This window comes from Pseudophryne corroboree, chromosome 6 (genome assembly GCF_028390025.1).
Source record: "Pseudophryne corroboree isolate aPseCor3 chromosome 6, aPseCor3.hap2, whole genome shotgun sequence".
Lineage (NCBI taxonomy): Eukaryota > Metazoa > Chordata > Amphibia > Anura > Myobatrachidae > Pseudophryne > Pseudophryne corroboree.
The window spans coordinates 104803828-104873148 of NC_086449.1; the positions used below are offsets into that span (position 1 = coordinate 104803828).

General features: G+C 46.4%; 15 protein-coding genes across 15 annotated transcripts; 9 read left to right on the plus strand and 6 right to left on the minus strand.

Annotated features, from left to right (window-relative positions):
• Nucleotides 1-5199: 5199 nt before the first annotated feature.
• Nucleotides 5200-5511, plus strand: LOC134934400 (histone H4). Its single transcript, XM_063929846.1, has one exon. The coding sequence runs from the start codon at nt 5200-5202 to the stop codon at nt 5509-5511; it is 312 nt and encodes a 103-aa protein (XP_063785916.1).
• Nucleotides 5512-12183: 6672 nt separating this feature from the next.
• LOC134936531 (histone H1C-like) lies at nt 12184-12849 on the minus strand. Its single transcript, XM_063931597.1, has one exon. It carries the CDS (start codon nt 12826-12828, stop codon nt 12184-12186), a length of 645 nt encoding a protein of 214 aa, XP_063787667.1. The 5' UTR covers nt 12829-12849.
• Nucleotides 12850-16210: 3361 nt separating this feature from the next.
• On the plus strand, nt 16211-16621 carry LOC134936533 (histone H3). The gene has a single exon (XM_063931599.1). The coding sequence runs from the start codon at nt 16211-16213 to the stop codon at nt 16619-16621; it is 411 nt and encodes a 136-aa protein (XP_063787669.1).
• A 694-nt stretch (nt 16622-17315) lies between these two features.
• LOC134934904 (histone H2A type 1-like) lies at nt 17316-17776 on the minus strand. Its single transcript, XM_063930241.1, has one exon. The coding sequence runs from the start codon at nt 17774-17776 to the stop codon at nt 17384-17386; it is 393 nt and encodes a 130-aa protein (XP_063786311.1). The 3' UTR covers nt 17316-17383.
• Nucleotides 17777-18125: 349 nt separating this feature from the next.
• Nucleotides 18126-18533, plus strand: LOC134934906 (histone H2B 1.1-like). The gene has a single exon (XM_063930242.1). It carries the CDS (start codon nt 18126-18128, stop codon nt 18504-18506), a length of 381 nt encoding a protein of 126 aa, XP_063786312.1. The 3' UTR covers nt 18507-18533.
• A 1418-nt stretch (nt 18534-19951) lies between these two features.
• Nucleotides 19952-20263, plus strand: LOC134934401 (histone H4). The gene has a single exon (XM_063929847.1). It carries the CDS (start codon nt 19952-19954, stop codon nt 20261-20263), a length of 312 nt encoding a protein of 103 aa, XP_063785917.1.
• Nucleotides 20264-27232: 6969 nt separating this feature from the next.
• On the minus strand, nt 27233-27898 carry LOC134934907 (histone H1C-like). The gene has a single exon (XM_063930243.1). It carries the CDS (start codon nt 27875-27877, stop codon nt 27233-27235), a length of 645 nt encoding a protein of 214 aa, XP_063786313.1. The 5' UTR covers nt 27878-27898.
• Nucleotides 27899-31234: 3336 nt separating this feature from the next.
• On the plus strand, nt 31235-31645 carry LOC134934908 (histone H3). Its single transcript, XM_063930244.1, has one exon. The coding sequence runs from the start codon at nt 31235-31237 to the stop codon at nt 31643-31645; it is 411 nt and encodes a 136-aa protein (XP_063786314.1).
• A 694-nt stretch (nt 31646-32339) lies between these two features.
• Nucleotides 32340-32800, minus strand: LOC134934910 (histone H2A type 1-like). Its single transcript, XM_063930246.1, has one exon. The coding sequence runs from the start codon at nt 32798-32800 to the stop codon at nt 32408-32410; it is 393 nt and encodes a 130-aa protein (XP_063786316.1). The 3' UTR covers nt 32340-32407.
• Nucleotides 32801-34964: 2164 nt separating this feature from the next.
• Nucleotides 34965-35372, plus strand: LOC134934911 (histone H2B 1.1-like). The gene has a single exon (XM_063930247.1). The coding sequence runs from the start codon at nt 34965-34967 to the stop codon at nt 35343-35345; it is 381 nt and encodes a 126-aa protein (XP_063786317.1). The 3' UTR covers nt 35346-35372.
• Nucleotides 35373-36790: 1418 nt separating this feature from the next.
• Nucleotides 36791-37102, plus strand: LOC134934402 (histone H4). The gene has a single exon (XM_063929848.1). It carries the CDS (start codon nt 36791-36793, stop codon nt 37100-37102), a length of 312 nt encoding a protein of 103 aa, XP_063785918.1.
• Nucleotides 37103-43772: 6670 nt separating this feature from the next.
• LOC134934403 (histone H1B-like) lies at nt 43773-44450 on the minus strand. The gene has a single exon (XM_063929849.1). It carries the CDS (start codon nt 44427-44429, stop codon nt 43773-43775), a length of 657 nt encoding a protein of 218 aa, XP_063785919.1. The 5' UTR covers nt 44430-44450.
• Nucleotides 44451-47791: 3341 nt separating this feature from the next.
• LOC134934909 (histone H3) lies at nt 47792-48202 on the plus strand. Its single transcript, XM_063930245.1, has one exon. The coding sequence runs from the start codon at nt 47792-47794 to the stop codon at nt 48200-48202; it is 411 nt and encodes a 136-aa protein (XP_063786315.1).
• A 694-nt stretch (nt 48203-48896) lies between these two features.
• LOC134934912 (histone H2A type 1-like) lies at nt 48897-49357 on the minus strand. Its single transcript, XM_063930248.1, has one exon. It carries the CDS (start codon nt 49355-49357, stop codon nt 48965-48967), a length of 393 nt encoding a protein of 130 aa, XP_063786318.1. The 3' UTR covers nt 48897-48964.
• Nucleotides 49358-51534: 2177 nt separating this feature from the next.
• On the plus strand, nt 51535-51846 carry LOC134934404 (histone H4). Its single transcript, XM_063929850.1, has one exon. The coding sequence runs from the start codon at nt 51535-51537 to the stop codon at nt 51844-51846; it is 312 nt and encodes a 103-aa protein (XP_063785920.1).
• The last annotated feature ends 17475 nt before the right edge of the window (nt 51847-69321 follow it).

Genomic DNA, 69321 nt, shown 5'->3' on the forward strand with positions numbered 1-69321 from the left:
CCCAAATCTAACTCTCTCTGCACGTTACATCTGCCTCCCCTGCAGTGCTCATGGTTTTGCCCATTTGCTAACAAAAATCCTGCTGCGATCAACTTGGAATTACCCCCATAGAACGCAAACTACTGTACTCATGTAAAATATAATTTTTCATTCTAGTCTGCACATTGACGGGATCTTATTGGAGCTGCTGTCCCTGCTGGATAATATGGAAAAATAGCCCTGGAAAGTAATTTCTTATTACCGGGATATTGGGAGAAAAACACGGGACATATGGGGTGATTCCAAGTTGTTCGCTCGCAAGCAGATTTTAGCAGTATTGCACACGCTAGGCCGCCTCCCTCTGGGAGTGTATCTTAGCTTAGCAGAATTTTGAACGAAAGATTAGCAGAAGTGCGAATAGAAAATTCTTAGCAGTTTCTGAGTAGCTCGAGACTTACTCCTACACTGCGATCAGCTCAGCCCGTTTCGTTCCTGGTTTGACGTCACAAACACGCTCTGTGTTCGGACAGCCACTCCCCTGTTTCTCCAGACACTCCCGCGTTTTTTCCTGGCCCGCATGCGTTTTTCCGCACACTCCCTGAAAATGGTCAGTTTCTTCCCAGAAACACCCACTTCCTGTCAATCACACTCCGATCACTTTAACGATGAAAATTATTTGTTCTGCCGTGAATAAGTCTACTAAGTTTTGAGCTAAAATACTTAGCGCATGCGCACTGCGTACCATGCGCATGCGCATTTTCGCATTAATCGCTCCGTTGCGAAAATCGGCAACAAGCGAACAAGTCGGAAGGACCTCCATAATTTAGAAGCCTCTAATTTGGTTCACCCATCTCAGAACAAAAAGCACCTCTGTTTATATAAACAAAAAAACTAAATCAGCCAGGAACTGAGCGGCAGATTTATGAATGATATCGAGACTCCTGGTCGACACCACTAAGCTCGACACCCATTGGACGACACACCTAAGGTCGACCTGAAAAATGGTCGACATGAGTTTTTCACATTTTTTATTTATTTTTTTAACAACCTTTTCCATACTTTGCTATCCACTTGGACTACGATTGGGAATAGTAACCTGTGCCGAGCGCAGCGGTAGTGGAGCAAGGCACCTTGCCTAAAGCATGGCGAGTGATGCGAACCATGCGAGGGAACACTGTGCACTAATGGGGGTTTCCAGTTATTTTTACGGCGAAAACGACACAAAAACCCCCCAGAAAAAAGTCATGTCGACCTTTGTTTGTGTCAACCTTGTTCATGTCGACATTTTGCCCATGTCGACCTATTTGTGGTGTCGACCAAAGTGGTGTCAACCTTGAGTCCCAAACCCATTTATTAAGCCTGGTGAAGTGATTAAGTGGAAGGTGATAAAGCACCAGCCAGTCAGCTCCTAACTGTCATTTTTCAAAACCCAGCCTGTAACATGGAAGTTAGGAGCCGATTGGCTGGTGCTTTACCACCTTCCACTTTATCACTTCACCGAGCTTAATAAATCTGCCCCTGAGACCTACTAGATAACTATCCATCTTGAAATCTCAACGAGAGCTGGAGAAGGGAGCAAGTCAGGATCCTGACGGTCGGGAACCCAGCGCTCACGATACCGGGATCCAGAAGGACCAGCATGACACCACAACTTCTCACACTGGGGGTGTCCACGACACCCCTGGAGGGAGATAAAAAAAAGAAAACTGGCACGTGTAACGCAGCACTGGAGAAAGGTAATCCTGTAGGGGGATAGAGAATGAGAGACACAGAGGGAGAGGAGAAAAATATACCTGTAGGGGGTTAGAGAATGAGAGACACAGAGGGAGAGGAGAAAGATATACCTGTAGGGGGATAGAGAATGAGAGACACAGAGGGAGAGGAGAAAGATATACCTGTAGGGGGATAGAGAATGAGAGACACAGAGGGTGAGGAGAAAGATATACCTGTAGGGTGATAGAGAATGAGAGACACAGAGGGAGAGGAGAAAGATATACCTGTAGGGTGATAGAGAATGAGAGACACAGAGGGAGAGGAGAAAGATATACCTGTAGGGTGATAGAGAATGAGAGACACAGAGGGAGAGGAGAAAGATATACCTGTAGGGGGATAGAGAATGAGAGACACAGAGGGTGAGGAGAAAGATATACCTGTAGGGTGATAGAGAATGAGAGACACAGAGGGAGAGGAGAAAGATATACCTGTAGGGGGTTAGAGAATGAGAGACACAGAGGGAGAGGAGAAAAATATACCTGTAGGGGGATAGAGAATGAGAGACACAGAGGGAGAGGAGAAAAATATACCTGTAGGGGGTTAGAGAATGAGAGACACAGAGGGAGAGGAGAAAAATATACCTGTAGGGGGATAGAGAATGAGAGACACAGAGGGTGAGGAGAAAAATATACCTGTAGGGTGATAGAGAATGAGAGACACAGAGGGAGAGGAGAAAGATATACCTGTAGGGGGTTAGAGAATGAGAGACACAGAGGGAGAGGAGAAAAATATACCTGCAGGGGGTTAGAGAATGAGAGACACAGAGGGAGAGGAGAAAAATATACCTGTAGGGGGTTAGAGAATGAGAGACACAGAGGGAGAGGAGAAAAATATACCTGTAGGGGGATAGAGAATGAGAGACACAGAGGGTGAGGAGAAAAATATACCTGTAGGGTGATAGAGAATGAGAGACACAGTGGGAGAGGAGAATGGTAATCCTGTAGGGGGATAGAGAATGAGAGACACAGTGGGAGAGGAGAATGGTAATCCTGTAGGGAATAAAGAGAATGAGAGACACAGACGGAGAGGAGAAAGATATACCTGTAGTGAAAAGGAGTTTGAGAGGCTGGTCGGGAAGAAGGACCAAGAGACATGGAGGCTAAAAGTACAAAAGACTTGGTGGTTGGGAATTGAGGGAGACATGGGGACATAAGGGCCCTACACACTGGCAGATAAAATGCACGATATGAACGTTCTCGTTCATATCGTGCAGTGTGTAGACACCAACGATTAACGATGTGCGGCCCTGCGCTCATTAATTGTTGGTGCCCCGTCGCTTATGCATGCAGGCCAATATGGACGAGATTGTCCATATTAGCATGCAGTGCTATGGAGCCGGGTGACGGGGGGAGTGAAGAAACTTCAATGCCCCCGTCACCGGATCGCCCGTCGGCTGTATCCGCCGTCGGGCAACTCGGTGGCAGATCTGCCAGTGTGTAGGGCCAATTAGGATTTGAAAGGAAACATTAAGGGGGAGTGGAAGAGAAAGAGATGGGGGGTGGGTAGGGGTTGGGATGATTACAGACAGTGGGATGCCGGCTGACAAAATGCAGGCAGTGTGGTGATCGCTCACAAGGCAGAAAGACCGAGGGGCGTAAATAGTGTAACAGGGGTTAGGGGAAGAGGTATACCTGTAGGGGGATAGAAACAGAGGTGCAGGGAGAGAGAAGGGGAGTAGGGAAAGAGAGAGATATGTGGGTTTGGGAGAGGCAGATGACATGAGACGAGAAAGGACATATAATGAAACTTTTTCTGAGGATATATGTAGCAGTAGTCAGACCTGTCTGATGAATGTGGTCTTGGTGTGGTGCAATGACAGAAACCCCTTTACTGACACTGCAGCACAATAGTAAAGATATATAGCTGACAAGAGGTCATCATCCTGTCATGTCTACAGATGGTTCTGCTGCTGCCAACACAAATACATCACCCAGAGCCCACCCACACAACAGGCACAGTCACAGCCTTTATTATATAAAAACTCACAATTTACACTGAGTATCCTGACCAGGGCTAAACAAGAGAGAACTCAAATACATAAACAATCCAGGATCCAGAAACACACTGCACAGCTGCATCAACCTGCCTCGAGGACACAGACAGAGTGAAAGAAGCCACGTGACGTCAGCTGACCTGCTCCAGCAGGATTCTTTTTTACAAACAAGAAAAACTTTAATCAGTAAAACAAAAACGAACACTGCAGGTCAGCAGATAGCGGCTCTGTGCTGCCCGGAGGGCTGTTAACGGCAGCTAAACCTGACGAAGCAGGTACAGGAGGAAAGGGGCAGCGGTGACTCATCAGAGGTTTTAGTAATAGCACAGGGGAAAATCGCCGCCATAGTAGCCTATGGCAGTGCGATATTAGGCACAGTACTTAGCACAGGCAGATAACAGTCAGTGAAAATGCTTTAGTACATGCAGAGAAGCGATATGTACAAGCATTTTCACTGAATTTTTCGTTGTGGAGGCTTATCTTCGTTTAGTACATGGACCCCTTATTCTTGATAAACAGGTGGTTAAAAGTCGGTCTTCGAGATACTATGATATCGTTGCAAAAGTAACAACGGGATGCAAACTGCGGTGCCCCTGCTTGTACCTAGTCCATTATGACCTCACAAAATAGGATTCCCGTTTAGGCGCACACGTACCAGTGATGCTCGTTGCTGTAAAAACCGCTTCAATGGTTATTTGAGGAGTAGTAGTGATCCGGGTCGCAATGTGGGTGAGCTCTAAGGTACGGTTCAGCTGACCCAGTTGACATACTATTATTATTTACACCTAATATACAATATTTTAAGACGGCGAGAGAACATAGCTGATACGCTGGCGCTCGCTAATTAGAGATCGAAGCGAACCGAGCCTGGGTGCCAGGAATACTTTTAGCTAGGGTCACCTCAGAAGCGGCATGCCATTGGGGGACTGTTCCCCTACCGGGTTTTGAATTGTCCACTCCGGTTAACTTGTTTTGACCCGCCGAATTTAGCTCGGCTCTCATTGGGCCATTCCGATGCATCGCCCTCCTAGCCCAAGGCGCTGGTGTGGGTCCGACTTAATAGCGATAAACACTCTATATGTATTTGGAAAATATATTATTTATCATTTCAGGGAGAATGAAATGTCACTACTTTTCGTTAATTGGCTATAGGTGTAAGACCTTCTTTTACTATTTTACCCATACTCATTTTACTCTCGAAATGTGGGATCAAATGGATCCAATTATTTTTTTTAAACATTTATATTAGATATCTGTTCACGGAAATGAATAGAGATGACGAAGAGAAAGCTGCCACTGTATTGCGGTGTGCTAAGTCAGAAAAGGCGGACTACCCAGGTCTCCGCCTCTCCGAGTTTTAGGTCCCCCATCAGGTCCGCTCTTCCTCTTAATAAAGGGCAGCTGTGAGGCGATCAGCTCATTCTTACTGATTGCAACTCGCAAGCTGTTTGAAGATGTCAGGAAGAGGCAAAGGTGGTAAGGGACTCGGGAAAGGAGGCGCTAAGCGCCACAGGAAGGTGCTGCGGGACAACATCCAGGGCATCACGAAGCCTGCCATTCGCCGTCTCGCTCGCAGAGGTGGCGTGAAGCGCATTTCTGGCCTCATCTACGAGGAGACCCGTGGGGTGCTGAAGGTCTTTCTAGAGAATGTGATCCGGGACGCCGTCACTTACACCGAGCACGCCAAGAGGAAGACTGTCACAGCTATGGATGTGGTCTATGCTCTCAAGCGCCAGGGCCGCACTCTGTATGGTTTTGGAGGTTAAGATCTGGCTCCTCTCTTTGGCTGATCTCCTTTCCCGAAACACGCTAACAAAAGGCCCTTTTAAGGGCCACCTAGAGTACTCCTGAAACGAGCTTTATGAACATGCTGCTTTTCAAGGGAAGCGTAATGTCACAGTCCGTTCCACAATATTAACGATAGAAATACACTTCTTTCCCATCTGCAAAGTCTCGCTGGATATTCAAATAATAGACGCCAGAAGTTGCCATTTACAATGCATAGACCATATAGAGCTAGAATTTTAGTCAATCTGGAATGGAAAAAGGCAGCAGCATAATTGCCTCTGTCCATTTGGATGATGCCTCCTTGTGTCTGGGTGGAATCGGTTCGATATTATGTTATGAAAAATTCTGAAGGATGTAGGTGTAATATACCGTGCATAGCCTGCGCAGGAGGTGCTGTAGCGGGGTACTCTTGATAAGATGTGGAGTTAAAACGTCACTTGTATTATGACGATGACATACTGACAGAATACATGTCCTAAAATTCAAGCATAGTGTATTAAGGCACAGCTGTGAATGTTTCTCCAAGTGTAGTTTATATATAATCTGTTACAACGACCTCTTGAACAATTATTAAGTAGGCAAGCTTACTTGCCAACGACTCTGATACAGGGGAATAGAAACTGCACAGAACCATTTGTCTCTACTGGAGGTTCTCTTTCTGGTATAGCAATCTCCCTGTTATTGTGTAGCTAGTGTTCTCAAAAAGTGCAAACAAACATTAAAAGGATACTTGCTTTTCAGCAGCTACCCTGCAGACTGTTCACCACAGGGAATGGTGAGTGTTCGAGTACACAGGAAGGAAGCATGCCGCTATTGTGAGCGGCCTGAGGTAGGAAGCAGGACATCCAGGTATTATTTCTAGTGATGAGCACCGGAAATTTTTCGGGTTTTGGTTTTGGGTTCGGTTCCGCGGCCGTGTTTTGGGTTCGAACGCGTTTTGGCAAAACCTCACCAAATTTTTTTTGTCGGATTCGGGTGTGTTTTGGATTCGGGTGTTTTTTTCAAAAAACCCTAAAAAACAGCTTAAATCATAGAATTTGGGGGTCATTTTGATCCCAAAGTATTATTAACCTCAATAAGCATAATTTCCACTCATTTTCAGTCTATTCTGAACACCTCACAATATTATTTTTAGTCCTAAAATTTGCACCGAGGTCGCTGGATGACTAAGCTCAGCGACCCAAGTGGCCGACACAAACACCTGGCCCATCTAGGAGTGGCACTGCAGTGTCACGCAGGATGGCCCTTCAAAAAACTACTCCCCAAACAGCACATGACGCAAAGAAGAAAAAAAAGAGGCGCAATGAGGTAGCTGTGTGACTAAGATAAGCGACCCTAGTGTCCGACACAAACACCTGGCCCATCTAGGAGTGGCACTGCAGTGTCACGCAGGATGGCCCTTCCAAAAAACACCCCCCAAACAGCACATGACGCAAAGAAAAAAAGAGGCGCAATGAGGTAGCTGTGTGACTAAGATAAGCGACCCAAGTGGCCGACACAAACACCTGGCCCATCTAGGAGTGGCACTGCAGTGTCACGCAGGATGGCCCTTCCAAAAAACACCGCCAAACAGCACATGACGCAAAGAAAAAAAGAGGCGCAATGAGGTAGCTGTGTGACTAAGATAAGCGACCCAAGTGGCCGACACAAACACCTGGCCCATCTAGGAGTGGCACTGCAGTGTCACGCAGGATGGCCCTTCCAAAAAACACCCCCCAAACAGCACATGACGCAAAGAAGAAAAAAAGAGGCGCAATGAGGTAGCTGTGTGACTAAGATAAGCGACCCAAGTGGCCGACACAAACACCTGGCCCATCTAGGAGTGTCACTGCAGTGTCACGCAGGATGGCCCTTCCAAAAACTACTCCCCAAACAGCACATGACGCAAAGAAAAATGAAAGAAAAAAGAGGTGCAAGATGGAATTGTCCTTGGGCCCTCCCACCCACCCTTATGTTGTATAAACAGGACATGCACACTTTAACCAACCCATCATTTCATTGACAGGGTCTGCCACACGACTGTGACTGAAATGACGGGTTGGTTTGGACCCCCACCAAAAAAGAAGCAATTAATCTCTCCTTGCACAAACTGGCTCTACAGAGTCAAGATGTCCACCTCATCATCATCCTCCGATATATCACCGTGTACATCCCCCTCCTCACAGATTATCAATTCGTCCCCACTGGAATCCACCATCTCAGCTCCCTGTGTACTTTGTGGAGGCAATTGCTGCTGGTCAATGTCTCCACGGAGGAATTGATTATAATTCATTTTAATGAACATCATCTTCTCCACATTTTCTGGATGTAACCTCGTACGCCGATTGCTGACAAGGTGAGCGGCTGCACTAAACACTCTTTCGTAGTACACACTTGTGGGAGGGCAACTTAGGTAGAATAAAGCTAGTTTGTGCAAGGGCCTCCAAATTGCCTCTTTTTCCTGCCAGTATAAGTACGGACTGTCTGACGTGCCTACTTGGATGCGGTCACTCATATAATCCTCCACCATTCTTTCAATGGGGAGAGAATCATATGCACTGACAGTAGACGACATGTCCGTAATCGTTGTCAGGTCCTTCAGTCCGGACCAGATGTCAGCATCAGCAGTCGCTCCAGACTGCCCTGCATCACCGCCAGAGGGTGGGCTCGGAATTCTGAGCCTTTTCCTCGCACCCCCAGTTGCGGGAGAATGTGAAGGAGGAGATGTTGACAGGTCGCGTTCCGCTTGACTTGACAATTTTGTCACCAGCAGTTCTTTGAACCCCTGCAGACTTGTGTCTGCCGGAAAGAGAGATCCAAGGTAGGTTTTAAATCTAGGATCGAGCACGGTGGCCAAAATGTAGTGCTCTGATTTCAACAGATTGACCACCCGTGAATCCTTGTTAAGCGAATTAAGGGCTCCATCCACAAGTCCCACATGCCTAGCGGAATCGCTCTGTGTTAGCTCCTCCTTCAATGTCTCCAGCTTCTTCTGCAAAAGCCTGATGAGGGGAATGACCTGACTCAGGCTGGCAGTGTCTGAACTGACTTCACGTGTGGCAAGTTCAAAAGGTTGCAGAACCTTGCACAACGTTGAAAGCATTCTCCACTGCGCTTGAGACAGGTGCATTCCACCTCCTATATCGTGCTCAGTTGTATAGGCTTGAATGGCCTTTTGCTGCTCCTCCAACCTCTGTAGCATATAGAGGGTTGAATTCCACCTCGTTACCACTTCTTGCTTCAGATGATGGCAGGGCAGGTTCAGGCGTTTTTGGTGGTGCTCCAGTCTTCTGTACGTGGTGCCTGTACGCCGAAAGTGTCCCGCAATTCTTCTGGCCACCGACAGCATCTCTTGCACGCCCCTCTCGTTTTTTAAATAATTCTTTACCACCAAATTCAAGGTATGTGCAAAACATGGGACGTGCTGGAATTTGCCCAGATTTAATGCACACACAATATTGCTGGCGTTGTCCGATGCCACAAATCCACAGGAGAGTCCAATTGGGGTAAGCCATTCTGCGATGATCTTCCTCAGTTGCCGTAAGAGGTTTTTAGCTGTGTGCGTATTCTGGAAAGCGGTGATACAAAGCGTAGCCTGCCTAGGAAAGAGTTGGCGTTTGCGAGATGCTGCTACTGGTACCGCCGCAGCTGTTCTTGCGGCGGGAGTCCATACATCTACCCAGTGGGCTGTCACAGTCATATAGTCCTGAGCCTGCCCTGCTCCACTTGTCCACATGTCCGTGGTTAAGTGGACATTGGGTACAACTGCATTTTTTAGGACACTGGTGAGTCTTTTTCTGAGGTCTGTGTACATTTTCGGTATCGCCTGCCTAGAGAAATGGAACCTAGATGGTATTTGGTACCGGGGACACAGTGCCTCCAACAAGTCTCTAGTTGGCTCTGCAGTAATGATGGATACCGGAACCACGTTTCTCACCGCCCAGGATGCCAAGGCCTCAGTTATCCGCTTTGCAGCAGGATGACTGCTGTGATATTTCATCTTCCTCGCAAAGGACTGTTGGACAGTCAATTGCTTGGTGGAAGTAGTAAAAGTAGTCTTACGAGTACGACTTCCCCTCTGGGATGACCATCGACTCCCAGCAGCAACAACAGCAGCGCCAGCAGCAGTAGGCGTTACACGCAAGGATGCATCGGAGGAATCCCAGGCAGGAGAGGACTCGTCAGAATTGCCAGTGACATGGCCTGCAGGACTATTGGCATTCCTGGGGAAGGAGGAAATTGACACTGAGGGAGTTGGTGGGGTGGTTTGCGTGAGCTTGGTTACAAGAGGAAGGGATTTACTGGTCAGTGGACTGCTTCCGCTGTCGCCCAAAGTTTTTGAACTTGTCACTGACTTATGATGAATGCGCTGCAGGTGACGTATAAGGGAGGATGTTCCGAGGTGGTTAACGTCCTTACCCCTACTTATTACAGCTTGACAAAGGCAACACACGGCTTGACAAATGTTGTCCGCATTTCTGTTGAAATACTTCCACACCGAAGAGCTGATTTTTTTGGTATTTTCACCAGGCATGTCAATGGCCCTATTCCTCCCACGGACAACAGGTAACTCCCCGGGTGCCTGACTTAAACAAACCACCTCACCATCAGAATCCTCCTGGTCAATTTCCTCCCCAGCGCCAGCAACACCCATATCCTCCTCATCCTGGTGTACTTCAACACTGACATCTTCAATCTGACTATCAGGAACTGGACTGCGGGTGCTCCTTCCAGCACTTGCAGGGGGCGTGCAAATGGTGGAAGGCGCATGCTCTTCACGTCCAGTGTTGGGAAGGTCAGGCATCGCAAACGACACAATTGGACTCTCCTTGTGGATTTGTGATTTCGAAGAACGCACAGTTCTTTGCTGTGCTTTTGCCAGCTTGAGTCTTTTCATTTTTCTAGCGAGAGGCTGAGTGCTTCCATCCTCATGTGAAGCTGAACCACTAGCCATGAACATAGGCCAGGGCCTCAGCCGTTCCTTGCCACTCCGTGTGGTAAATGGCATATTGGCAAGTTTACGCTTCTCCTCCGACAATTTTATTTTAGATTTTTGAGTCCTTTTTTTACTGATATTTGGTGTTTTGTATTTTACATGCTCTGTACTATGACATTGGGCATCGGCCTTGGCAGACGACGTTGCTGGCATTTCATTGTCTCGGCCATGACTAGTGGCAGCAGCTTCAGCACGAGGTGGAAGTCGATCTTGATCTTTCCCTATTTTTGGAACCTCAACATTTTTGTTCTCCATATTTTAATAGGCACAACTAAAAGGCACCTCAGGTAAACAATGGAGATGGATGGATACTAGTATACTTTTGGATGGACGAGCGACTGCCGACACAGAGGTAGCTACAGCCGTGGACTACCGTACTGCGTCTGCTGCTAATATAGACTGGATGATAATGATATAAAAAATATATATATATCACTACTGCAGCCGGACAGGTATATATTATATAATGATGGACCTGCTGGACACTGTCAGCACTGCAGACTCCTAAAGTTAACTACTAGTATGAAGAAGATAGAAAAAAAATAAACACCACAGGTAGGTATACAATTATGGACGAGCGACTGCCGACACAGAGGTAGCTACAGCCGTGGACTACCGTACTGCGTCTGCTGCTAGTATAGACTGGATGATAATGATATAAAATATATATATATATATATCACTACTGCAGGACAGGTATATATTATATAATGACGGACCTGCTGGACACTGTCAGCAGAATGCGTTTATAGAATAAAAACACCACACGACGAGTGTTTAACTTTTTCAGGCAGACAATCACAATATACTGGTGGTCACTGGTCACTGGTCAGTCACACTGGCAGTGGCACTCTGGCAGCAAAAGTGTGCACTGTTAATAAATATATGTACTCCTGCTATAACTGCTCCCCAGTCTCCCCCACAATTCAGCTGTGTGAGCAGTGAGCACACAGCACAGTCAGATATACATAGATGATGCAGCACACTGAGGCTGAGCACAGATATGGTATACTGTGTCACTGTGTATCGTTTTTTTTTCAGGCAGAGAACGGATTATATTAAATAATAATAAAACTGCACTGGTGGTCACTGGTCAGTCACTAGTAAACTCTGCACTCTCTGAGTACTCCTAAGCTCCAGTAAATCAAGTGTCTCACTCTCAATATCTATTTCTATTCTAAACGGAGAGGACGCCAGCCACGTCCTCTCCCTATCAATCTCAATGCACGTGTGAAAATGGCGGCGACGCGCAGCTCCTTATATAGAATCCGAGCCTCGCGAGAATCCGACAGCGGGATGATGACGTTCGGGCGCGCTCGGGTTAACCGAGCAAGGCGGGAAGATCCGAGTCTGCCTCGGACCCGTGTAAAAAGCGTGAAGTTCGGGGGGGTTCGGTTTCCGAGAAACCGAACCCGCTTATCACTAATTATTTCCCGATCAGTCTTGCTACAGTAGCGCTAATAAATAACCCTGCGTTACGTATTAATAAGCAACCAAAAATCCCACGGAGAGACTGCTGAACTGTAACGTTATGTGGTGACTCAATATCTGTACACAGGGCGCCCCCAACTGGTCACGCCGTGCGCCTACAGCTCTGCCGGGACAGGGTGGGTGGCTCTGAAAAGAGCCTTTGGGGGGATAACAAGGAAGCGAGGCTGCTACGGCGGCTCTTCCATCACTTCTTGGCCGCAGCTTTCTTGGGCTTAGCTACCTTCTTGGCCGGGCTTTTGGCGGCTTTGGGCTTCGCCGCCTTCTTGGCTGCTTTGGGCTTCGCCGCCTTCTTGGCCGGACTCCTGGCCGCTTTCTTGGCCTTCGCGGCTTTAGGCTTCTTTGGGCTTTTGGCAGCAGCCGCTTTTGTGGGTTTCTTCACCTTCTTGGGGCTCTTGGCTGCACTCAGAGCTTTCTTGGGCTTCTTCGGGGACTTGGCCACTTTCTTTGCCGCTGGTTTCTTGGGCTTCAGGGCGGCCTTCTTGCTCTCCAGCTGATTCTTATTGAGCTTGAAGGAGCCGGAAGCGCCGGTGCCTTTCACCTGGGTGAGCGTTCCTTTGGTCACCAATCCTTTCACCCCCACTTTGATGCGACTGTTGTTCCTCTCCACATCGTAGCCTCCGGCAGCCAGTGCCTTCTTCAGGGCGGCAAGAGAAACTCCACTGCGCTCCTTGGAGGCGGCCACTGCCTTTAAGATCAGCTCGGAAACGCTGGGCCCGGAAGACTTGCCGCTTTTCTTGGCTCCCCCTGCAGCTTTCTTCGGCTGCCTCTTCTTTTTGGCTGCGCCCTCTGACGGCGGGACAGCGGCGACGGCTGGTGCAGTTTCTGCCATGTTAGCTCAACGTCACTTTAACCAACAAATGGTAATACAGCACAAGCCGCTCTCTGACGTCTTTTATATACGGTGCCTGCTGTGCTGTAATTGGCTGCTGAGCCTGGTGCGTTCTGTGCTCTCATTGGCGGAATAAGCAGTCTTTGTAAACCCTTCCCTGTCTGAGTGTAAGGGGAAATCTGCCCTCACCTTGTGTTTCCCTAACGCAGAAAAAGAGTCTTTTATAGGGCATGAGAAAAGCAGCGTGCCGCCTCTCTGCACCACACCAGTACTCCAAGGTCTCCCCTAAGCCTACACGGCCATTGCTAGCCAAGGCGCTGCAAAGAGAGCCAGGAATAGCCGCTGTCAGCTTACTTACACCTGGCTGGATCTGTCCAGCATGTAACACATCTGTACTTTTCTGCGAGGCTAAAACGTCTGATTGGGGCATTTTTCTGTCCCCCTGGCACTACATGTAACGAAGGTGATCTGGGGCTCAGTCTGTGCAGGGGTGGCAGCATTTTCAAAGACATAAAGGTGATGGTTGGGCTCCTGTACACCCGGGTGGCTAGCACAGGCAGGTTGCCCCACAGCGTATTGGCAGTCTTGTTTAGGAACTCTAGTTACTGTGACAAAAGAGAGATACCCAGCATAGTCAGCCACAGGTTAACCCTGCCTGTCTGAGATTCTCCCCGACGTGTAGAATGTTGGTGGCATTTTCCCCAAATGTTTATGAAATTACCCATACAGACATGAATGTACATTTATGCAAGATCGGTGTGTCAGAGTGAGGGCTATGGTGATCTGTTCCCATTACGAGTTCTCTTTTAAAAATCTGTTCACATTACGAGTCCTCTTTTAAAAATGCCAAAGTATGAGACTTTGGCATTTTTAAAAGAGGACATCGGAGCTCTATAAGAGGAATACTTCTATTCCTCCCATGTGGAATCATTATGAATATTTGTATAATTAGAGGGAAAAAGTAGGAATATTAGGGATCATTAGGGGGATAATTAGAGAGACCACTTGTAATAGTGCTAGGTGAGAGGAATGGATGAAACGAGGATAAATAGGTGAAGGGTTTAGGATGGCAATGGGAAACCTAGCAGGTGCACAGGTGTGAGGAGGAGGAGGAGGAGGAGGAGAAGAAGAATCATTACATGGCAAGTACTAATTGCAGAATAAAAGCAGTGGATGCCATTTTCAAGAAAGTACATAATAGTCCGATGATTTAGGCATATAAATGGATGATAGACATATGTGCACACAATAGTTCTGGGGAGTAAATTTAACTGATGAAGTTTGCAGAATAAGAAGAGAGACAACAGTCACCCGAGGAGCACAGGTTCAACTAATCTTACTTTGTAAATGTACTACCGTGATAAAAGCAGGTGCTGCAGCTTGAGCTGTGAACGTCACTGACGGACAGCAGGAGAAAGATGCACCGAGACCACAAGGCTGAATGTCCAGAGCAGGCATTCCCAACCATGGTCTTCAAGGCACACTAACAGTGCAGATTTTAGTGAAATCCAGGCTGCAGCACAGATGATTAAATCAAAATAACTGAGCTACTAATTAAGTCACCTGTGCTGAAGCCTTGATATCACTAAAACCTGCACTGTTAGTGTGTCTTGAGGACCGTGGTTGGGAATGCCTGGTGTATAGAAGAGGCGGCTGCGGACCGAAGCATCAGAACCTCTTGGGGAAACATTGTGTCAGCAGAGATCCACTGTGGATGCAAATTTGTGAGGAGAAGGGCAACGCAGAGTAACAGACCAGAGTTCAACGGCATTGACCAGTGATGGAAAGCACAGGTATAGACTAGGGCAGGTCAAGAGCAGTGTTGAGAGAAGATGATCGCCGTAGAGGAATGGAAGACAAATGAGGATGGACATGAGTTATGGACAAACAGAGATGATGACTGCTAACTGAAGGGCGTGGACCAGCAGCAAGTACCATCAAGGTCTGAACCTCATCCCCACCCAATGATGGCAGGCTGGAGTAGGGTTCTAGAGCAGTGGGAGTCTGCAAAGAAACTCCAGAGCAAGTAGGGAAACCACAGAACTCGATCTGTGCCACACCAGTGGCTTTCTGCGTCTCCAAGGATGGTATAAAAAGAGAAAGAAAGAAAGAACCAGTAAAAAAAGGCAGAAAGGCCCTGCTCCTTCTTACTATGGAATGTGTGCATTGATTAAATGTCCCCATATTACTAATTATTTCTCAGCGGTAAGTAATAGCACAGTGAGGAGTCATGGGTAGTAGCACACTCACGTTGGACTCTGGAGCAGACATTGTTGGCGTGCTGCACCATCAGAAGAGGTGATAGATTATTATTGAATTAGGATTGTTTTTAATTATTATTATTTCTTCACATAAACTATGGTAAATATATATTGGCCTTAAATCCCTATGGTCCCATTTAAGAGCCTAAACTCTATTATATTATCATAAGTATAACTTTTTCTCAATTCTTTAAGAGTGTAGTTTTTTTGGACCCCTCCCTCCTCCCCAAGAACAAGCAAAATGGATATCAATAAAATACATGTGCATAAATACAAATTCAGTGATTATAATACGACAATGCACGATTGGCTGTACATGCAGGTCCTTTAGTTCTGTGTTTTATTTATTTATTTATTTATTTTACATAGTTTCCACTGAGTAGTAGAATTGCCCATTTATGTAATCCAGATCTACAGTAGCCTTGTATTTTCTTCATGCAATGTCCCAGACATATAAGGTTTAGCTTGTGGTCTAAATGGATACATGTGCACAGATTGTATCCACAAATGTTTCAATAGGATAGTTACAATTGTATCATGCTATAATACTGTCTCCCATTAGTATCAAATCGTTTCACACATGCAGAAGTTCTTTTCATACTCAATTTTAAAGCTACCATACTTACTATATGCTAGAAAATACATAATATGTATTTATGGGTTAATAATGAAACGATTGTTATTTTAGATCAAATAGTATGCAGAGTGTTTTTTTTTTTCTTTTCTTACTGCAGTCATATATTAATATCTCCCTGGAATTAGTAGTTATAGCTTGTGTGTATATATATATATATATATATATATATATATATATATATATATATAGTATTTACTCTTTTATGTTAGTATAATACACATTCCGAAAATCTGATTATACTCAAATCTAAAGCTTCAGAATATGCTATGTAAGGGGGTATATATTTCTACTTTACAAGTACAATTGAGATGGGGAAAAAAAAGGAGAAACCAATTCTTGGCGGTCTTTTTGAAAAATCCAAGGTTTTGTCTAAACCAATCAGGTTGAAAGGCGTTTCTAAGTCCCCTAATTACAGGGCAGCAATGTGTATAAATAGAGCTGTAGAACGTCAGCTCTCCATCCATTCATTCTACAGACGTTAGAGATGGCCAGGACCAAGCAAACAGCGCGTAAGTCCACTGGCGGCAAAGCTCCCCGCAAGCAGCTGGCGACCAAAGCCGCCCGGAAGAGCGCCCCAGCTACCGGCGGTGTAAAGAAGCCTCACCGTTACCGACCCGGGACCGTTGCTCTTCGGGAGATCCGCCGCTACCAGAAGTCCACTGAGCTGCTGATCCGCAAGCTGCCCTTCCAGCGTCTGGTGCGTGAGATCGCCCAGGACTTCAAGACTGACCTGCGCTTCCAGAGCTCCGCCGTCATGGCCCTGCAAGAGGCCAGCGAGGCTTATCTGGTGGGGCTCTTCGAGGACACCAACCTGTGCGCCATCCACGCCAAGAGGGTGACCATCATGCCCAAAGACATCCAGCTGGCCCGCAGGATCCGAGGGGAGAGGGCATAGATACTCGGCACTTCCTATACACGCAACAACACAAAGGCTCTTTTCAGAGCCACCAAGTCTTTCTAAACGAGCTGCAGCATAAGTCACCCCTCAATGTCGGAGTAACAGGATGCGGATGAATCCTCCGCTCTCCACCCATAGCAGCTTCAAATGACAGGCCAAATCTATGAAGTTTACATATATAATACGATAAGCAAGCCGCAAAGTGAATAATGGAATGTTGACTGTCAAAAATTAAATATTTGGACGGACTGCTTCACAGACAGTACATCGTTACTAGTGTTCCGCCTAGATACCCTTGTACAACCTATTTTCTTCAGCAGGGATAAGAGGCTATTCTCACTTTTCAATGGTCAAATCATTTTATTTAATGCAGCTGTTTTCATTCTAGCTTTGTTACGTCACACGGAGAGAGACTATGGTTTCTCCCTCTATATACTTTATACGGATCAGCTTCCCACTCCTATAAGCGGAAGGGGCCTCATTTGCAGCATGCAGATATTGCAAAGGGAATATTCAGACTATCATTCGATTTCACCACAACAGACCAGGGCTCCTAAAGGGTAAGGGAGCGTTTATACCTTTAGCGGTTGTATGGACGGGATGTGGAGAGGAAAGCGCGGCTAGCCCGTCAGATATCGCTACAACACAAGCAATGGCAGTACACACAGCTCTCCTGGGAAGATGTGGGTGGCTCTGAAAAGAGCCTTTGTGTTGTGTGCCGGGTACATTGTTTCTGTGGTGGAAGCTGCCAGCCTCACATTACTTGCTCTTGGCCGGTTTGTGGCTCTCGGTCTTCTTGGGCAGCAGCACGGCCTGGATGTTGGGCAGAACGCCTCCCTGGGCGATGGTCACCCCACCGAGCAGCTTGTTGAGCTCTTCGTCGTTGCGCACAGCCAGCTGCAGGTGGCGGGGGATGATGCGGGTCTTCTTGTTGTCGCGGGCGGCGTTTCCGGCGAGCTCCAGGATCTCAGCCGTCAGGTACTCCAGCACCGCGGCCAGATAGACCGGGGCACCGGCTCCCACTCGCTCAGCATAGTTTCCTTTCCTCAGCAGACGGTGAACGCGACCGACTGGGAACTGGAGACCGGCCCTGGATGAGCGAGTCTTGGCCTTAGCCCGGGTCTTGCCGCCTTGTTTGCCTCTGCCGGACATGTTCAGTTCACAAAACAAAGAGTATCTTTCGACAACAAACCGAGAGGAAATGTGAGCCTGTAATACCGCCCTCCTCCTATATATACACTCAGAGAGGATCAACCGCGTGCTCTGTGATTGGTTTGCTTCCTAATGAACCAATGCTGCTCAAGTTTATCCACAGACCAATCCGCAATATGTAGTGAAGGGGGTGTTAGGTACCTCCCAGTGTCACGTGACACTTCTACCCTATAGCGTTACCAGAAGCGGTGAATCTTCGTTTGCATAAGCTGCCTATAAATACAGCAACCCCGGGCTTTGTACCGCACAAATTTTCTGCATTGTGTAAAAGGACAAGTGGGTGGTAAAAATGCCTGATCCAGTAAAGTCTGCTCCAGCGCCCAAGAAAGGCTCAAAGAAAGCCGTAACCAAGACCCAGAAGAAGGATGGGAAGAAGCGTAGAAAGAGCAGGAAGGAGAGTTACGCCATTTACGTCTACAAGGTGCTGAAGCAGGTGCACCCTGACACCGGCATCTCCTCCAAGGCTATGGGCATCATGAACTCCTTTGTCAATGACATCTTTGAGCGCATTGCGGGGGAAGCTTCCCGCCTGGCTCACTACAACAAGCGCTCCACCATCACCTCCCGGGAGATCCAGACCGCCGTACGCCTGCTGCTGCCGGGAGAGTTGGCCAAGCACGCCGTGTCCGAGGGCACCAAGGCCGTCACCAAGTACACCAGCGCCAAGTAATCTCCCCTTCCTCTCCCACACGAACACAAAGGCTCTTTTAAGAGCCACCCACCTCCTCGCTAATCGGGCTGTAACTTATTATTTGCGCTGTGTCCTGTCTCCCTGAATTTGACTGAATCACAGTAATCTAGGCTGTGTTGTAGTTTCTCCATTCCTTATACATGTGCATCTTGTTAGTCGGATGCTGGGGAACTCCCCTCTAGTGTGCGAGCTAGTACAGACCCCCCTGTTGATGATTACTGCGTGCACAGCGACATTCTCTCCGCTCTCATGTACTGTAAAACACGTTCCAGATGTAGATCAGGTTTCTACAGAACTCGTCAAAGCTACAGATGCCAGGGCTTCTAAAACGCAATAGAGCGCAGCAGAAACACTGCCCGTGTAGTTGCTGTGTGACTAGCACATTATTTTCTGTCTGGTTCAAGTGATACAAACTGGATTGTTACCTTGTTAATATCGCTACTATCTCAGGCAGGATGACTTATTAAGCAACTTATTCTTGATAAACAGGTGGTTAAAAGTCGGTCTTCGAGATACTATGATATCGTTGCAAAAGTAACAACGGGATGCAAACTGCGGTGCCCCTGCTTGTACCTAGTCCATTATGACCTCACAAAATAGGATTCCCGTTTAGGCGCACACGTACCAGTGATGCTCGTTGCTGTAAAAACCGCTTCAATGGTTATTTGAGGAGTAGTAGTGATCCGGGTCGCAATGTGGGTGAGCTCTAAGGTACGGTTCAGCTGACCCAGTTGACATACTATTATTATTTACACCTAATATACAATATTTTAAGACGGCGAGAGAACATAGCTGATACGCTGGCGCTCGCTAATTAGAGATCGAAGCGAACCGAGCCTGGGTGCCAGGAATACTTTTAGCTAGGGTCACCTCAGAAGCGGCGTGCCATTGGGGGAGTGTTCCCCTACCGGGTTTTGAATTGTCCACTCCGGTTAACTTGTTTTGACCCGCCGAATTTAGCTCGGCTCTCATTGGGCCATTCCGATGCATCGCCCTCCTAGCCCAAGGCGCTGGTGTGGGTCCGACTTAATAGCGATAAACACTCTATATGTATTTGGAAAATATATAATTTATCATTTCAGGGAGAATGAAATGTCACTACTTTTCGTTAATTGGCTATAGGTGTAAGACCTTCTTTTACTATTTTACCCATACTCATTTTACTCTCGAAATGTGGGATCAAATGGATCCAATTTTTTTTTTTAAACATTTATATTAGATATCTGTTCACGGAAATGAATAGAGATGACGAAGAGAAAGCTGCCACTGTATTGCGGTGTGCTAAGTCAGAAAAGGCGGACTACCCAGGTCTCCGCCTCTCCGAGTTTTAGGTCCCCCATCAGGTCTGCTCTTCCTCTTAATAAAGGGCAGCTGTGAGGCGATCAGCTCATTCTTACTGATTGCAACTCGCAAGCTGTTTGAAGATGTCAGGAAGAGGCAAAGGTGGTAAGGGACTCGGGAAAGGAGGCGCTAAGCGCCACAGGAAGGTGCTGCGGGACAACATCCAGGGCATCACGAAGCCTGCCATTCGCCGTCTCGCTCGCAGAGGTGGCGTGAAGCGCATTTCTGGCCTCATCTACGAGGAGACCCGTGGGGTGCTGAAGGTCTTTCTAGAGAATGTGATCCGGGACGCCGTCACTTACACCGAGCACGCCAAGAGGAAGACTGTCACAGCTATGGATGTGGTCTATGCTCTCAAGCGCCAGGGCCGCACTCTGTATGGTTTTGGAGGTTAAGATCTGGCTCCTCTCTTTGGCTGATCTCCTTTCCCGAAACACGCTAACAAAAGGCCCTTTTAAGGGCCACCTAGAGTACTCCTGAAACGAGCTTTATGAACATGCTGCTTTTCAAGGGAAGCGTAATGTCACAGTCAGTTCCACAATATTAACGATAGAAATACACTTCTTTCCCATCTACAAAGTCTCGCTGGATATTCAAATAATAGACGCCAGAAGTTGCCATTTACAATGCATAGACCATATAGAGCTAGAATTTTAGTCAATCTGGAATGGAAAAAGGCAGCAGCATAATTGCCTCTGTCCATTTGGATGATGCCTCCTTGTGTCTGGGTGGAATCGGTTCGATATTATGTTATGAAAAATTCTGAAGGATGTAGGTGTAATATACCGTGCATAGCCTGCGCAGGAGGTGCTGTAGCGGGGTACTCTTGATAAGATGTGGAGTTAAAACGTCACTTGTATTATGACGATGACATACTGACAGAATACATGTCCTAAAATTCAAGCATAGTGTATTAAGGCACAGCTGTGAATGTTTCTCCAAGTGTAGTTTATATATAATCTGTTACAACGACCTCTTGAACAATTATTAAGTAGGCAAGCTTACTTGCCAACGACTCTGATACAGGGGAATAGAAACTGCACAGAACCATTTGTCTCTACTGGAGGTTCTCTTTCTGGTATAGCAATCTCCCTGTTATTGTGTAGCTAGTGTTCTCAAAAAGTGCAAACAAACATTAAAAGGATACTTGCTTTTCAGCAGCTACCCTGCAGACTGTTCACCACAGGGAATGGTGAGTGTTCGAGTACACAGGAAGGAAGCATGCCGCTATTGTGAGCGGCCTGAGGTAGGAAGCAGGACATCCAGGTATTATTTCTAGTGATGAGCACCGGAAATTTTTCGGGTTTTGGTTTTGGGTTCGGTTCCGCGGCCGTGTTTTGGGTTCGAACGCGTTTTGGCAAAACCTCGCCAAATTTTTTTTGTCGGATTCGGGTGTGTTTTGGATTCGGGTGTTTTTTTCAAAAAACCCTAAAAAACAGCTTAAATCATAGAATTTGGGGGTCATTTTGATCCCAAAGTATTATTAACCTCAATAAGCATAATTTCCACTCATTTTCAGTCTATTCTGAACACCTCACAATATTATTTTTAGTCCTAAAATTTGCACCGAGGTCGCTGGATGACTAAGCTCAGCGACCCAAGTGGCCGACACAAACACCTGGCCCATCTAGGAGTGGCACTGCAGTGTCACGCAGGATGGCCCTTCAAAAAACTACTCCCCAAACAGCACATGACGCAAAGAAGAAAAAAAAGAGGCGCAATGAGGTAGCTGTGTGACTAAGATAAGCGACCCTAGTGTCCGACACAAACACCTGGCCCATCTAGGAGTGGCACTGCAGTGTCACGCAGGATGGCCCTTCCAAAAAACACCCCCCAAACAGCACATGACGCAAAGAAAAAAAGAGGCGCAATGAGGTAGCTGTGTGACTAAGATAAGCGACCCAAGTGGCCGACACAAACACCTGGCCCATCTAGGAGTGGCACTGCAGTGTCACGCAGGATGGCCCTTCCAAAAAACACCCCCAAACAGCACATGACGCAAAGAAAAAAAGAGGCGCAATGAGGTAGCTGTGTGACTAAGATAAGCGACCCAAGTGGCCGACACAAACACCTGGCCCATCTAGGAGTGGCACTGCAGTGTCACGCAGGATGGCCCTTCCAAAAAACACCCCCCAAACAGCACATGACGCAAAGAAAAAAAGAGGCACAATGAGGTAGCTGTGTGACTAAGATAAGCGACCCAAGTGGCCGACACAAACACCTGGCCCATCTAGGAGTGGCACTGCAGTGTCACGCAGGATGGCCCTTCCAAAAAACACCCCCAAACAGCACATGACGCAAAGAAAAAAAGAGGCGCAATGAGGTAGCTGTGTGACTAAGATAAGCGACCCAAGTGGCCGACACAAACACCTGGCCCATCTAGGAGTGGCACTGCAGTGTCACGCAGGATGGCCCTTCCAAAAAACACCCCCCAAACAGCACATGACGCAAAGAAGAAAAAAAGAGCCGCAATGAGGTAGCTGTGTGACTAAGATAAGCGACCCAAGTGGCCGACACAAACACCTGGCCCATCTAGGAGTGTCACTGCAGTGTCACGCAGGATGGCCCTTCCAAAAACTACTCCCCAAACAGCACATGACGCAAAGAAAAATGAAAGAAAAAAGAGGTGCAAGATGGAATTGTCCTTGGGCCCTCCCACCCACCCTTATGTTGTATAAACAGGACATGCACACTTTAACCAACCCATCATTTCATTGACAGGGTCTGCCACACGACTGTGACTGAAATGACGGGTTGGTTTGGACCCCCACCAAAAAAGAAGCAATTAATCTCTCCTTGCACAAACTGGCTCTACAGAGTCAAGATGTCCACCTCATCATCATCCTCCGATATATCACCGTGTACATCCCCCTCCTCACAGATTATCAATTCGTCCCCACTGGAATCCACCATCTCAGCTCCCTGTGTACTTTGTGGAGGCAATTGCTGCTGGTCAATGTCTCCACGGAGGAATTGATTATAATTCATTTTAATGAACATCATCTTCTCCACATTTTCTGGATGTAACCTCGTACGCCGATTGCTGACAAGGTGAGCGGCTGCACTAAACACTCTTTCGTAGTACACACTTGTGGGAGGGCAACTTAGGTAGAATAAAGCTAGTTTGTGCAAGGGCCTCCAAATTGCCTCTTTTTCCTGCCAGTATAAGTACGGACTGTCTGACGTGCCTACTTGGATGCGGTCACTCATATAATCCTCCACCATTCTTTCAATGGGGAGAGAATCATATGCACTGACAGTAGACGACATGTCCGTAATCGTTGTCAGGTCCTTCAGTCCGGACCAGATGTCAGCATCAGCAGTCGCTCCAGACTGCCCTGCATCACCGCCAGAGGGTGGGCTCGGAATTCTGAGCCTTTTCCTCGCACCCCCAGTTGCGGGAGAATGTGAAGGAGGAGATGTTGACAGGTCGCGTTCCGCTTGACTTGACAATTTTGTCACCAGCAGTTCTTTGAACCCCAGCAGACTTGTGTCTGCCGGAAAGAGAGATCCAAGGTAGGTTTTAAATCTAGGATCGAGCACGGTGGCCAAAATGTAGTGCTCTGATTTCAACAGATTGACCACCCGTGAATCCTTGTTAAGCGAATTAAGGGCTCCATCCACAAGTCCCACATGCCTAGCGGAATCGCTCTGTGTTAGCTCCTCCTTCAATGTCTCTAGCTTCTTCTGCAAAAGCCTGATGAGGGGAATGACCTGACTCAGGCTGGCAGTGTCTGAACTGACTTCACGTGTGGCAAGTTCAAAAGGTTGCAGAACCTTGCACAACGTTGAAAGCATTCTCCACTGCGCTTGAGACAGGTGCATTCCACCTCCTATATCGTGCTCAGTTGTATAGGCTTGAATGGCCTTTTGCTGCTCCTCCAACCTCTGTAGCATATAGAGGGTTGAATTCCACCTCGTTACCACTTCTTGCTTCAGATGATGGCAGGGCAGGTTCAGGCGTTTTTGGTGGTGCTCCAGTCTTCTGTACGTGGTGCCTGTACGCCGAAAGTGTCCCGCAATTCTTCTGGCCACCGACAGCATCTCTTGCACGCCCCTCTCGTTTTTTAAATAATTCTTTACCACCAAATTCAAGGTATGTGCAAAACATGGGACGTGCTGGAATTTGCCCAGATTTAATGCACACACAATATTGCTGGCGTTGTCCGATGCCACAAATCCACAGGAGAGTCCAATTGGGGTAAGCCATTCTGCGATGATCTTCCTCAGTTGCCGTAAGAGGTTTTTAGCTGTGTGCGTATTCTGGAAAGCGGTGATACAAAGCGTAGCCTGCCTAGGAAAGAGTTGGCGTTTGCGAGATGCTGCTACTGGTACCGCCGCAGCTGTTCTTGCGGCGGGAGTCCATACATCTACCCAGTGGGCTGTCACAGTCATATAGTCCTGAGCCTGCCCTGCTCCACTTGTCCACATGTCCGTGGTTAAGTGGACATTGGGTACAACTGCATTTTTTAGGACACTGGTGAGTCTTTTTCTGAGGTCTGTGTACATTTTCGGTATCGCCTGCCTAGAGAAATGGAACCTAGATGGTATTTGGTACCGGGGACACAGTACCTCCAACAAGTCTCTAGTTGGCTCTGCAGTAATGATGGATACCGGAACCACGTTTCTCACCGCCCAGGATGCCAAGGCCTCAGTTATCCGCTTTGCAGCAGGATGACTGCTGTGATATTTCATCTTCCTCGCAAAGGACTGTTGGACAGTCAATTGCTTGGTGGAAGTAGTAAAAGTGGTCTTACGAGTACGACTTCCCCTCTGGGATGACCATCGACTCCCAGCAGCAACAACAGCAGCGCCAGCAGCAGTAGGCGTTACACGCAAGGATGCATCGGAGGAATCCCAGGCAGGAGAGGACTCGTCAGAATTGCCAGTGACATGGCCTGCAGGACTATTGGCATTCCTGGGGAAGGAGGAAATTGACACTGAGGGAGTTGGTGGGGTGGTTTGCGTGAGCTTGGTTACAAGAGGAAGGGATTTACTGGTCAGTGGACTGCTTCCGCTGTCGCCCAAAGTTTTTGAACTTGTCACTGACTTATGATGAATGCGCTGCAGGTGACGTATAAGGGAGGATGTTCCGAGGTGGTTAACGTCCTTACCCCTACTTATTACAGCTTGACAAAGGCAACACACGGCTTGACAAATGTTGTCCGCATTTCTGTTGAAATACTTCCACACCGAAGAGCTGATTTTTTTGGTATTTTCACCAGGCATGTCAATGGCCCTATTCCTCCCACGGACAACAGGTAACTCCCCGGGTGCCTGACTTAAACAAACCACCTCACCATCAGAATCCTCCTGGTCAATTTCCTCCCCAGCGCCAGCAACACCCATATCCTCCTCATCCTGGTGTACTTCAACACTGACATCTTCAATCTGACTATCAGGAACTGGACTGCGGGTGCTCCTTCCAGCACTTGCAGGGGGCGTGCAAATGGTGGAAGGCGCATGCTCTTCACGTCCAGTGTTGGGAAGGTCAGGCATCGCAAACGACACAATTGGACTCTCCTTGTGGATTTGTGATTTCGAAGAACGCACAGTTCTTTGCTGTGCTTTTGCCAGCTTGAGTCTTTTCATTTTTCTAGCGAGAGGCTGAGTGCTTCCATCCTCATGTGAAGCTGAACCACTAGCCATGAACATAGGCCAGGGCCTCAGCCGTTCCTTGCCACTCCGTGTGGTAAATGGCATATTGGCAAGTTTACGCTTCTCCTCCGACAATTTTATTTTAGATTTTTGAGTCCTTTTTTTACTGATATTTGGTGTTTTGTATTTTACATGCTCTGTACTATGACATTGGGCATCGGCCTTGGCAGACGACGTTGCTGGCATTTCATTGTCTCGGCCATGACTAGTGGCAGCAGCTTCAGCACGAGGTGGAAGTCGATCTTGATCTTTCCCTATTTTTGGAACCTCAACATTTTTGTTCTCCATATTTTAATAGGCACAACTAAAAGGCACCTCAGGTAAACAATGGAGATGGATGGATACTAGTATACTTTTGGATGGACGAGCGACTGCCGACACAGAGGTAGCTACAGCCGTGGACTACCGTACTGCGTCTGCTGCTAATATAGACTGGATGATAATGATATAAAAAATATATATATATCACTACTGCAGCCGGACAGGTATATATTATATAATGATGGACCTGCTGGACACTGTCAGCACTGCAGACTCCTAAAGTTAACTACTAGTATGAAGAAGATAGAAAAAAAATAAACACCACAGGTAGGTATACAATTATGGACGAGCGACTGCCGACACAGAGGTAGCTACAGCCGTGGACTACCGTACTGCGTCTGCTGCTAGTATAGACTGGATGATAATGATATAAAATATATATATATATATCACTACTGCAGGACAGGTATATATTATATAATGACGGACCTGCTGGACACTGTCAGCAGAATGCGTTTATAGAATAAAAACACCACACGACGAGTGTTTAACTTTTTCAGGCAGACAATCACAATATACTGGTGGTCACTGGTCACTGGTCAGTCACACTGGCAGTGGCACTCTGGCAGCAAAAGTGTGCACTGTTAATAAATATATGTACTCCTGCTATAACTGCTCCCCAGTCTCCCCCACAATTCAGCTGTGTGAGCAGTGAGCACTCAGCACAGTCAGATATACATAGATGATGCAGCACACTGAGGCTGAGCACAGATATGGTATACTGTGTCACTGTGTATCGTTTTTTTTTCAGGCAGAGAACGGATTATATTAAATAATAATAAAACTGCACTGGTGGTCACTGGTCAGTCACTAGTAAACTCTGCACTCTCTGAGTACTCCTAAGCTCCAGTAAATCAAGTGTCTCACTCTCAATATCTATTTCTATTCTAAACGGAGAGGACGCCAGCCACGTCCTCTCCCTATCAATCTCAATGCACGTGTGAAAATGGCGGCGACGCGCAGCTCCTTATATAGAATCCGAGCCTCGCGAGAATCCGACAGCGGGATGATGACGTTCGGGCGCGCTCGGGTTAACCGAGCAAGGCGGGAAGATCCGAGTCTGCCTCGGACCTGTGTAAAAAGCGTGAAGTTCGGGGGGGTTCGGTTTCCGAGAAACCGAACCCGCTTATCACTAATTATTTCCCGATCAGTCTTGCTACAGTAGCGCTAATAAATAACCCTGCGTTACGTATTAATAAGCAACCAAAAATCCCACGGAGAGACTGCTGAACTGTAACGTTATGTGGTGACTCAATATCTGTACACAGGGCGCCCCCAACTGGTCACGCCGTGCGCCTACAGCTCTGCCGGGACAGGGTGGGTGGCTCTGAAAAGAGCCTTTGGGGGGATAACAAGGAAGCGAGGCTGCTACGGCGGCTCTTCCATCACTTCTTGGCCGCAGCTTTCTTGGGCTTAGCTACCTTCTTGGCCGGGCTTTTGGCGGCTTTGGGCTTCGCCGCCTTCTTGGCTGCTTTGGGCTTCGCCGCCTTCTTGGCCGGACTCCTGGCCGCTTTCTTGGCCTTCGCGGCTTTAGGCTTCTTTGGGCTTTTGGCAGCAGCCGCTTTTGTGGGTTTCTTCACCTTCTTGGGGCTCTTGGCTGCACTCAGAGCTTTCTTGGGCTTCTTCGGGGACTTGGCCACTTTCTTTGCCGCTGGTTTCTTGGGCTTCAGGGCGGCCTTCTTGCTCTCCAGCTGATTCTTATTGAGCTTGAAGGAGCCGGAAGCGCCGGTGCCTTTCACCTGGGTGAGCGTTCCTTTGGTCACCAATCCTTTCACCCCCACTTTGATGCGACTGTTGTTCCTCTCCACATCGTAGCCTCCGGCAGCCAGTGCCTTCTTCAGGGCGGCAAGAGAAACTCCACTGCGCTCCTTGGAGGCGGCCACTGCCTTTAAGATCAGCTCGGAAACGCTGGGCCCGGAAGACTTGCCGCTTTTCTTGGCTCCCCCTGCAGCTTTCTTCGGCTGCCTCTTCTTTTTGGCTGCGCCCTCTGACGGCGGGACAGCGGCGACGGCTGGTGCAGTTTCTGCCATGTTAGCTCAACGTCACTTTAACCAACAAATGGTAATACAGCACAAGCCGCTCTCTGACGTCTTTTATATACGGTGCCTGCTGTGCTGTAATTGGCTGCTGAGCCTGGTGCGTTCTGTGCTCTCATTGGCGGAATAAGCAGTCTTTGTAAACCCTTCCCTGTCTGAGTGTAAGGGGAAATCTGCCCTCACCTTGTGTTTCCCTAACGCAGAAAAAGAGTCTTTTATAGGGCATGAGAAAAGCAGCGTGCCGCCTCTCTGCACCACACCAGTACTCCAAGGTCTCCCCTAAGCCTACACGGCCATTGCTAGCCAAGGCGCTGCAAAGAGAGCCAGGAATAGCCGCTGTCAGCTTACTTACACCTGGCTGGATCTGTCCAGCATGTAACACATCTGTACTTTTCTGCGAGGCTAAAACGTCTGATTGGGGCATTTTTCTGTCCCCCTGGCACTACATGTAACGAAGGTGATCTGGGGCTCAGTCTGTGCAGGGGTGGCAGCATTTTCAAAGACATAAAGGTGATGGTTGGGCTCCTGTACACCCGGGTGGCTAGCACAGGCAGGTTGCCCCACAGCGTATTGGCAGTCTTGTTTAGGAACTCTAGTTACTGTGACAAAAGAGAGATACCCAGCATAGTCAGCCACAGGTTAACCCTGCCTGTCTGAGATTCTCCCCGACGTGTAGAATGTTGGTGGCATTTTCCCCAAATGTTTATGAAATTACCCATACAGACATGAATGTACATTTATGCAAGATCGGTGTGTCAGAGTGAGGGCTATGGTGATCTGTTCCCATTACGAGTTCTCTTTTAAAAATCTGTTCACATTACGAGTCCTCTTAAAAATGCCAAAGTATGAGACTTTGGCATTTTTAAAAGAGGACATCGGAGCTCTATAAGAGGAATACTTCTATTCCTCCAATGTGGAATCATTATGAATATTTGTATAATTAGAGGGAAAAAGTAGGAATATTAGGGATCATTAGGGGGATAATTAGAGAGACCACTTGTAATAGTGCTAGGTGAGAGGAATGGATGAAACGAGGATAAATAGGTGAAGGGTTTAGGATGGCAATGGGAAACCTAGCAGGTGCACAGGTGTGAGGAGGAGGAGGAGGAGGAGAAGAAGAATCATTACATGGCAAGTACTAATTGCAGAATAAAAGCAGTGGATGCCATTTTCAAGAAAGTACATAATAGTCCGATGATTTAGGCATATAAATGGATGATAGACATATGTGCACACAATAGTTCTGGGGAGTAAATTTAACTGATGAAGTTTGCAGAATAAGAAGAGAGACAACAGTCACCCGAGGAGCACAGGTTCAACTAATCTTACTTTGTAAATGTACTACCGTGATAAAAGCAGGTGCTGCAGCTTCAGCTGTGAACGTCACTGACGGACAGCAGGAGAAAGATGCACCGAGACCACAAGGCTGAATGTCCAGAGCAGGCATTCCCAACCATGGTCTTCAAGGCACACTAACAGTGCAGATTTTAGTGAAATCCAGGCTGCAGCACAGATGATTAAATCAAAATAACTGAGCTACTAATTAAGTCACCTGTGCTGAAGCCTTGATATCACTAAAACCTGCACTGTTAGTGTGTCTTGAGGACCGTGGTTGGGAATGCCTGGTGTATAGAAGAGGCGGCTGCGGACCGAAGCATCAGAACCTCTTGGGGAAACATTGTGTCAGCAGAGATCCACTGTGGATGCAAATTTGTGAGGAGAAGGGCAACGCAGAGTAACAGACCAGAGTTCAACGGCATTGACCAGTGATGGAAAGCACAGGTATAGACTAGGGCAGGTCAAGAGCAGTGTTGAGAGAAGATGATCGCCGTAGAGGAATGGAAGACAAATGAGGATGGACATGAGTTATGGACAAACAGAGATGATGACTGCTAACTGAAGGGCGTGGACCAGCAGCAAGTACCATCAAGGTCTGAACCTCATCCCCACCCAATGATGGCAGGCTGGAGTAGGGTTCTAGAGCAGTGGGAGTCTGCAAAGAAACTCCAGAGCAAGTAGGGAAACCACAGAACTCGATCTGTGCCACACCAGTGGCTTTCTGCGTCTCCAAGGATGGTATAAAAAGAGAAAGAAAGAAAGAACCAGTAAAAAAAGGCAGAAAGGCCCTGCTCCTTCTTACTATGGAATGTGTGCATTGATTAAATGTCCCCATATTACTAATTATTTCTCAGCGGTAAGTAATAGCACAGTGAGGAGTCATGGGTAGTAGCACACTCACGTTGGACTCTGGAGCAGACATTGTTGGCGTGCTGCACCATCAGAAGAGGTGATAGATTATTATTGAATTAGGATTGTTTTTAATTATTATTATTTCTTCACATAAACTATGGTAAATATATATTGGCCTTAAATCCCTATGGTCCCATTTAAGAGCCTAAACTCTATTATATTATCATAAGTATAACTTTTTCTCAATTCTTTAAGAGTGTAGTTTTTTTGGACCCCTCCCTCCTCCCCAAGAACAAGCAAAATGGATATCAATAAAATACATGTGCATAAATACAAATTCAGTGATTATAATACGACAATGCACGATTGGCTGTACATGCAGGTCCTTTAGTTCTGTGTTTTATTTATTTATTTATTTTACATAGTTTCCACTGAGTAGTAGAATTGCCCATTTATGTAATCCAGATCTACAGTAGCCTTGTATTTTCTTCATGCAATGTCCCAGACATATAAGGTTTAGCTTGTGGTCTAAATGGATACATGTGCACAGATTGTATCCACAAATGTTTCAATAGGATAGTTACAATTGTATCATGCTATAATACTGTCTCCCATTAGTATCAAATCGTTTCACACATGCAGAAGTTCTTTTCATACTCAATTTTAAAGCTACCATACTTACTATATGCTAGAAAATACATAATATGTATTTATGGGTTAATAATGAAACGATTGTTATTTTAGATCAAATAGTATGCAGAGTGTTTTTTTTTTTCTTTTCTTACTGCAGTCATATATTAATATCTCCCTGGAATTAGTAGTTATAGCTTGTGTGTATATATATATATATATATATATATATATAGTATTTACTCTTTTATGTTAGTATAATACACATTCCGAAAATCTGATTATACTCAAATCTAAAGCTTCAGAATATGCTATGTAAGGGGGTATATATTTCTACTTTACAAGTACAATTGAGATGGGGAAAAAAAAGGAGAAACCAATTCTTGGCGGTCTTTTTGAAAAATCCAAGGTTTTGTCTAAACCAATCAGGTTGAAAGGCGTTTCTAAGTCCCCTAATTACAGGGCAGCAATGTGTATAAATAGAGCTGTAGAACGTCAGCTCTCCATCCATTCATTCTACAGACGTTAGAGATGGCCAGGACCAAGCAAACAGCGCGTAAGTCCACTGGCGGCAAAGCTCCCCGCAAGCAGCTGGCGACCAAAGCCGCCCGGAAGAGCGCCCCAGCTACCGGCGGTGTAAAGAAGCCTCACCGTTACCGACCCGGGACCGTTGCTCTTCGGGAGATCCGCCGCTACCAGAAGTCCACTGAGCTGCTGATCCGCAAGCTGCCCTTCCAGCGTCTGGTGCGTGAGATCGCCCAGGACTTCAAGACTGACCTGCGCTTCCAGAGCTCCGCCGTCATGGCCCTGCAAGAGGCCAGCGAGGCTTATCTGGTGGGGCTCTTCGAGGACACCAACCTGTGCGCCATCCACGCCAAGAGGGTGACCATCATGCCCAAAGACATCCAGCTGGCCCGCAGGATCCGAGGGGAGAGGGCATAGATACTCGGCACTTCCTATACACGCAACAACACAAAGGCTCTTTTCAGAGCCACCAAGTCTTTCTAAACGAGCTGCAGCATAAGTCACCCCTCAATGTCGGAGTAACAGGATGCGGATGAATCCTCCGCTCTCCACCCATAGCAGCTTCAAATGACAGGCCAAATCTATGAAGTTTACATATATAATACGATAAGCAAGCCGCAAAGTGAATAATGGAATGTTGACTGTCAAAAATTAAATATTTGGACGGACTGCTTCACAGACAGTACATCGTTACTAGTGTTCCGCCTAGATACCCTTGTACAACCTATTTTCTTCAGCAGGGATAAGAGGCTATTCTCACTTTTCAATGGTCAAATCATTTTATTTAATGCAGCTGTTTTCATTCTAGCTTTGTTACGTCACACGGAGAGAGACTATGGTTTCTCCCTCTATATACTTTATACGGATCAGCTTCCCACTCCTATAAGCGGAAGGGGCCTCATTTGCAGCATGCAGATATTGCAAAGGGAATATTCAGACTATCATTCGATTTCACCACAACAGACCAGGGCTCCTAAAGGGTAAGGGAGCGTTTATACCTTTAGCGGTTGTATGGACGGGATGTGGAGAGGAAAGCGCGGCTAGCCCGTCAGATATCGCTACAACACAAGCAATGGCAGTACACACAGCTCTCCTGGGAAGATGTGGGTGGCTCTGAAAAGAGCCTTTGTGTTGTGTGCCGGGTACATTGTTTCTGTGGTGGAAGCTGCCAGCCTCACATTACTTGCTCTTGGCCGGTTTGTGGCTCTCGGTCTTCTTGGGCAGCAGCACGGCCTGGATGTTGGGCAGAACGCCTCCCTGGGCGATGGTCACCCCACCGAGCAGCTTGTTGAGCTCTTCGTCGTTGCGCACAGCCAGCTGCAGGTGGCGGGGGATGATGCGGGTCTTCTTGTTGTCGCGGGCGGCGTTTCCGGCGAGCTCCAGGATCTCAGCCGTCAGGTACTCCAGCACCGCGGCCAGATAGACCGGGGCACCGGCTCCCACTCGCTCAGCATAGTTTCCTTTCCTCAGCAGACGGTGAACGCGACCGACTGGGAACTGGAGACCGGCCCTGGATGAGCGAGTCTTGGCCTTAGCCCGGGTCTTGCCGCCTTGTTTGCCTCTGCCGGACATGTTCAGTTCACAAAACAAAGAGTATCTTTCGACAACAAACGGAGAGGAAATGTGAGCCTGTAATACCGCCAGTGTTGCCAACTCTGAAATGAAAAACAAGCAACCGATGACTGAAAAATAAGCCCAAAACAAGCCCAAACCAATCCTAAAAAGCCCAAAAAAAAGCCCAACTCAAGTTTGTTTGTTTTTTATATATAAAAACAATTATTGTTTGTCTTATTAAAATACATATAATTGTTTATATAATCTGCCTTTAAGGTCTTTACAATGATATTTATCAGCACAAAACTGGCTTTTAAAGAATACTGGAATTTGTATAAATATTATAGTTAGAGTTGTGAATTTAAGATACTATACTTTCATGTTTCCTCTAAAGAAAAATCTCAAGTGAAAATTGCCAACTGTATATGCTGTATCTGTGGTCATTTGTATTCACTGTGAAATATTTATTCGATGCAAAGATAAAACAAATAATCTTACAACATCCAACTTTGTACTTCTATTAAATAAATAAAGAGGCCAAATCAAGGTAACAAAACAAAAGATTATTAAGACAATTCAAAATAATAAATGCATATATAAATATTAAATAGTAACTCAATACAATAAATAACAAAGGAATTACTGAGAGGTAAAGTGCATTGCAGATGGCATACTATGGGAGGTAAAGTGCATGGCACACTGTGTGAAGTATAGTGCATTGCAGATAGCACACTGGGGGTCATTCCGAGTTGTTCGCTCGTTGCAGATTTTCGCAACGGAGCGATTAAGGCAAAAATGCGCATGCGCTAAGTAATTTAGCACACAACTTAGTAGATTTACTCACGTCCGAACGAAGAATTTTCATCGTTGAAGTGATCGGAGTGTGATTGAAAGGAAGTGAGTGTTTCTGGGCGGAAACTGACCGTTTTCTGGGAGTGTGCGGAAAAACGCAGGCGTGCCAGGATAAAACGCAGGAGTGTCTGGAGAAACGGGGGAGTGGCTGGCCGAACGCAGGGCGTGTTTGTGACGTCAAACCAGGAACGAAACGGGCTGAGCTGATCGCAGTGTAGGAGTAAGTCTTGAGCTACTCAGAAACTGCTAAGAATTATTTATTCGCAATTCTGCTAATCTTTCATTCGCAATTCTGCTAAGCAAAGATACACTCCCAGAGGGCGGCGGCCTAGCGTGTGCAATGCTGCTAAAAGCAGCTAGCGAGCGAACAACTCGGAATGACCCCCACTGTGTGAGGTAAAGTGCATGGCACACGGTGTGAAGTAAAGTGCATTGCAGATGGCATACTCTGAGGTAAAGTACATAGCACACTGAATTTCAAAGGTTTTATGTAAAATGGATATAAGCAAATTCATCTGAGCTGTCTCCATCGTCTATAGAAGCTTCCATGTTATACATTCCTGAGCTGAAGCATATTGGTAGTTGGTTTAAAATCCTTGCAACAAATACCCAAGCGTCTTAAACCATATCTGACATAAAGAATACCACATAAAGTGGTCCTAAATTGCTTCACTGTTGTGTGTCTGGTCAGTGTCTTTGTTGTTGTCATTGTTAAAAACAAATTAGCCCTACTGATACACACAACCGGCAGTCGGCAACAATAGACATAATGAATGACTCATCATCATTTCTTTAAGACTCTATTCATCCACAACGTCTCACCTACAGTATGTCTGTGTGAGGATCTGTGTTATATGGATGAATGACTAATTATCTCTGAAAGTCTGTGTCAGTGATACCTAAAAATAAAAGCCCAAAAACAAGCAGCAAAAAAAAATTATAAGCCCAAAAACAAGCAACAAGCAACCACCCAAAAAAATAAGCAACCAGAAAAAAAAAACAAGCCCAATTCCGCTTGTTATAAGCTGAATTGGCAACTATGAATACCGCCCTCCTCCTATATATACACTCAGAGAGGATCAACCGCGTGCTCTGTGATTGGTTTGCTTCCTAATGAACCAATGCTGCTCAAGTTTATCCACAGACCAATCCGCAATATGTAGTGAAGGGGGTGTTAGGTACCTCCCAGTGTCACGTGACACTTCTACCCTATAGCGTTACCAGAAGCGGTGAATCTTCGTTTGCATAAGCTGCCTATAAATACAGCACCCCCGGGCTTTGTACCGCACAAATTTTCTGCATTGTGTAAAAGGACAAGTGGGTGGTAAAAATGCCTGATCCAGTAAAGTCTGCTCCAGCGCCCAAGAAAGGCTCAAAGAAAGCCGTAACCAAGACCCAGAAGAAGGATGGGAAGAAGCGTAGAAAGAGCAGGAAGGAGAGTTACGCCATTTACGTCTACAAGGTGCTGAAGCAGGTGCACCCTGACACCGGCATCTCCTCCAAGGCTATGGGCATCATGAACTCCTTTGTCAATGACATCTTTGAGCGCATTGCGGGGGAAGCTTCCCGCCTGGCTCACTACAACAAGCGCTCCACCATCACCTCCCGGGAGATCCAGACCGCCGTACGCCTGCTGCTGCCGGGAGAGTTGGCCAAGCACGCCGTGTCCGAGGGCACCAAGGCCGTCACCAAGTACACCAGCGCCAAGTAATCTCCCCTTCCTCTCCCACACGAACACAAAGGCTCTTTTAAGAGCCACCCACCTCCTCGCTAATCGGGCTGTAACTTATTATTTGCGCTGTGTCCTGTCTCCCTGAATTTGACTGAATCACAGTAATCTAGGCTGTGTTGTAGTTTCTCCATTCCTTATACATGTGCATCTTGTTAGTCGGATGCTGGGGAACTCCCCTCTAGTGTGCGAGCTAGTACAGACCCCCCTGTTGATGATTACTGCGTGCACAGCGACATTCTCTCCGCTCTCATGTACTGTAAAACACGTTCCAGATGTAGATCAGGTTTCTACAGAACTCGTCAAAGCTACAGATGCCAGGGCTTCTAAAACGCAATAGAGCGCAGCAGAAACACTGCCCGTGTAGTTGCTGTGTGACTAGCACATTATTTTCTGTCTGGTTCAAGTGATACAAACTGGATTGTTACCTTGTTAATATCGCTACTATCTCAGGCAGGATGACTTATTAAGCAACTTATTCTTGATAAACAGGTGGTTAAAAGTCGGTCTTCGAGATACTATGATATCGTTGCAAAAGTAACAACGGGATGCAAACTGCGGTGCCCCTGCTTGTACCTAGTCCATTATGACCTCACAAAATAGGATTCCCGTTTAGGCGCACACGTACCAGTGATGCTCGTTGCTGTAAAAACCGCTTCAATGGTTATTTGAGGAGTAGTAGTGATCCGGGTCGCAATGTGGGTGAGCTCTAAGGTACGGTTCAGCTGACCCAGTTGACATACTATTATTATTTACACCTAATATACAATATTTTAAGACGGCGAGAGAACATAGCTGATACGCTGGCGCTCGCTAATTAGAGATCGAAGCGAACCGAGCCTGGGTGCCAGGAATACTTTTAGCTAGGGTCACCTCAGAAGCGGCGTGCCATTGGGGGAGTGTTCCCCTACCGGGTTTTGAATTGTCCACTCCGGTTAACTTGTTTTGACCCGCCGAATTTAGCTCGGCTCTCATTGGGCCATTCCGATGCATCGCCCTCCTAGCCCAAGGCGCTGGTGTGGGTCCGACTTAATAGCGATAAACACTCTATATGTATTTGGAAAATATATTATTTATCATTTCAGGGAGAATGAAATGTCACTACTTTTCGTTAATTGGCTATAGGTGTAAGACCTTCTTTTACTATTTTACCCATACTCATTTTACTCTCGAAATGTGGGATCAAATGGATCCAATTATTTTTTTTAAACATTTATATTAGATATCTGTTCACGGAAATGAATAGAGATGACGAAGAGAAAGCTGCCACTGTATTGCGGTGTGCTAAGTCAGAAAAGGCGGACTACCCAGGTCTCCGCCTCTCCGAGTTTTAGGTCCCCCATCAGGTCCGCTCTTCCTCTTAATAAAGGGCAGCTGTGAGGCGATCAGCTCATTCTTACTGATTGCAACTCGCAAGCTGTTTGAAGATGTCAGGAAGAGGCAAAGGTGGTAAGGGACTCGGGAAAGGAGGCGCTAAGCGCCACAGGAAGGTGCTGCGGGACAACATCCAGGGCATCACGAAGCCTGCCATTCGCCGTCTCGCTCGCAGAGGTGGCGTGAAGCGCATTTCTGGCCTCATCTACGAGGAGACCCGTGGGGTGCTGAAGGTCTTTCTAGAGAATGTGATCCGGGACGCCGTCACTTACACCGAGCACGCCAAGAGGAAGACTGTCACAGCTATGGATGTGGTCTATGCTCTCAAGCGCCAGGGCCGCACTCTGTATGGTTTTGGAGGTTAAGATCTGGCTCCTCTCTTTGGCTGATCTCCTTTCCCGAAACACGCTAACAAAAGGCCCTTTTAAGGGCCACCTAGAGTACTCCTGAAACGAGCTTTATGAACATGCTGCTTTTCAAGGGAAGCGTAATGTCACAGTCAGTTCCACAATATTAACGATAGAAATACACTTCTTTCCCATCTACAAAGTCTCGCTGGATATTCAAATAATAGACGCCAGAAGTTGCCATTTACAATGCATAGACCATATAGAGCTAGAATTTTAGTCAATCTGGAATGGAAAAAGGCAGCAGCATAATTGCCTCTGTCCATTTGGATGATGCCTCCTTGTGTCTGGGTGGAATCGGTTCGATATTATGTTATGAAAAATTCTGAAGGATGTAGGTGTAATATACCGTGCATAGCCTGCGCAGGAGGTGCTGTAGCGGGGTACTCTTGATAAGATGTGGAGTTAAAACGTCACTTGTATTATGACGATGACATACTGACAGAATACATGTCCTAAAATTCAAGTATAGTGTATTAAGGCACAGCTGTGAATGTTTCTCCAAGTGTAGTTTATATATAATCTGTTACAACGACCTCTTGAACAATTATTAAGTAGGCAAGCTTACTTGCCAACGACTCTGATACAGGGGAATAGAAACTGCACAGAACCATTTGTCTCTACTGGAGGTTCTCTTTCTGGTATAGCAATCTCCCTGTTATTGTGTAGCTAGTGTTCTCAAAAAGTGCAAACAAACATTAAAAGGATACTTGCTTTTCAGCAGCTACCCTGCAGACTGTTCACCACAGGGAATGGTGAGTGTTCGAGTACACAGGAAGGAAGCATGCCGCTATTGTGAGCGGCCTGAGGTAGGAAGCAGGACATCCAGGTATTATTTCTAGTGATGAGCACCGGAAATTTTTCGGGTTTTGGTTTTGGGTTCGGTTCCGCGGCCGTGTTTTGGGTTCGAACGCGTTTTGGCAAAACCTCACCAAATTTTTTTTGTCGGATTCGGGTGTGTTTTGGATTCGGGTGTTTTTTTCAAAAAACCCTAAAAAACAGCTTAAATCATAGAATTTGGGGGTCATTTTGATCCCAAAGTATTATTAACCTCAATAAGCATAATTTCCACTCATTTTCAGTCTATTCTGAACACCTCACAATATTATTTTTAGTCCTAAAATTTGCACCGAGGTCGCTGGATGACTAAGCTCAGCGACCCAAGTGGCCGACACAAACACCTGGCCCATCTAGGAGTGGCACTGCAGTGTCACGCAGGATGGCCCTTCAAAAAACTACTCCCCAAACAGCACATGACGCAAAGAAGAAAAAAAAGAGGCGCAATGAGGTAGCTGTGTGACTAAGATAAGCGACCCTAGTGTCCGACACAAACACCTGGCCCATCTAGGAGTGGCACTGCAGTGTCACGCAGGATGGCCCTTCCAAAAAACACCCCCCAAACAGCACATGACGCAAAGAAAAAAAGAGGCGCAATGAGGTAGCTGTGTGACTAAGATAAGCGACCCAAGTGGCCGACACAAACACCTGGCCCATCTAGGAGTGGCACTGCAGTGTCACGCAGGATGGCCCTTCCAAAAAACACCCCCAAACAGCACATGACGCAAAGAAAAAAAGAGGCGCAATGAGGTAGCTGTGTGACTAAGATAAGCGACCCAAGTGGCCGACACAAACACCTGGCCCATCTAGGAGTGGCACTGCAGTGTCACGCAGGATGGCCCTTCCAAAAAACACCCCCCAAACAGCACATGACGCAAAGAAGAAAAAAAGAGGCGCAATGAGGTAGCTGTGTGACTAAGATAAGCGACCCAAGTGGCCGACACAAACACCTGGCCCATCTAGGAGTGTCACTGCAGTGTCACGCAGGATGGCCCTTCCAAAAACTACTCCCCAAACAGCACATGACGCAAAGAAAAATGAAAGAAAAAAGAGGTGCAAGATGGAATTGTCCTTGGGCCCTCCCACCCACCCTTATGTTGTATAAACAGGACATGCACACTTTAACCAACCCATCATTTCATTGACAGGGTCTGCCACACGACTGTGACTGAAATGACGGGTTGGTTTGGACCCCCACCAAAAAAGAAGCAATTAATCTCTCCTTGCACAAACTGGCTCTACAGAGTCAAGATGTCCACCTCATCATCATCCTCCGATATATCACCGTGTACATCCCCCTCCTCACAGATTATCAATTCGTCCCCACTGGAATCCACCATCTCAGCTCCCTGTGTACTTTGTGGAGGCAATTGCTGCTGGTCAATGTCTCCACGGAGGAATTGATTATAATTCATTTTAATGAACATCATCTTCTCCACATTTTCTGGATGTAACCTCGTACGCCGATTGCTGACAAGGTGAGCGGCTGCACTAAACACTCTTTCGTAGTACACACTTGTGGGAGGGCAACTTAGGTAGAATAAAGCTAGTTTGTGCAAGGGCCTCCAAATTGCCTCTTTTTCCTGCCAGTATAAGTACGGACTGTCTGACGTGCCTACTTGGATGCGGTCACTCATATAATCCTCCACCATTCTTTCAATGGGGAGAGAATCATATGCACTGACAGTAGACGACATGTCCGTAATCGTTGTCAGGTCCTTCAGTCCGGACCAGATGTCAGCATCAGCAGTCGCTCCAGACTGCCCTGCATCACCGCCAGAGGGTGGGCTCGGAATTCTGAGCCTTTTCCTCGCACCCCCAGTTGCGGGAGAATGTGAAGGAGGAGATGTTGACAGGTCGCGTTCCGCTTGACTTGACAATTTTGTCACCAGCAGTTCTTTGAACCCCTGCAGACTTGTGTCTGCCGGAAAGAGAGATCCAAGGTAGGTTTTAAATCTAGGATCGAGCACGGTGGCCAAAATGTAGTGCTCTGATTTCAACAGATTGACCACCCGTGAATCCTTGTTAAGCGAATTAAGGGCTCCATCCACAAGTCCCACATGCCTAGCGGAATCGCTCTGTGTTAGCTCCTCCTTCAATGTCTCCAGCTTCTTCTGCAAAAGCCTGATGAGGGGAATGACCTGACTCAGGCTGGCAGTGTCTGAACTGACTTCACGTGTGGCAAGTTCAAAAGGTTGCAGAACCTTGCACAACGTTGAAAGCATTCTCCACTGCGCTTGAGACAGGTGCATTCCACCTCCTATATCGTGCTCAGTTGTATAGGCTTGAATGGCCTTTTGCTGCTCCTCCAACCTCTGTAGCATATAGAGGGTTGAATTCCACCTCGTTACCACTTCTTGCTTCAGATGATGGCAGGGCAGGTTCAGGCGTTTTTGGTGGTGCTCCAGTCTTCTGTACGTGGTGCCTGTACGCCGAAAGTGTCCCGCAATTCTTCTGGCCACCGACAGCATCTCTTGCACGCCCCTCTCGTTTTTTAAATAATTCTTTACCACCAAATTCAAGGTATGTGCAAAACATGGGACGTGCTGGAATTTGCCCAGATTTAATGCACACACAATATTGCTGGCGTTGTCCGATGCCACAAATCCACAGGAGAGTCCAATTGGGGTAAGCCATTCTGCGATGATCTTCCTCAGTTGCCGTAAGAGGTTTTTAGCTGTGTGCGTATTCTGGAAAGCGGTGATACAAAGCGTAGCCTGCCTAGGAAAGAGTTGGCGTTTGCGAGATGCTGCTACTGGTACCGCCGCAGCTGTTCTTGCGGCGGGAGTCCATACATCTACCCAGTGGGCTGTCACAGTCATATAGTCCTGAGCCTGCCCTGCTCCACTTGTCCACATGTCCGTGGTTAAGTGGACATTGGGTACAACTGCATTTTTTAGGACACTGGTGAGTCTTTTTCTGAGGTCTGTGTACATTTTCGGTATCGCCTGCCTAGAGAAATGGAACCTAGATGGTATTTGGTACCGGGGACACAGTGCCTCCAACAAGTCTCTAGTTGGCTCTGCAGTAATGATGGATACCGGAACCACGTTTCTCACCGCCCAGGATGCCAAGGCCTCAGTTATCCGCTTTGCAGCAGGATGACTGCTGTGATATTTCATCTTCCTCGCAAAGGACTGTTGGACAGTCAATTGCTTGGTGGAAGTAGTAAAAGTAGTCTTACGAGTACGACTTCCCCTCTGGGATGACCATCGACTCCCAGCAGCAACAACAGCAGCGCCAGCAGCAGTAGGCGTTACACGCAAGGATGCATCGGAGGAATCCCAGGCAGGAGAGGACTCGTCAGAATTGCCAGTGACATGGCCTGCAGGACTATTGGCATTCCTGGGGAAGGAGGAAATTGACACTGAGGGAGTTGGTGGGGTGGTTTGCGTGAGCTTGGTTACAAGAGGAAGGGATTTACTGGTCAGTGGACTGCTTCCGCTGTCGCCCAAAGTTTTTGAACTTGTCACTGACTTATGATGAATGCGCTGCAGGTGACGTATAAGGGAGGATGTTCCGAGGTGGTTAACGTCCTTACCCCTACTTATTACAGCTTGACAAAGGCAACACACGGCTTGACAAATGTTGTCCGCATTTCTGTTGAAATACTTCCACACCGAAGAGCTGATTTTTTTGGTATTTTCACCAGGCATGTCAATGGCCCTATTCCTCCCACGGACAACAGGTAACTCCCCGGGTGCCTGACTTAAACAAACCACCTCACCATCAGAATCCTCCTGGTCAATTTCCTCCCCAGCGCCAGCAACACCCATATCCTCCTCATCCTGGTGTACTTCAACACTGACATCTTCAATCTGACTATCAGGAACTGGACTGCGGGTGCTCCTTCCAGCACTTGCAGGGGGCGTGCAAATGGTGGAAGGCGCATGCTCTTCACGTCCAGTGTTGGGAAGGTCAGGCATCGCAAACGACACAATTGGACTCTCCTTGTGGATTTGTGATTTCGAAGAACGCACAGTTCTTTGCTGTGCTTTTGCCAGCTTGAGTCTTTTCATTTTTCTAGCGAGAGGCTGAGTGCTTCCATCCTCATGTGAAGCTGAACCACTAGCCATGAACATAGGCCAGGGCCTCAGCCGTTCCTTGCCACTCCGTGTGGTAAATGGCATATTGGCAAGTTTACGCTTCTCCTCCGACAATTTTATTTTAGATTTTTGAGTCCTTTTTTTACTGATATTTGGTGTTTTGTATTTTACATGCTCTGTACTATGACATTGGGCATCGGCCTTGGCAGACGACGTTGCTGGCATTTCATTGTCTCGGCCATGACTAGTGGCAGCAGCTTCAGCACGAGGTGGAAGTCGATCTTGATCTTTCCCTATTTTTGGAACCTCAACATTTTTGTTCTCCATATTTTAATAGGCACAACTAAAAGGCACCTCAGGTAAACAATGGAGATGGATGGATACTAGTATACTTTTGGATGGACGAGCGACTGCCGACACAGAGGTAGCTACAGCCGTGGACTACCGTACTGCGTCTGCTGCTAATATAGACTGGATGATAATGATATAAAAAATATATATATATCACTACTGCAGCCGGACAGGTATATATTATATAATGATGGACCTGCTGGACACTGTCAGCACTGCAGACTCCTAAAGTTAACTACTAGTATGAAGAAGATAGAAAAAAAATAAACACCACAGGTAGGTATACAATTATGGACGAGCGACTGCCGACACAGAGGTAGCTACAGCCGTGGACTACCGTACTGCGTCTGCTGCTAGTATAGACTGGATGATAATGATATAAAATATATATATATATATCACTACTGCAGGACAGGTATATATTATATAATGACGGACCTGCTGGACACTGTCAGCAGAATGCGTTTATAGAATAAAAACACCACACGACGAGTGTTTAACTTTTTCAGGCAGACAATCACAATATACTGGTGGTCACTGGTCACTGGTCAGTCACACTGGCAGTGGCACTCTGGCAGCAAAAGTGTGCACTGTTAATAAATATATGTACTCCTGCTATAACTGCTCCCCAGTCTCCCCCACAATTCAGCTGTGTGAGCAGTGAGCACACAGCACAGTCAGATATACATAGATGATGCAGCACACTGAGGCTGAGCACAGATATGGTATACTGTGTCACTGTGTATCGTTTTTTTTTCAGGCAGAGAACGGATTATATTAAATAATAATAAAACTGCACTGGTGGTCACTGGTCAGTCACTAGTAAACTCTGCACTCTCTGAGTACTCCTAAGCTCCAGTAAATCAAGTGTCTCACTCTCAATATCTATTTCTATTCTAAACGGAGAGGACGCCAGCCACGTCCTCTCCCTATCAATCTCAATGCACGTGTGAAAATGGCGGCGACGCGCAGCTCCTTATATAGAATCCGAGCCTCGCGAGAATCCGACAGCGGGATGATGACGTTCGGGCGCGCTCGGGTTAACCGAGCAAGGCGGGAAGATCCGAGTCTGCCTCGGACCCGTGTAAAAAGCGTGAAGTTCGGGGAGGTTCGGTTTCCGAGAAACCGAACCCGCTTATCACTAATTATTTCCCGATCAGTCTTGCTACAGTAGCGCTAATAAATAACCCTGCGTTACGTATTAATAAGCAACCAAAAATCCCACGGAGAGACTGCTGAACTGTAACGTTATGTGGTGACTCAATATCTGTACACAGGGCGCCCCCAACTGGTCACGCCGTGCGCCTACAGCTCTGCCGGGACAGGGTGGGTGGCTCTGAAAAGAGCCTTTGGGGGGATAACAAGGAAGCGAGGCTGCTACGGCGGCTCTTCCATCACTTCTTGGCCGCAGCTTTCTTGGGCTTAGCTACCTTCTTGGCCGGGCTTTTGGCGGCTTTGGGCTTCGCCGCCTTCTTGGCCGGACTCTTGGCTGCTTTGGGCTTCGCCGCCTTCTTGGCCGGACTCCTGGCCGCTTTCTTGGCCTTCGCGGCTTTAGGCTTCTTTGGGCTTTTGGCAGCAGCCGCTTTTGTGGGTTTCTTCACCTTCTTGGGGCTCTTGGCTGCACTCGGAGCTTTCTTGGGCTTCTTCGGGGACTTGGCCACTTTCTTTGCCGCTGGTTTCTTGGGCTTCAGGGCGGCCTTCTTGCTCTCCAGCTGATTCTTATTGAGCTTGAAGGAGCCGGAAGCGCCGGTGCCTTTCACCTGGGTGAGCGTTCCTTTGGTCACCAATCCTTTCACCCCCACTTTGATGCGACTGTTGTTCCTCTCCACATCGTAGCCTCCGGCAGCCAGTGCCTTCTTCAGGGCGGCAAGAGAAACTCCACTGCGCTCCTTGGAGGCGGCCACTGCCTTTAAGATCAGCTCGGAAACGCTGGGCCCGGAAGACTTGCCGCTTTTCTTGGCTCCCCCTGCAGCTTTCTTCGGCTGCCTCTTCTTTTTGGCTGCGCCCTCTGACGGCGGGACAGCGGCGACGGCTGGTGCAGTTTCTGCCATGTTAGCTCAACGTCACTTTAACCAACAAATGGTAATACAGCACAAGCCGCTCTCTGACGTCTTTTATATACGGTGCCTGCTGTGCTGTAATTGGCTGCTGAGCCTGGTGCGTTCTGTGCTCTCATTGGCGGAATAAGCAGTCTTTGTAAACCCTTCCCTGTCTGAGTGTAAGGGGAAATCTGCCCTCACCTTGTGTTTCCCTAACGCAGAAAAAGAGTCTTTTATAGGGCATGAGAAAAGCAGCGTGCCGCCTCTCTGCACCACACCAGTACTCCAAGGTCTCCCCTAAGCCTACACGGCCATTGCTAGCCAAGGCGCTGCAAAGAGAGCCAGGAATAGCCGCTGTCAGCTTACTTACACCTGGCTGGATCTGTCCAGCATGTAACACATCTGTACTTTTCTGCGAGGCTAAAACGTCTGATTGGGGCATTTTTCTGTCCCCCTGGCACTACATGTAACGAAGGTGATCTGGGGCTCAGTCTGTGCAGGGGTGGCAGCATTTTCAAAGACATAAAGGTGATGGTTGGGCTCCTGTACACCCGGGTGGCTAGCACAGGCAGGTTGCCCCACAGCGTATTGGCAGTCTTGTTTAGGAACTCTAGTTACTGTGACAAAAGAGAGATACCCAGCATAGTCAGCCACAGGTTAACCCTGCCTGTCTGAGATTCTCCCCGACGTGTAGAATGTTGGTGGCATTTTCCCCAAATGTTTATGAAATTACCCATACAGACATGAATGTACATTTATGCAAGATCGGTGTGTCAGAGTGAGGGCTATGGTGATCTGTTCCCATTACGAGTTCTCTTTTAAAAATCTGTTCACATTACGAGTACTCTTTTAAAAATGCCAAAGTATGAGACTTTGGCATTTTTAAAAGAGGACATCGGAGCTCTATAAGAGGAATACTTCTATTCCTCCCATGTGGAATCATTATGAATATTTGTATAATTAGAGGGAAAAAGTAGGAATATTAGGGATCATTAGGGGGATAATTAGAGAGACCACTTGTAATAGTGCTAGGTGAGAGGAATGGATGAAACGAGGATAAATAGGTGAAGGGTTTAGGATGGCAATGGGAAACCTAGCAGGTGCACAGGTGTGAGGAGGAGGAGGAGGAGGAGAAGAAGAATCATTACATGGCAAGTACTAATTGCAGAATAAAAGCAGTGGATGCCATTTTCAAGAAAGTACATAATAGTCCGATGATTTAGGCATATAAATGGATGATAGACATATGTGCACACAATAGTTCTGGGGAGTAAATTTAACTGATGAAGTTTGCAGAATAAGAAGAGAGACAACAGTCACCCGAGGAGCACAGGTTCAACTAATCTTACTTTGTAAATGTACTACCGTGATAAAAGCAGGTGCTGCAGCTTGAGCTGTGAACGTCACTGACGGACAGCAGGAGAAAGATGCACCGAGACCACAAGGCTGAATGTCCAGAGCAGGCATTCCCAACCATGGTCTTCAAGGCACACTAACAGTGCAGATTTTAGTGAAATCCAGGCTGCAGCACAGATGATTAAATCAAAATAACTGAGCTACTAATTAAGTCACCTGTGCTGAAGCCTTGATATCACTAAAACCTGCACTGTTAGTGTGTCTTGAGGACCGTGGTTGGGAATGCCTGGTGTATAGAAGAGGCGGCTGCGGACCGAAGCATCAGAACCTCTTGGGGAAACATTGTGTCAGCAGAGATCCACTGTGGATGCAAATTTGTGAGGAGAAGGGCAACGCAGAGTAACAGACCAGAGTTCAACGGCATTGACCAGTGATGGAAAGCACAGGTATAGACTAGGGCAGGTCAAGAGCAGTGTTGAGAGAAGATGATCGCCGTAGAGGAATGGAAGACAAATGAGGATGGACATGAGTTATGGACAAACAGAGATGATGACTGCTAACTGAAGGGCGTGGACCAGCAGCAAGTACCATCAAGGTCTGAACCTCATCCCCACCCAATGATGGCAGGCTGGAGTAGGGTTCTAGAGCAGTGGGAGTCTGCAAAGAAACTCCAGAGCAAGTAGGGAAACCACAGAACTCGATCTGTGCCACACCAGTGGCTTTCTGCGTCTCCAAGGATGGTATAAAAAGAGAAAGAAAGAAAGAACCAGTAAAAAAAGGCAGAAAGGCCCTGCTCCTTCTTACTATGGAATGTGTGCATTGATTAAATGTCCCCATATTACTAATTATTTCTCAGCGGTAAGTAATAGCACAGTGAGGAGTCATGGGTAGTAGCACACTCACGTTGGACTCTGGAGCAGACATTGTTGGCGTGCTGCACCATCAGAAGAGGTGATAGATTATTATTGAATTAGGATTGTTTTTAATTATTATTATTTCTTCACATAAACTATGGTAAATATATATTGGCCTTAAATCCCTATGGTCCCATTTAAGAGCCTAAACTCTATTATATTATCATAAGTATAACTTTTTCTCAATTCTTTAAGAGTGTAGTTTTTTTGGACCCCTCCCTCCTCCCCAAGAACAAGCAAAATGGATATCAATAAAATACATGTGCATAAATACAAATTCAGTGATTATAATAGGACAATGCACGATTGGCTGTACATGCAGGTCCTTTAGTTCTGTGTTTTATTTATTTATTTATTTTACATAGTTTCCACTGAGTAGTAGAATTGCCCATTTATGTAATCCAGATCTACAGTAGCCTTGTATTTTCTTCATGCAATGTCCCAGACATATAAGGTTTAGCTTGTGGTCTAAATGGATACATGTGCACAGATTGTATCCACAAATGTTTCAATAGGATAGTTACAATTGTATCATGCTATAATACTGTCTCCCATTAGTATCAAATCGTTTCACACATGCAGAAGTTCTTTTCATACTCAATTTTAAAGCTACCATACTTACTATATGCTAGAAAATACATAATATGTATTTATGGGTTAATAATGAAACGATTGTTATTTTAGATCAAATAGTATGCAGAGTGTTTTTTTTTTCTTTTCTTACTGCAGTCATATATTAATATCTCCCTGGAATTAGTAGTTATAGCTTGTATATATATATATATATATATATATATATATATATATAGTATTTACTCTTTTATGTTAGTATAATACACATTCCGAAAATCTGATTATACTCAAATCTAAAGCTTCAGAATATGCTATGTAAGGGGGTATATATTTCTACTTTACAAGTACAATTGAGATGGGGGAAAAAAAGGAGAAACCAATTCTTGGCGGTCTTTTTGAAAAATCCAAGGTTTTGTCTAAACCAATCAGGTTGAAAGGCGTTTCTAAGTCCCCTAATTACAGGGCAGCAATGTGTATAAATAGAGCTGTAGAACGTCAGCTCTCCATCCATTCATTCTACAGACGTTAGAGATGGCCAGGACCAAGCAAACAGCGCGTAAGTCCACTGGCGGCAAAGCTCCCCGCAAGCAGCTGGCGACCAAAGCCGCCCGGAAGAGCGCCCCAGCTACCGGCGGTGTAAAGAAGCCTCACCGTTACCGACCCGGGACCGTTGCTCTTCGGGAGATCCGCCGCTACCAGAAGTCCACTGAGCTGCTGATCCGCAAGCTGCCCTTCCAGCGTCTGGTGCGTGAGATCGCCCAGGACTTCAAGACTGACCTGCGCTTCCAGAGCTCCGCCGTCATGGCCCTGCAAGAGGCCAGCGAGGCTTATCTGGTGGGGCTCTTCGAGGACACCAACCTGTGCGCCATCCACGCCAAGAGGGTGACCATCATGCCCAAAGACATCCAGCTGGCCCGCAGGATCCGAGGGGAGAGGGCATAGATACTCGGCACTTCCTATACACGCAACAACACAAAGGCTCTTTTCAGAGCCACCAAGTCTTTCTAAACGAGCTGCAGCATAAGTCACCCCTCAATGTCGGAGTAACAGGATGCGGATGAATCCTCCGCTCTCCACCCATAGCAGCTTCAAATGACAGGCCAAATCTATGAAGTTTACATATATAATACGATAAGCAAGCCGCAAAGTGAATAATGGAATGTTGACTGTCAAAAATTAAATATTTGGACGGACTGCTTCACAGACAGTACATCGTTACTAGTGTTCCGCCTAGATACCCTTGTACAACCTATTTTCTTCAGCAGGGATAAGAGGCTATTCTCACTTTTCAATGGTCAAATCATTTTATTTAATGCAGCTGTTTTCATTCTAGCTTTGTTACGTCACACGGAGAGAGACTATGGTTTCTCCCTCTATATACTTTATACGGATCAGCTTCCCACTCCTATAAGCGGAAGGGGCCTCATTTGCAGCATGCAGATATTGCAAAGGGAATATTCAGACTATCATTCGATTTCACCACAACAGACCAGGGCTCCTAAAGGGTAAGGGAGCGTTTATACCTTTAGCGGTTGTATGGACGGGATGTGGAGAGGAAAGCGCGGCTAGCCCGTCAGATATCGCTACAACACAAGCAATGGCAGTACACACAGCTCTCCTGGGAAGATGTGGGTGGCTCTGAAAAGAGCCTTTGTGTTGTGTGCCGGGTACATTGTTTCTGTGGTGGAAGCTGCCAGCCTCACATTACTTGCTCTTGGCCGGTTTGTGGCTCTCGGTCTTCTTGGGCAGCAGCACGGCCTGGATGTTGGGCAGAACGCCTCCCTGGGCGATGGTCACCCCACCGAGCAGCTTGTTGAGCTCTTCGTCGTTGCGCACAGCCAGCTGCAGGTGGCGGGGGATGATGCGGGTCTTCTTGTTGTCGCGGGCGGCGTTTCCGGCGAGCTCCAGGATCTCAGCCGTCAGGTACTCCAGCACCGCGGCCAGATAGACCGGGGCACCGGCTCCCACTCGCTCAGCATAGTTTCCTTTCCTCAGCAGACGGTGAACGCGACCGACTGGGAACTGGAGACCGGCCCTGGATGAGCGAGTCTTGGCCTTAGCACGGGTCTTGCCGCCTTGTTTGCCTCTGCCGGACATGTTCAGTTCACAAAACAAAGAGTATCTTTCGACAACAAACCGAGAGGAAATGTGAGCCTGTAATACCGCCCTCCTCCTATATATACACTCAGAGAGGATCAACCGCGTGCTCTGTGATTGGTTTGCTTCCTAATGAACCAATGCTGCTCAAGTTTATCCACAGACCAATCCGCAATATGTAGTGAAGGGGGTGTTAGGTACCTCCCAGTGTCACGTGACACTTCTACCCTATAGCGTTACCAGAAGCGGTGAATCTTCGTTTGCATAAGCTGCCTATAAATACAGCAACCCCGGGCTTTGTACCGCACAAATTTTCTGCATTGTGTAAAAGGACAAGTGGGTGGTAAAAATGCCTGATCCAGTAAAGTCTGCTCCAGCGCCCAAGAAAGGCTCAAAGAAAGCCGTAACCAAGACCCAGAAGAAGGATGGGAAGAAGCGTAGAAAGAGCAGGAAGGAGAGTTACGCCATTTACGTCTACAAGGTGCTGTAGCAGGTGCACCCTGACACCGGCATCTCCTCCAAGGCTATGGGCATCATGAACTCCTTTGTCAATGACATCTTTGAGCGCATTGCGGGGGAAGCTTCCCGCCTGGCTCACTACAACAAGCGCTCCACCATCACCTCCCGGGAGATCCAGACCGCCGTACGCCTGCTGCTGCCGGGAGAGTTGGCCAAGCACGCCGTGTCCGAGGGCACCAAGGCCGTCACCAAGTACACCAGCGCCAAGTAATCTCCCCTTCCTCTCCCACACGAACACAAAGGCTCTTTTAAGAGCCACCCACCTCCTCGCTAATCGGGCTGTAACTGTTATTATTTGCGCTGTGTCCTGTCTCCCTGAATTTGACTGAATCACAGTAATCTAGGCTGTGTTGTAGTTTCTCCATTCCTTATACATGTGCATCTTGTTAGTCGGATGCTGGGGAACTCCCCTCTAGTGTGCGAGCTAGTACAGACCCCCCTGTTGATGATTACTGCGTGCACAGCGACATTCTCTCCGCTCTCATGTACTGTAAAACACGTTCCAGATGTAGATCAGGTTTCTACAGAACTCGTCAAAGCTACAGATGCCAGGGCTTCTAAAACGCAATAGAGCGCAGCAGAAACACTGCCCGTGTAGTTGCTGTGTGACTAGCACATTATTTTCTGTCTGGTTCAAGTGATACAAACTGGATTGTTACCTTGTTAATATCGCTACTATCTCAGGCAGGATGACTTATTAAGCAACTTATTCTTGATAAACAGGTGGTTAAAAGTCGGTCTTCGAGATACTATGATATCGTTGCAAAAGTAACAACGGGATGCAAACTGCGGTGCCCCTGCTTGTACCTAGTCCATTATGACCTCACAAAATAGGATTCCCGTTTAGGCGCACACGTACCAGTGATGCTCGTTGCTGTAAAAACCGCTTCAATGGTTATTTGAGGAGTAGTAGTGATCCGGGTCGCAATGTGGGTGAGCTCTAAGGTACGGTTCAGCTGACCCAGTTGACATACTATTATTATTTACACCTAATATACAATATTTTAAGACGGCGAGAGAACATAGCTGATACGCTGGCGCTCGCTAATTAGAGATCGAAGCGAACCGAGCCTGGGTGCCAGGAATACTTTTAGCTAGGGTCACCTCAGAAGCGGCATGCCATTGGGGGAGTGTTCCCCTACCGGGTTTTGAATTGTCCACTCCGGTTAACTTGTTTTGACCCGCCGAATTTAGCTCGGCTCTCATTGGGCCATTCCGATGCATCGCCCTCCTAGCCCAAGGCGCTGGTGTGGGTCCGACTTAATAGCGATAAACACTTTATATGTATTTGGAAAATATATTATTTATCATTTCAGGGAGAATGAAATGTCACTACTTTTCGTTAATTGGCTATAGGTGTAAGACCTTCTTTTACTATTTTACCCATACTCATTTTACTCTCGAAATGTGGGATCAAATGGATCCAATTATTTTTTTTAAACATTTATATTAGATATCTGTTCACGGAAATGAATAGAGATGACGAAGAGAAAGCTGCCACTGTATTGCGGTGTGCTAAGTCAGAAAAGGCGGACTACCCAGGTCTCCGCCTCTCCGAGTTTTAGGTCCCCCATCAGGTCCGCTCTTCCTCTTAATAAAGGGCAGCTGTGAGGCGATCAGCTCATTCTTACTGATTGCAACTCGCAAGCTGTTTGAAGATGTCAGGAAGAGGCAAAGGTGGTAAGGGACTCGGGAAAGGAGGCGCTAAGCGCCACAGGAAGGTGCTGCGGGACAACATCCAGGGCATCACGAAGCCTGCCATTCGCCGTCTCGCTCGCAGAGGTGGCGTGAAGCGCATTTCTGGCCTCATCTACGAGGAGACCCGTGGGGTGCTGAAGGTCTTTCTAGAGAATGTGATCCGGGACGCCGTCACTTACACCGAGCACGCCAAGAGGAAGACTGTCACAGCTATGGATGTGGTCTATGCTCTCAAGCGCCAGGGCCGCACTCTGTATGGTTTTGGAGGTTAAGATCTGGCTCCTCTCTTTGGCTGATCTCCTTTCCCGAAACACGCTAACAAAAGGCCCTTTTAAGGGCCACCTAGAGTACTCCTGAAACGAGCTTTATGAACATGCTGCTTTTCAAGGGAAGCGTAATGTCACAGTCAGTTCCACAATATTAACGATAGAAATACACTTCTTTCCCATCTACAAAGTCTCGCTGGATATTCAAATAATAGACGCCAGAAGTTGCCATTTACAATGCATAGACCATATAGAGCTAGAATTTTAGTCAATCTGGAATGGAAAAAGGCAGCAGCATAATTGCCTCTGTCCATTTGGATGATGCCTCCTTGTGTCTGGGTGGAATCGGTTCGATATTATGTTATGAAAAATTCTGAAGGATGTAGGTGTAATATACCGTGCATAGCCTGCGCAGGAGGTGCTGTAGCGGGGTACTCTTGATAAGATGTGGAGTTAAAACGTCACTTGTATTATGACGATGACATACTGACAGAATACATGTCCTAAAATTCAAGCATAGTGTATTAAGGCACAGCTGTGAATGTTTCTCCAAGTGTAGTTTATATATAATCTGTTACAACGACCTCTTGAACAATTATTAAGTAGGCAAGCTTACTTGCCAACGACTCTGATACAGGGGAATAGAAACTGCACAGAACCATTTGTCTCTACTGGAGGTTCTCTTTCTGGTATAGCAATCTCCCTGTTATTGTGTAGCTAGTGTTCTCAAAAAGTGCAAACAAACATTAAAAGGATACTTGCTTTTCAGCAGCTACCCTGCAGACTGTTCACCACAGGGAATGGTGAGTGTTCGAGTACACAGGAAGGAAGCATGCCGCTATTGTGAGCGGCCTGAGGTAGGAAGCAGGACATCCAGGTATTATTTCTAGTGATGAGCACCGGAAATTTTTCGGGTTTTGGTTTTGGGTTCGGTTCCGCGGCCGTGTTTTGGGTTCGAACGCGTTTTGGCAAAACCTCACCAAATTTTTTTTTGTCGGATTCGGGTGTGTTTTGGATTCGGGTGTTTTTTTCAAAAAACCCTAAAAAACAGCTTAAATCATAGAATTTGGGGGTCATTTTGATCCCAAAGTATTATTAACCTCAATAAGCATAATTTCCACTCATTTTCAGTCTATTCTGAACACCTCACAATATTATTTTTAGTCCTAAAATTTGCACCGAGGTCGCTGGATGACTAAGCTCAGCGACCCAAGTGGCCGACACAAACACCTGGCCCATCTAGGAGTGGCACTGCAGTGTCACGCAGGATGGCCCTTCAAAAAACTACTCCCCAAACAGCACATGACGCAAAGAAGAAAAAAAAGAGGCGCAATGAGGTAGCTGTGTGACTAAGATAAGCGACCCTAGTGTCCGACACAAACACCTGGCCCATCTAGGAGTGGCACTGCAGTGTCACGCAGGATGGCCCTTCCAAAAAACACCCCCCAAACAGCATATGACGCAAAGAAAAAAAGAGGCGCAATGAGGTAGCTGTGTGACTAAGATAAGCGACCCAAGTGGCCGACACAAACACCTGGCCCATCTAGGAGTGGCACTGCAGTGTCACGCAGGATGGCCCTTCCAAAAAACACCCCCAAACAGCACATGACGCAAAGAAAAAAAAGAGGCGCAATGAGGTAGCTGTGTGACTAAGATAAGCGACCCAAGTGGCCGACACAAACACCTGGCCCATCTAGGAGTGGCACTGCAGTGTCACGCAGGATGGCCCTTCCAAAAAACACCCCCCAAACAGCACATGACGCAAAGAAGAAAAAAAGAGGCGCAATGAGGTAGCTGTGTGACTAAGATAAGCGACCCAAGTGGCCGACACAAACACCTGGCCCATCTAGGAGTGTCACTGCAGTGTCACGCAGGATGGCCCTTCCAAAAACTACTCCCCAAACAGCACATGACGCAAAGAAAAATGAAAGAAAAAAGAGGTGCAAGATGGAATTGTCCTTGGGCCCTCCCACCCACCCTTATGTTGTATAAACAGGACATGCACACTTTAACCAACCCATCATTTCATTGACAGGGTCTGCCACACGACTGTGACTGAAATGACGGGTTGGTTTGGACCCCCACCAAAAAAGAAGCAATTAATCTCTCCTTGCACAAACTGGCTCTACAGAGTCAAGATGTCCACCTCATCATCATCCTCCGATATATCACCGTGTACATCCCCCTCCTCACAGATTATCAATTCGTCCCCACTGGAATCCACCATCTCAGCTCCCTGTGTACTTTGTGGAGGCAATTGCTGCTGGTCAATGTCTCCACGGAGGAATTGATTATAATTCATTTTAATGAACATCATCTTCTCCACATTTTCTGGATGTAACCTCGTACGCCGATTGCTGACAAGGTGAGCGGCTGCACTAAACACTCTTTCGTAGTACACACTTGTGGGAGGGCAACTTAGGTAGAATAAAGCTAGTTTGTGCAAGGGCCTCCAAATTGCCTCTTTTTCCTGCCAGTATAAGTACGGACTGTCTGACGTGCCTACTTGGATGCGGTCACTCATATAATCCTCCACCATTCTTTCAATGGGGAGAGAATCATATGCACTGACAGTAGACGACATGTCCGTAATCGTTGTCAGGTCCTTCAGTCCGGACCAGATGTCAGCATCAGCAGTCGCTCCAGACTGCCCTGCATCACCGCCAGAGGGTGGGCTCGGAATTCTGAGCCTTTTCCTCGCACCCCCAGTTGCGGGAGAATGTGAAGGAGGAGATGTTGACAGGTCGCGTTCCGCTTGACTTGACAATTTTGTCACCAGCAGTTCTTTGAACCCCAGCAGACTTGTGTCTGCCGGAAAGAGAGATCCAAGGTAGGTTTTAAATCTAGGATCGAGCACGGTGGCCAAAATGTAGTGCTCTGATTTCAACAGATTGACCACCCGTGAATCCTTGTTAAGCGAATTAAGGGCTCCATCCACAAGTCCCACATGCCTAGCGGAATCGCTCTGTGTTAGCTCCTCCTTCAATGTCTCCAGCTTCTTCTGCAAAAGCCTGATGAGGGGAATGACCTGACTCAGGCTGGCAGTGTCTGAACTGACTTCACGTGTGGCAAGTTCAAAAGGTTGCAGAACCTTGCACAACGTTGAAAGCATTCTCCACTGCGCTTGAGACAGGTGCATTCCACCTCCTATATCGTGCTCAGTTGTATAGGCTTGAATGGCCTTTTGCTGCTCCTCCAACCTCTGTAGCATATAGAGGGTTGAATTCCACCTCGTTACCACTTCTTGCTTCAGATGATGGCAGGGCAGGTTCAGGCGTTTTTGGTGGTGCTCCAGTCTTCTGTACGTGGTGCCTGTACGCCGAAAGTGTCCCGCAATTCTTCTGGCCACCGACAGCATCTCTTGCACGCCCCTCTCGTTTTTTAAATAATTCTTTACCACCAAATTCAAGGTATGTGCAAAACATGGGACGTGCTGGAATTTGCCCAGATTTAATGCACACACAATATTGCTGGCGTTGTCCGATGCCACAAATCCACAGGAGAGTCCAATTGGGGTAAGCCATTCTGCGATGATCTTCCTCAGTTGCCGTAAGAGGTTTTTAGCTGTGTGCGTATTCTGGAAAGCGGTGATACAAAGCGTAGCCTGCCTAGGAAAGAGTTGGCGTTTGCGAGATGCTGCTACTGGTACCGCCGCAGCTGTTCTTGCGGCGGGAGTCCATACATCTACCCAGTGGGCTGTCACAGTCATATAGTCCTGAGCCTGCCCTGCTCCACTTGTCCACATGTCCGTGGTTAAGTGGACATTGGGTACAACTGCATTTTTTAGGACACTGGTGAGTCTTTTTCTGAGGTCTGTGTACATTTTCGGTATCGCCTGCCTAGAGAAATGGAACCTAGATGGTATTTGGTACCGGGGACACAGTGCCTCCAACAAGTCTCTAGTTGGCTCTGCAGTAATGATGGATACCGGAACCACGTTTCTCACCGCCCAGGATGCCAAGGCCTCAGTTATCCGCTTTGCAGCAGGATGACTGCTGTGATATTTCATCTTCCTCGCAAAGGACTGTTGGACAGTCAATTGCTTGGTGGAAGTAGTAAAAGTAGTCTTACGAGTACGACTTCCCCTCTGGGATGACCATCGACTCCCAGCAGCAACAACAGCAGCGCCAGCAGCAGTAGGCGTTACACGCAAGGATGCATCGGAGGAATCCCAGGCAGGAGAGGACTCGTCAGAATTGCCAGTGACATGGCCTGCAGGACTATTGGCATTCCTGGGGAAGGAGGAAATTGACACTGAGGGAGTTGGTGGGGTGGTTTGCGTGAGCTTGGTTACAAGAGGAAGGGATTTACTGGTCAGTGGACTGCTTCCGCTGTCGCCCAAAGTTTTTGAACTTGTCACTGACTTATGATGAATGCGCTGCAGGTGACGTATAAGGGAGGATGTTCCGAGGTGGTTAACGTCCTTACCCCTACTTATTACAGCTTGACAAAGGCAACACACGGCTTGACAAATGTTGTCCGCATTTCTGTTGAAATACTTCCACACCGAAGAGCTGATTTTTTTGGTATTTTCACCAGGCATTCCCATGTACAGGACGACATTGTTACTATCATATATACCAGCTGCAACATGTGTGATATATTGTAGGTGTTTTAAAATGTTACAGTGAAGTATTCCCAGAAATTAAGGGATAGAGAAGTAATAAGACTTATACATCACACTGTAATGCACTACAATATAGCAAACAACGTGGCAAACATTTGAAACCATAAGGTGGCCACATGCTCTAATAGATGAATTTACTCACCACTTCTGGGAAGGTATATAAAAAATGTGGGACTTATAAAGCCTATTAGTGGAATACCAGCAAGGGAGATGATATGTGAGACAGGTATATAATCTTAAAAGGAGTCTGGTCCTCTAGAAATACTATAACTCCACATATTTAATAAAACACCTTAATAGAGAAGTGATTCAAGTGGACCTAATAGTATAAAAACTATCGCATGGGGCTGGGAATACATGTGGTGGACATCATAAATAGGGATTGCTATACCCCTTAATGTCCTATACCATATTTGGGACTGCCATATCCCCTAAAAACCAAATCCCCCCTCTCTATATCTGATTATATTGTTCTAATGAAATACGAGAAAGGGATAGGAAATGTGGGATTGACATATATCTTTAAAGGAGTATGGTCTCCTAGAATGCTATAGCCTTACATCTCCAAATACCTCAATAAGAGAAGTGACCTAAGCGGATCTGACAGAATATAATACAGATTACTGCATGAGGTGGAAATATATGCGGTGGATATTAGAAATAGGGATTGCTATATCCCTTAATGATCCACACCACAGTTGGGACTGCCATATCCCCTAAATAAAATCCCCTCTCACTTTATTGTTCTCTACATACACCCTTGCGAAATTTTTGGTGGATATACCCTATACCCTATAATCAAATCTCTTCTATTCGTCTCTATATATACCCGTGTGAATTCAGTGTCCACATATTAATATAGACAGTGAGTGCAAATTAATACTTACCTTCCTGGAGAATAATCTGGGGATAGAGATATTCATCCTGCAGCTGATTCCGGCCAAGCATTACAATATTGAGACGTAGGAATATCAACTGACTATACACAAAAAAATCTTTATTTAATTACTGGTAGCCAATATATATCTACATAATTGGGTGATATTTGTAGTCCCTGAATTGGGAATTATCCCCAGGAAAAATCTATTATCTTCTTGCTGACTAAACATTATAGATAGTTGTTTAACAATATTAAAGTAACAGCCATCATATTGCAATAATTATACTGACAATGGATCAGATAATGGCAATATTTACAGAGATATAGTATTCCAAGAATATTACGTGTATCAAACACACGCGGACAAGCCTTTTAAATTCTTTTTTTCACAATTTCCTATCTTATAGGTTTCACATATATGTTAGTTTGTCTGATTTTAACTCTTATGTTTCACTGTTGTCTGGGTAATAATTGATAATTTAATGTATATCTAATAAAGGTTAAGTTTTAAGATAAAGTAAACTTTTTTCCAGTGCGTCAACCATAGAGTTTCCCTCTTACTTTTCCTCTCAACCTGACCATCTAGGAGTGGCACTGCAGTGTCACGCAGGATGGCCCTTCCAAAAAACACCCCCCAAACAGCACATGACGCAAATAAAAAAAGAGGCGCAATGAGGTAGCTGTGTGACTAAGATAAGCGACCCAAGTGGCCGACACAAACACCTGGCCCATCTAGGAGTGGCACTGCAGTGTCACGCAGGATGGCCCTTATAAAAAACACCCCCCAAACAGCACATGACGCAAAGAAAAAAAGAGGCGCAATGAGGTAGCTGTGTGACTAAGATAAGCGACCCAAGTGGCCGACACAAACACCTGGCCCATCTAGGAGTGGCACTGCAGTGTCACGCAGGATGGCCCTTCCAAAAACTACTCCCCAAACAGCACATGACGCAAAGAAAAATGAAAGAAAAAAGAGGTGCAAGATGGAATTGTCCTTGGGCCCTCCCACCCACCCTTAACAGGACATGCACACTTTAACCAACCCATCATTTCAGTGACAGGGTCTGCCACACGACTGTGACTGAAATGACGGGTTGGTTTGGACCCCCACCAAAAAAGAAGCAATTAATCTCTCCTTTCACAAACTGGCTCTACAGAGGCAAGATGTCCACCTCATCATCATCCTCCGATATATCACCGTGTACATCCCCCTCCTCACAGATTATCAATTCGTCCCCACTGGAATCCACCATCTCAGCTCCCTGTGTACTTTGTGGAGGCAATTGCTGCTGGTCAATGTCTCCACGGAGGAATTGATTATAATTCATTTTAATGAACATCATCTTCTCCACATTTTCTGAATGTAACCTTGTACGCCGATTGCTGACAAGGTGAGCGGCGGCACTAAACACTCTTTCGGAGTACACACTTGTGGGAGGGCAACTTAGGTAGAATAAAGCCAGTTTGTGCAAGGGCCTCCAAATTGCCTCTTTTTCCTGCCAGTATAAGTACGGACTGTCTGACGTGCCTACTTGGATGCGGTCACTCATATAATCCTCCACCATTCTTTCAATGGGGAGAGAATCATATGCAGTGACAGTAGACAACATGTCCGTAATCGTTGTCAGGTCCTTCAGTCCGGACCAGATGTCAGCATCAGCAGTCGCTCCAGACTGCCCTGCATCACCGCCAGCGGGTGGGCTCGGAATTCTGAGCCTTTTCCTCGCACCCCCAGTTGTGGGAGAATGTGAAGGAGGAGATGTTGACAGGTCGCGTTCCGCTTGACTTGACAATTTTGTCACCAGCAGTTCTTTGAACCCCAGCAGACTTGTGTCTGCCGGAAAGAGAGATCCAAGGTAGGTTTTAAATCTAGGATCGAGCACGGTGGCCAAAATGTAGTGCTCTGATTTCAACAGATTGACCACCCGTGAATCCTTGTTAAGCGAATTAAGGGCTCCATCCACAAGTCCCACATGCCTAGCGGAATCGCTCTGTGTTAGCTCCTCCTTCAATGTCTCCAGCTTCTTCTGCAAAAGCCTGATGAGGGGAATGACCTGACTCAGGCTGGCAGTGTCTGAACTGACTTCACGTTTGGCAAGTTCAAAAGGTTGCAGAACCTTGCACAACGTTGAAATCATTCTCCACTGCGCTTGAGACAGGTGCATTCCACCTCCTATATCGTGCTCAGTTGTATAGGCTTGAATGGCCTTTTGCTGCTCCTCCAACCTCTGAAGCATATAGAGGGTTGAATTCCACCTCGTTACCACTTCTTGCTTCAGATGATGGCAGGGCAGGTTCAGGCGTTTTTGGTGGTGCTCCAGTCTTCTGTACGTGGTGCCTGTACGCCGAAAGTGTCCCGCAATTCTTCTGGCCACCGACAGCATCTCTTGCACGCCCCTCTCGTTTTTTAAATAATTCTTTACCACCAAATTCAAGGTATGTGCAAAACATGGGACGTGCTGGAATTTGCCCAGATTTAATGCACACACAATATTGCTGGCGTTGTCCGATGCCACAAATCCACAGGAGAATCCAATTGGGGTAAGCCATTCTGCGATGATCTTCCTCAGTTGCCGTAAGAGGTTTTTAGCTGTGTGCGTATTCTGGAAAGCGGTGATACAAAGCGTAGCCTGCCTAGGAAAGAGTTGGCGTTTGCGAGATGCTGCTACTGGTGCCGCCGCTGCTGTTCTTGCGGCGGGAGTCCATACATCTACCCAGTGGGCTGTCACAGTCATATAGTCCTGAGCCTGCCCTGCTCCACTTGTCCGTGGTTAAGTGGACATTGGGTACAACTGCATTTTTTAGGACACTGGTGAGTCTTTTTCTGAGGTCTGTGTACATTTTCGGTATCGCCTGCCTAGAGAAATGGAACCTAGATGGTATTTGGTACCGGGGACACAGTGCCTCCAACAAATCTCTAGTTGGCTCTGCAGTAATGATAGATACCGGAACCACGTTTCTCACCGCCCAGGATGCCAAGGCCTCAGTTATCCGCTTTGCAGCAGGATGACTGCTGTGATATTTCATCTTCCTCGCAAAGGAATGTTGGACAGTCAATTGCTTGGTGGAAGTAGTAAAAGTAGTCTTACGAGTACGACTTCCCCTCTGGGATGACCATCGACTCCCAGCAGCAACAACAGCAGCGCCAGCAGCAGTAGGCGTTACACGCAAGGATGCATCGGAGGAATCCCAGGCAGGAGAGGACTCGTCAGAATTGCCAGTGACATGGCCTGCAGGACTATTGGCATTCCTGGGGAAGGAGGAAATTGACACTGAGGGAGTTGGTGGGGTGGTTTGCGTGAGCTTGGTTACAAGAGGAAGGGATTTACTGGTCAGTGGACTGCTTCCGCTGTCGCCCAAAGTTTTTGAACTTGTCACTGACTTATGATGAATGCGCTGCAGGTGACGTATAAGGGAGGATGTTCCGAGGTGGTTAACGTCCTTACCCCTACTTATTACAGCTTGACAAAGGCAACACACGGCTTGACAAATGTTGTCCGCATTTCTGTTTAAATACTTCCACACTGAAGAGCTGATTTTTTTGGTATTTTCACCAGGCATTCCCATGTACAGGACGACATTGTTACTATCATATATACCAGCTGCAACATGTGTGATATATTGTAGGTGTTTTAAAATGTTACAGTGAAGTATTCCCAGAAATTAAGGGATAGAGAAGTAATAAGACTTATACATCACACTGTAATGCACTACAATATAGCAAACAACGTGGCAAACATTTGAAACCATAAGGTGGCCACATGCTCTAATAGATGAATTTACTCACCACTTCTGGGAAGGTATATAAAAAATGTGGGACTTATAAAGCCTATTAGTGGAATACCAGCAAGGGAGATGATATGTGAGACAGGTATATAATCTTAAAAGGAGTCTGGTCCTCTAGAAATACTATAACTCCACATATTTAAAAAAAAAAACCTTAATAGAGAAGTGATTCAAGTGGACCTAATAGTATAAAAACTATCGCATGGGGCTGGGAATACATGTGGTGGACATCATAAATAGGGATTGCTATACCCCTTAATGTCCTATACCATATTTGGGACTGCCATATCCCCTAAAAACCAAATCCCCCCTCTCTATATCTGATTATATTGTTCTAATGAAATACGAGAAAGGGATAGGAAATGTGGGATTGACATATATCTTTAAAGGAGTATGGTCTCCTAGAATGCTATAGCCTTACATCTCCAAATACCTCAATAAGAGAAGTGACCTAAGCGGATCTGACAGAATATAATACAGATTACTGCATGAGGTGGAAATATATGCGGTGGATATTAGAAATAGGGATTGCTATATCCCTTAATGATCCACACCACAGTTGGGACTGCCATATCCCCTAAATAAAATCCCCTCTCACTTTATTGTTCTCTACATACACCCTTGCGAAATTTTTGGTGGATATACCCTATACCCTATAATCAAATCTCTTCTATTCGTCTCTATATATACCCGTGTGAATTCAGTGTCCACATATTAATATAGACAGTGAGTGCAAATTAATACTTACCTTCCTGGAGAATAATCTGGGGATAGAGATATTCATCCTGCAGCTGATTCCGGCCAAGCATTACAATATTGAGACGTAGGAATATCAACTGACTATACACAAAAAAATCTTTATTTAATTACTGGTAGCCAATATATATCTACATAATTGGGTGATATTTGTAGTCCCTGAATTGGGAATTATCCCCAGGAAAAATCTATTATCTTCTTGCTGACTAAACATTATAGATAGTCGTTTAACAATATTAAAGTAACAGCCATCATATTGCAATAATTATACTGACAATGGATCAGATAATGGCAATATTTAAAGATATATAGTATTCCAAGAATATTACGTGTATCAAACACACGCGGACACGCCTTTTAAATTCTTTTTTTCACAATTTCCTATCTTATAGGTTTCACATATATGTTAGTTTGTCTGATTTTAACTCTTATGTTTCACTGTTGTCTGGGTAATAATTGATAATTTAATGTATATCTAATAAAGGTTAAGTTTTAAGATAAAGTAAACTTTTTTCCAGTGCGTCAACCATAGAGTTTCCCTCTTACTTTTCCTCTCAACCTGACCATCTAGGAGTGGCACTGCAGTGTCACGCAGGATGGCCCTTCCAAAAAACACCCCCCAAACAGCACATGACGCAAATAAAAAAAGAGGCGCAATGAGGTAGCTGTGTGACTAAGATAAGCGACCCAAGTGGCCGACACAAACACCTGGCCCATCTAGGAGTGGCACTGCAGTGTCACGCAGGATGGCCCTTATAAAAAACACCCCCCAAACAGCACATGACGCAAAGTAAAAAAGAGGCGCAATGAGGTAGCTGTGTGACTAAGATAAGCGACCCAAGTGGCCGACACAAACACCTGGCCCATCTAGGAGTGGCACTGCAGTGTCACGCAGGATGGCCCTTCCAAAAACTACTCCCCAAACAGCACATGACGCAAAGAAAAATGAAAGAAAAAAGAGGTGCAAGATGGAATTGTCCTTGGGCCCTCCCACCCACCCTTATGTTGTATAAACAGGACATGCACACTTTAACCAACCCATCATTTCAGTGACAGGGTCTGCCACACGACTGTGACTGAAATGACGGGTTGGTTTGGACCCCCACCAAAAAAGAAGCAATTAATCTCTCCTTTCACAAACTGGCTCTACAGAGGCAAGATGTCCACCTCATCATCATCCTCCGATATATCACCGTGTACATCCCCCTCCTCACAGATTATCAATTCGTCCCCACTGGAATCCACCATCTCAGCTCCCTGTGTACTTTGTGGAGGCAATTGCTGCTGGTCAATGTCTCCACGGAGGAATTGATTATAATTCATTTTAATGAACATCATCTTCTCCACATTTTCTGGATGTAACCTTGTACGCCGATTGCTGACAAGGTGAGCGGCGGCACTAAACACTCTTTCGGAGTACACACTTGTGGGAGGGCAACTTAGGTAGAATAAAGCCAGTTTGTGCAAGGGCCTCCAAATTGCCTCTTTTTCCTGCCAGTATAAGTACGGACTGTCTGACGTGCCTACTTGGATGCGGTCACTCATATAATCCTCCACCATTCTTTCAATGGGGAGAGAATCATATGCAGTGACAGTAGACAACATGTCCGTAATCGTTGTCAGGTCCTTCAGTCCGGACCAGATGTCAGCATCAGCAGTCGCTCCAGACTGCCCTGCATCACCGCCAGCGGGTGGGCTCGGAATTCTGAGCCTTTTCCTCGCACCCCCAGTTGTGGGAGAATGTGAAGGAGGAGATGTTGACAGGTCGCGTTCCGCTTGACTTGACAATTTTGTCACCAGCAATTCTTTGAACCCCAGCAGACTTGTGTCTGCAGGAAAGAGAGATCCAAGGTAGGTTTTAAATCTAGGATCGAGCACGGTGGCCAAAATGTAGTGCTCTGATTTCAACAGATTGACCACCCGTGAATCCTTGTTAAGCGAATTAAGGGCTCCATCCACAAGTCCCACATGCCTAGCGGAATCGCTCTGTGTTAGCTCCTCCTTCAATGTCTCCAGCTTCTTCTGCAAAAGCCTGATGAGGGGAATGACCAGACTCAGGCTGGCAGTGTCTGAACTGACTTCACGTGTGGCAAGTTCAAAAGGTTGCAGAACCTTGCACAACGTTGAAATCATTCTCCACTGCGCTTGAGACAGGTGCATTCCACCTCCTATATCGTGCTCAGTTGTATAGGCTTGAATGGCCTTTTGCTGCTCCTCCAACCTCTGAAGCATATAGAGGGTTGAATTCCACCTCGTTACCACTTCTTGCTTCAGATGATGGCAGGGCAGGTTCAGGCGTTTTTGGTGGTGCTCCAGTCTTCTGTACGTGGTGCCTGTACGCCGAAAGTGTCCCGCAATTCTTCTGGCCACCGACAGCATCTCTTGCACGCCCCTCTCGTTTTTAAAATAATTCTTTACCACCAAATTCAAGGTATGTGCAAAACATGGGACGTGCTGGAATTTGCCCAGATTTAATGCACACACAATATTGCTGGCGTTGTCCGATGCCACAAATCCACAGGAGAGTCCAATTGGGGTAAGCCATTCTGCGATGATCTTCCTCAGTTGCCGTAAGAGGTTTTTAGCTGTGTGCGTATTCTGGAAAGCGGTGATACAAAGCGTAGCCTGCCTAGGAAAGAGTTGGCGTTTGTGAGATGCTGCTACTGGTGCCGCCGCTGCTGTTCTTGCGGCGGGAGTCCATACATCTACCCAGTGGGCTGTCACAGTCATATAGTCCTGAGGCTGCCCTGCTCCACTTTTCCGTGGTTAAGTGGACATTGGGTACAACTGCATTTTTTAGGACACTGGTGAGTCTTTTTCTGAGGTCTGTGTACATTTTCGGTATCGCCTGCCTAGAGAAATGGAACCTAGATGGTATTTGGTACCGGGGACACAGTGCCTCCAACAAGTCTCTAGTTGGCTCTGCAGTAATGATGGATACCGGAACCACGTTTCTCACCGCCCAGGATGCCAAGGCCTCAGTTATCCGCTTTGCAGCAGGATGACTGCTGTGATATTTCATCTTCCTCGCAAAGGACTGTTGGACAGTCAATTGCTTGGTGGAAGTAGTAAAAGTAGTCTTACGAGTACGACTTCCCCTCTGGGATGACCATCGACTCCCAGCAGCAACAACAGCAGCGCCAGCAGCAGTAGGCGTTACACGCAAGGATGCATCGGAGGAATCCCAGGCAGGAGAGGACTCGTCAGAATTGCCAGTGACATGGCCTGCAGGACTATTGGCATTCCTGGGGAAGGAGGAAATTGACACTGAGGGAGTTGGTGGGGTGGTTTGCGTGAGCTTGGTTACAAGAGGAAGGGATTTACTGGTCAGTGGACTGCTTCCGCTGTCGCCCAAAGTTTTTGAACTTGTCACTGACTTATGATGAATGCGCTGCAGGTGACGTATAAGGGAGGATGTTCCGAGGTGGTTAACGTCCTTACCCCTACTTATTACAGCTTGACAAAGGCAACACACGGCTTGACAAATGTTGTCCGCATTTCTGTTGAAATACTTCCACACCGAAGAGCTGATTTTTTTGGTATTTTCACCAGGCATTCCCATGTACAGGACGACATTGTTACTATCATATATACCAGCTGCAACATGTGTGATATATTGTAGGTGTTTTAAAATGTTACAGTGAAGTATTCCCAGAAATTAAGGGATAGAGAAGTAATAAGACTTATACATCACACTGTAATGCACTACAATATAGCAAACAACGTGGCAAACATTTGAAACCATAAGGTGGCCACATGCTCTAATAGATGAATTTACTCACCACTTCTGGGAAGGTATATAAAAAATGTGGGACTTATAAAGCCTATTAGTGGAATACCAGCAAGGGAGATGATATGTGAGACAGGTATATAATCTTAAAAGGAGTCTGGTCCTCTAGAAATACTATAACTCCACATATTTAATAAAACACCTTAATAGAGAAGTGATTCAAGTGTACCTAATAGTATAAAAACTATCGCATGGGGCTGGGAATACATGTGGTGGACATCATAAATAGGGATTGCTATACCCCTTAATGTCCTATACAGGTTAAGTATCCCATATCCAAATATCCGAAATACGGAATATTCCGAAATACGGACTTTTTTGAGTGAGAGTGAGATAGTGAAACTTTTGTTTTTTGATGGCTCAATGTACACAAACTTTGTTTAATACACAATGTTATTAAAAATATTGTATTACATGACCTTCAGGCTGTGTGTATAAGGTGTATATGAAATATAAATGAATTGTGTGAATGTAGACACACTTTGTTTAATGCACAATGTTATAAAAAATATTGGCTAAAATTATCTTCAGGCTGTGTGTATAAGGTGTATATGTAACATAAATGCATTCTGTGCTTAGATTTAGGTCCCATCGCCATGATATCTCATTATGGTATGCAATTATTCCAAAATACGGAAAAATCCGATATCCAAAATACCTCTGGTCCCAAGCATTTTGGATAAGGGATACTCAACCTGTACCATATTTGGGACTGCCATATCCCCTAAAAACCAAATCCCCCCTCTCTATATCTGATTATATTGTTCTAATGAAATACGAGAAAGGGATAGGAAATGTGGGATTGACATATATCTTTAAAGGAGTATGGTCTCCTAGAATGCTATAGCCTTACATCTCCAAATACCTCAATAAGAGAAGTGACCTAAGCGGATCTGACAGAATATAATACAGATTACTGCATGAGGTGGAAATATATGCGGTGGATATTAGAAATAGGGATTGCTATATCCCTTAATGATCCACACCACAGTTGGGACTGCCATATCCCCTAAATAAAATCCCCTCTCACTTTATTGTTCTCTACATACACCCTTGCGAAATTTTTGGTGGATATACCCTATACCCTATAATCAAATCTCTTCTATTCGTCTCTATATATACCCGTGTGAATTCAGTGTCCACATATTAATATAGACAGTGAGTGCAAATTAATACTTACCTTCCTGGAGAATAATCTGGGGATAGAGATATTCATCCTGCAGCTGATTCCGGCCAAGCATTACAATATTGAGACGTAGGAATATCAACTGACTATACACAAAAAAATCTTTATTTAATTACTGGTAGCCAATATATATCTACATAATTGGGTGATATTTGTAGTCCCTGAATTGGGAATTATCCCCAGGAAAAATCTATTATCTTCTTGCTGACTAAACATTATAGATAGTCGTTTAACAATATTAAAGTAACAGCCATCATATTGCAATAATTATACTGACAATGGATCAGATAATGGCAATATTTAAAGATATATAGTATTCCAAGAATATTACGTGTATCAAACACACGCGGACACGCCTTTTAAATTCTTTTTTTCACAATTTCCTATCTTATAGGTTTCACATATATGTTAGTTTGTCTGATTTTAACTCTTATGTTTCACTGTTGTCTGGGTAATAATTGATAATTTAATGTATATCTAATAAAGGTTAAGTTTTAAGATAAAGTAAACTTTTTTCCAGTGCGTCAACCATAGTTTCCCTCTTACTTTTCCTCTCAACCTGACCATCTAGGAGTGGCACTGCAGTGTCACGCAGGATGGCCCTTCCAAAAAACACCCCCCAAACAGCACATGACGCAAAGAAAAAAAGAGGCGCAATGAGGTAGCTGTGTGACTAAGATAAGCGACCCAAGTGGCCGACACAAACACCTGGCCCATCTAGGAGTGGCACTGCAGTGTCACGCAGGATGGCCCTTATAAAAAACACCCCCCAAACAGCACATGACGCAAAGAAAAAAAGAGGCGCAATGAGGTAGCTGTGTGACTAAGATAAGCGACCCAAGTGGCCGACACAAACACCTGGCCCATCTAGGAGTGGCACTGCAGTGTCACGCAGGATGGCCCTTCCAAAAACTACTCCCCAAACAGCACATGACGCAAAGAAAAATGAAAGAAAAAAGAGGTGCAAGATGGAATTGTCCTTGGGCCCTCCCACCCACCCTTATGTTGTATAAACAGGACATGCACACTTTAACCAACCCATCATTTCAGTGACAGGGTCTGCCACACGACTGTGACTGAAATGACGGGTTGGTTTGGACCCCCACCAAAAAAGAAGCAATTAATCTCTCCTTTCACAAACTGGCTCTACAGAGGCAAGATGTCCACCTCATCATCATCCTCCGATATATCACCGTGTACATCCCCCTCCTCACAGATTATCAATTCGTCCCCACTGGAATCCACCATCTCAGCTCCCTGTGTACTTTGTGGAGGCAATTGCTGCTGGTCAATGTCTCCACGGAGGAATTGATTATAATTCATTTTAATGAACATCATCTTCTCCACATTTTCTGAATGTAACCTTGTACGCCGATTGCTGACAAGGTGAGCGGCGGCACTAAACACTCTTTCGGAGTACACACTTGTGGGAGGGCAACTTAGGTAGAATAAAGCCAGTTTGTGCAAGGGCCTCCAAATTGCCTCTTTTTCCTGCCAGTATAAGTACGGACTGTCTGACGTGCCTACTTGGATGCGGTCACTCATATAATCCTCCACCATTCTTTCAATGGGGAGAGAATCATATGCAGTGACAGTAGACAACATGTCCGTAATCGTTGTCAGGTCCTTCAGTCCGGACCAGATGTCAGCATCAGCAGTCGCTCCAGGCTGCCCTGCATCACCGCCAGCGGGTGGGCTCGGAATTCTGAGCCTTTTCCTCGCACCCCCAGTTGTGGGAGAATGTGAAGGAGGAGATGTTGACAGGTCGCGTTCCGCTTGACTTGACAATTTTGTCACCAGCAGTTCTTTGAACCCCAGCAGACTTGTGTCTGCCGGAAAGAGAGATCCAAGGTAGGTTTTAAATCTAGGATCGAGCACGGTGGCCAAAATGTAGTGCTCTGATTTCAACAGATTGACCACCCGTGAATCCTTGTTAAGCGAATTAAGGGCTCCATCCACAAGTCCCACATGCCTAGCGGAATCGCTCTGTGTTAGCTCCTCCTTCAATGTCTCCAGCTTCTTCTGCAAAAGCCTGATGAGGGGAATGACCTGACTCAGGCTGGCAGTGTCTGAACTGACTTCACGTGTGGCAAGTTCAAAAGGTTGCAGAACCTTGCACAACGTTGAAATCATTCTCCACTGTGCTTGAGACAGGTGCATTCCACCTCCTATATCGTGCTCAGTTGTATAGGCTTGAATGGCCTTTTGCTGCTCCTCCAACCTCTGAAGCATATAGAGGGTTGAATTCCACCTCGTTACCACTTCTTGCTTCAGATGATGGCAGGGCAGGTTCAGGCGTTTTTGGTGGTGCTCCAGTCTTCTGTACGTGGTGCCTGTACGCCGAAAGTGTCCCGCAATTCTTCTGGCCACCGACAGCATCTCTTGCACGCCCCTCTCGTTTTTAAAATAATTCTTTACCACCAAATTCAAGGTATGTGCAAAACATGGGACGTGCT

What these genes read in the sequence shown, in the direction of transcription:
- LOC134934403 (XM_063929849.1), bottom strand. Translation starts at nt 44,429, where the DNA reads ATGGCAGAAACTGCACCAGCCGTCGCCGCTGTCCCGCCGTCAGAGGGC.
- LOC134934401 (XM_063929847.1), top strand. Translation starts at nt 19,952, where the DNA reads ATGTCAGGAAGAGGCAAAGGTGGTAAGGGACTCGGGAAAGGAGGCGCT.
- LOC134934906 (XM_063930242.1), top strand. Translation starts at nt 18,126, where the DNA reads ATGCCTGATCCAGTAAAGTCTGCTCCAGCGCCCAAGAAAGGCTCAAAG.
- LOC134936531 (XM_063931597.1), bottom strand. Translation starts at nt 12,828, where the DNA reads ATGGCAGAAACTGCACCAGCCGTCGCCGCTGTCCCGCCGTCAGAGGGC.
- LOC134934909 (XM_063930245.1), top strand. Translation starts at nt 47,792, where the DNA reads ATGGCCAGGACCAAGCAAACAGCGCGTAAGTCCACTGGCGGCAAAGCT.
- LOC134936533 (XM_063931599.1), top strand. Translation starts at nt 16,211, where the DNA reads ATGGCCAGGACCAAGCAAACAGCGCGTAAGTCCACTGGCGGCAAAGCT.
- LOC134934911 (XM_063930247.1), top strand. Translation starts at nt 34,965, where the DNA reads ATGCCTGATCCAGTAAAGTCTGCTCCAGCGCCCAAGAAAGGCTCAAAG.
- LOC134934910 (XM_063930246.1), bottom strand. Translation starts at nt 32,800, where the DNA reads ATGTCCGGCAGAGGCAAACAAGGCGGCAAGACCCGGGCTAAGGCCAAG.
- LOC134934402 (XM_063929848.1), top strand. Translation starts at nt 36,791, where the DNA reads ATGTCAGGAAGAGGCAAAGGTGGTAAGGGACTCGGGAAAGGAGGCGCT.
- LOC134934912 (XM_063930248.1), bottom strand. Translation starts at nt 49,357, where the DNA reads ATGTCCGGCAGAGGCAAACAAGGCGGCAAGACCCGTGCTAAGGCCAAG.
- LOC134934400 (XM_063929846.1), top strand. Translation starts at nt 5,200, where the DNA reads ATGTCAGGAAGAGGCAAAGGTGGTAAGGGACTCGGGAAAGGAGGCGCT.
- LOC134934908 (XM_063930244.1), top strand. Translation starts at nt 31,235, where the DNA reads ATGGCCAGGACCAAGCAAACAGCGCGTAAGTCCACTGGCGGCAAAGCT.
- LOC134934907 (XM_063930243.1), bottom strand. Translation starts at nt 27,877, where the DNA reads ATGGCAGAAACTGCACCAGCCGTCGCCGCTGTCCCGCCGTCAGAGGGC.
- LOC134934404 (XM_063929850.1), top strand. Translation starts at nt 51,535, where the DNA reads ATGTCAGGAAGAGGCAAAGGTGGTAAGGGACTCGGGAAAGGAGGCGCT.
- LOC134934904 (XM_063930241.1), bottom strand. Translation starts at nt 17,776, where the DNA reads ATGTCCGGCAGAGGCAAACAAGGCGGCAAGACCCGGGCTAAGGCCAAG.